This window comes from Crinia signifera, chromosome 4, assembly GCF_055691185.1.
Source record: "Crinia signifera chromosome 4, ASM5569118v1, whole genome shotgun sequence".
Taxonomy (NCBI): Eukaryota; Metazoa; Chordata; class Amphibia; order Anura; family Myobatrachidae; genus Crinia; species Crinia signifera.
The window spans coordinates 40,450,921-40,521,209 of record NC_139220.1 but is presented as its reverse complement, the minus strand read 5'-3'; the positions used below and the strand labels follow the sequence as shown (position 1 = coordinate 40,521,209).

The 70,289-nt window shown below is 44.6% G+C and overlaps 1 protein-coding gene across 1 annotated transcript; it reads right to left on the bottom strand.

The window, feature by feature from the left end:
* Window positions 1–38,609: 38,609 nt before the first annotated feature.
* On the bottom strand, window positions 38,610–68,210 carry FGF6 (fibroblast growth factor 6). Its single transcript, XM_083179599.1, has 3 exons — window positions 67,874–68,210; window positions 61,500–61,603; window positions 38,610–39,073 (listed from the first exon to the last, which is right to left on the bottom strand). The coding sequence occupies exons 1-3, from the start codon at window positions 68,208–68,210 to the stop codon at window positions 38,897–38,899; spliced, it is 618 nt and encodes a 205-aa protein (XP_083035725.1). The 3' UTR covers window positions 38,610–38,896.
* Window positions 68,211–70,289: the final 2,079 nt, after the last annotated feature.

The following is a 70,289-nucleotide window of genomic DNA, read 5'->3' as shown; positions in this document are numbered from 1 at the left end:
ATGCTTTGTAGGACCTGGCTGTTAGGTGCCTGAGCAATAGAACAGATGTAGCTTCATTATAAACTGCCAGGCAGTATTTAACCCCTTCCTGACACAGCATGTTTTTGCCTTCCTGACAGAGCCCTTTTTTTCAAATCTGACATGTATCACTTAAGTGGGGATAACTTTTTTTTGCTTTTACTTATCCCAGTGTTTTTTCGTGACACATTGTACTTCAAGTTAGTGGTAAATTTTCGTCGATACAGTCTGTGTTTTTTTGTGAAAAATACCAAAATGTCGGAAAAAAATGGAAAATTTAGCAATTTGCAAAATGTTAAATTTTCTGCTTGTGAGACAAATAATCATACCACTCAAAATAGTTAATAACTAACATAGACCATATGTCTACTTTATGTTTCCATCATTATTTCAACTTCCTTTTAATTTTTTTGGACACTAGGAGGCTTACAATATGAATAGCAAATTTTCAAATTTTCAAGAAAATTTCAAACACTGATTTTTTTAGGGACCAGTTCAGTTCTGATGTGACTTTGAGGGACTTGTATGTGAGACACCCCCATAAATGATGCCATTTCAAAAACTGCACCCCTCACAGTATTCAAAACAGCATTTTGGAAGTTTGTTAACCCTTTAGGTGTTTCACAGGAATTAAAACAAAGTGTAGGTGAAATTTCAAAATTTCATTTTTTTTGCAGATTTGCAATTTTAATACATTTTTCTAAGGAACACAGTACATTTTACTAGAGAAATGTGACTAAAAATTGATTCCCCCAATTCTTTTGTTTTCATAAATATCCTATATGTGGCCCTAGTGTGCACGTTGACCAAACCACAGGCTTCATAATAGAAGGAGCACCTACTTGATTTTGGAGCCTCCTTTTTATGAGATTATTTTTTAGGCACCATGTAGGTTTCTAGGCACCATAAGATGCTAAAAGTTAGGAACCCCCCCACAAGTGACCCCATTTTGCAAACTACACCCCTCAGGGAATTCATCTAGGGGTATAGTGTACATTTCAAACCCCCAGGGGTTTCACCAATTGTGGTACAACTGGGCAGTGAAAATGAAAAATTAATTTTTTTACACAAAAATGCAGTTCTGGCTCCAAATTTGTCATTTTCACAAGGAATGAAGGAGACAAAGCACCCCAAAATCTGTGCCCCAATTTCTACCGAGTATGGCAATGCCTCATATGTGACCAAAAAATACCAGTTGGGTGCATGGCAGGACTCAGAAGGGAAGGAGTGATTTTTGGATTTTGCAGCTCAGATTCTGGTGGAATGTTGGTGGGTGCTATGTCGCATTAGCAAGACCCCCGAAGCACCAATACAGTGGAACCCCCCCACAAGTGACCCCATTTTGCAAACTACACCCCTCAGGGAATTCATCTAGGGCAGTGGTTCCCAAACTGTGTGCCGTGGCTCCCTGGGGTGCCTCGGGACACACGCAGGGGTGCCGCGGCTTGGTGGTCTAGGACCAACTCAAATTATTAATGGTTAATTATTTATGAGCAAAACCAGTGCTGGTGGCTGCCAATCATAGAATGTGTACAAACAGAAGCAAATCCTGCCCTTCACCACATAACTGCCACTAAGAATCGCATATAAACCCAATCTAATAATTTTTTTTGGGACCTAGGGGTGCCGTGAAAAAAATTCTGATTCTCTAGGGTGCCGTGAATCAAAAAAGATTGGGAACCCCTGATCTAGGGGTATAGTGTACATTTCAAACCCCCAGAGGTTTCACCAATTTTGATACAACTGGGCTGTGCAAATGAAAAATTACATTTTTTACACAAAAATGCAGTTCTGGCTCAAACTTTTTCATTTTCACAAGGAATGAAGGTGACATAGCACCCCAAAATCTGTGCCCCAATTTCTCCCGAGTATGGCAATGCCTCACATGTGACCAAAAAATACCAGTTGGGTGCATGGCAGGACTCAGAAGGGAAGGAGTGATATTTGGATTTTGCAGCACAGATTCTGGTGGAATGTTGGTGGGTGCTATGTCGCATTAGCAAGACCCCCAAAGCACCAATACAGTGGAACCCCCCCACAAGTGACCCCATTTTGCAAACTACACCCCTCAGGGAATTCATCTAGGGGTATAGTGTACATTTCAAACCCCCAGGGGTTTCACCAATTTTGATACAACTGGGCAGTGAAAATGAAAAATTAAATTTTTTTACACAAAAATGCAGTTCTGGCTCAAAATTTTTCATTTTCATAAGGTATGAAGGAGAAAAAGCACCCCAAAATCTGTGCCCCAATTTCTCCCGAGTATGGCAATGCCTCATATGTGACCAAAAAATACCAGTTGGGTGCATGGCAGGACTCAGAAGGGAAGGAGTGATTTTTGGTGGTGGAATGTTGGTGGGTGCTATGTCGCATTAGCAAGACCCCCAAAGCACCAATACAGTGGAACCCCCCCACAAGTGACCCCATTTTGCAAACTACACCCCTCAGGGAATTCATCTAGGGGTATAGTGTACATTTCAAACCCCCAGGGGTTTCACCAATTTTGATACAACTGGGCAGTGAAAATGAAAAATTACATTTTTTTACACAAAAATGCAGTTCTGGCTCCAAATTTGTCATTTTAACAAGGAATGAAGGAGAAAAAGCACCCCAAAATCTGTGCCCCAATTTCTCCCGAGTACGGCAATGCCTCACATGTGACCAAAAAATACCAGTTGGGTGCATGGCAGGACTCAGAAGGGAAGGAGTGATTTTTGGATTTTGCAGCTCAGTTTCTGGTGGAATGTTGGTGGGTGCTATGTCGCATTAGCAAGACCCCCGAAGCACCAATACAGTGGAACCCCCCCACAAGTGACCCCATTTTGCAAACTACACCCCTCAGGGAATTCATCTAGGGGTATAGTGTACATTTCAAACCCCCAGGGGTTTCACCAATTTTGATACAACTGGGCTGTGCAACTGAAAAATTACATTTTTTACACAAAAATGCAGTTCTGGCTCAAAATTTTTCATTTTCACAAGGAATGAAGGAGACAAAGCACCCCAAGATCTGTGCCCCAATTTCTCCCGAGTATGGCAATGCCTCACATGTGACCAAAAAATACCAGTTGGGTGCATGGCAGGACTCAGAAGGGAAGGAGTGATTTTTGGATTTTGCAGCTCAGATTCTGGTGGAATGTTGGTGGGTGCTATGTCGCATTAGCAAGACCCCCGAAGCACAAATACAGTGGAACCCCCCCACAAGTGACCCCATTTTGCAAACTACACCCCTCAGGGAATTCATCTAGGGGTATAGTGTACATTTCAAACCCCCAGGGGTTTCACCAATTTTGATACAACTGGGCAGTGAAAATGAAAAATTACATTTTTTTACACAAAAATGCAGTTCTGGCTCCAAATTTGTCATTTTCACAAGGAATGAAGGAGACAAAGCACCCCAAAATCTGTGCCCCAATTTCTCCCGAGTACGGCAATGCCTCACATGTGACCAAAAAATACCAGTTGGGTGCATGGCAGGACTCAGAAGGGAAGGAGTGATTTTTGGATTTTGCAGCTCAGATTCTGGTGGAATGTTGGTGGGTGCTATGTCGCATTAGCAAGACCCCCGAAGCACCAATACAGTGGAAGCCCCCCACAAGTGACCCCATTTTGCAAACTACACCCCTCTGGGAATTCATCTAGGGGTATAATGTACATTTCAAACCCCCAGGGGTTTCACCAATTTTGATACAACTGGGCAGTGAAAATGAAAAATTAAATTTTTTACACAAAAATGCAGTTCTGGCTCAAAATTTTTCATTTTCAGAAGGTATGAAGGAGAAAAAGCACCCCAAAATCTGTGCCCCAATTTCTCCCGAGTACGGCAATGCTTCATGTGTGACCAAAAAATGGCAGGACTCAGAAGGGAAGGAGTGATATTTGGATTTTGCAGCTCAGATTCTGGTGGAATTTTGGTGGGTGCTATGTCGCATTAGCAAGACCCCCAAAGCACCAATACAGTGGAACCTCCCCACAAGTGACCCCATTTTGCAAACTACACCCCTCAGGGAATTCATCTAGGGGTATAGTGTACATTTCAAACCCCCAGGGGTTTCACCAATTTTGATACAACTGGGCAATGAAAATGAAAAATTACATTTTTTTACACAAAAATGCAGTTCTGGCTCAAAATTTTTCATTTTCATAAGGTATGAAGGAGAAAAAGCACCCCAAAATCTGTGCCCCAATTTCTCCCGAGTACGGCAATGCTTCATGTGTGACCAAAAAATGGCAGGACTCAGAAGGGAAGGAGTGATATTTGGATTTTGCAGCTCAGATTCTGGTGGAATTTTGGTGGGTGCTATGTCGCATTAGCAAGACCCCCGAAGCACCAATACAGTGGAACCCCCCCACAAGTGACCCCATTTTGCAAACTACACCCCTCAGGGAATTCATCTAGGGGTATAGTGTACATTTCAAACCCCCATGGGGTTTCACCAATTTTGATACAACTGGGCAGTGAAAATGAAAAATTACATTTTTTTACACAAAAATGCAGTTCTGGCTCAAAATTTTTCATTTTCATAAGGTATGAAGGAGAAAAAGCACCCCAAAATCTGTGCCCCAATTTCTCCCGAGTACGGCAATGCCTCACATGTGACCAAAAAATACCAGTTGGGTGCATGGCAGGACTCAGAAGGGAAGGAGTGATTTTTGGATTTTGCGGCTCAGATTCTGGTGGAATGAATGGTGGGTGCTATGTGGCATTAGCAAGACCCCCGAAGCACGGTGAAATGATGAACCTAAAAATCCATAGATGTGTGGTATATTTTAAAACACTCCTTTATACATAGGCCGGGTTTGTCGGGGCAAGTGTCACACTGGAAAATAGTTTGCTTTCTTATTCCCTTTTTATAGCAAACTTTGCACCTTTTTTGTGTCCTGCCCTTTTTTCCAGTGGAGGGGATTTCATCAGGAAAATGCTGCCCTGGTACAATACGGGGGCCAGTACTAGAAGTACTGGGGCCCTCTGCCTGCTGGTTCCCAAATATTAGGCCCTTTATGACTTCCTCTTGAAAGTGCATAAATGTCCCCCTCTGGCTGGTAGAACGGAATAGCACGTAAGCGTTATACAGTGCCATCTGGATGATATACACGGCCAGCTTCTTGTACCAGATTTTTGTTTTCCGCAGGGCACTGTACGGCTTCAGTACCTGATCTGAAAGATCCACTCCGCCCATGTACCTATTGTAATCCAGGATACAATTAGGTTTTGAGGTGTGGGTACTGGTACCTCGTACAGGGACGGAGGTGGTACTGTCTCCGTGAATTGTTGTCAGTATAAGGACATCCCTCTTGTCCTTATATTTGACCAACAACATATTTTCGGTGCATATTCCCCTGCTTTCACCCCTTCTCATTACTTGGGCAATGTGCGTTTTTGGGAGGCCTCTTTGGTTCTTGCGCACAGTACCGCAAGCTGCTGTACCTCTTGAACCAAGGGCCTTAAACAGGGGGATGCTGGTGTAAAAGTTATCCACATAGAGGTGATAACCTTTATCCAGGAAGGGGTGCACTAAATCCCAGACAATTTTTCCACTAACACCTACGAGGGAGGGGGGGCATTCTGGCGGTTCAATTCTTGAATCCTTCCCTTCATATACCCTAAACCTGTGGGTGTACCCTGAGGTGCTTTCACACAGCTTATACATTTTTATGCCATACCTTGCCCTCTTACTGGGAAGGTACTGGTGGAATTTAACCCTTCCTTTAAAATGTATAAGGGACTCGTCTATGCAAATGAATTTATCTGGGATGTACATCTCTTCAAATTTGGCACTGAAGTGATCAATGACCGGCCTGACTTTGAATAGCCGGTCAAAGGTGGGATCATCTCTGGGTGGGCACTGTGCATTATCGTTGTAATGCAAAAATTTAAGGATTAACTCAAAACGATTCCGGGTCATGGCCATACAGTAAAGTGGGGTGCTTTACAGAACATCTGTACTCCAATATTGCCTAATTTCTGGCTTTTTTACTATGCCCATATGAAACACCAGACCCCAAAACGTCATCATCTCTACTGCATCTACAGGGGTCCACCTAGCAAATGATGACGTGGGGTTTTGAGCAATAAACTGCTGGGCATATAAATTAGTTTGGTCCACCATTAAATTTATAAAATCATCAGAGAAAAATAATTTGAAAAAGTCAATTTCTCTGAGACCTGTGGAATCAAATTGGATTCCTGGGATGGCCAAAAACTCAGGAACCTGGGGCTCAAAATTGTCTGGTGGTGGGGTCCATACGAGATCAATTATTGGGGGGGGGGGGTCTCAGCTGCTCTACGGGGGCGTCTTTGAGGGGGTCCCTCATCACAAGAGGAGGAAGAGGAGCTTAAGATGAATCCTTCAAATTCCCCGCTTGCCTCACTGGCTGTGTCAGAGTCAGAGGCAAGCATGGCATATGCCTCCTCCGCTGAATACATTCTTCTGGATGACTGGGATGACATTTGGGATGACATTTGGGATGCCATTTTTATTTTTGTGTTTCTGGTAGTGAAATGTTTCAACACGTGTATAGTGTAGGGGGGGTACAAACTTTATTTCAATGTAGTATGTAGTGTGTAGTGTGTATGTAGTGCAGAAAAAAAAAAAGGTCCTGCGCCAAAAATTGAGCACAGATGTTGGTCAGTAACGTCCGTCACTGAACAGCGCTCAAAGGCAACAGGAATTTGATCAAAAAAATTTGATCAAAAAAAATTAAAAAAAGACCCCACAGCACCCTCAAAAAAAAAAAAAAAGGTGATCAGTGATGCGACACTGCATACCAGTGAGGGGCAGCAGGTGCACAACCTTTGGTGCAACTGACAGTGCAACTGGCAGGTATATATAAAAAAAAAACCCTGCACCCCCAAAAAGTTGCTGATCAGCACAGATATACTGATCAGCACAAAAGGGGGGGTAGCAGACACAAAATATAGCACTCTCTATCACTCTCTGTCACTATCTCTCTCTATCTATCTCTCTCTATCTATCTCTCTATCTCTCACTATCTATCACTCTATGACACTGCAGCAGCAGCACTGACAGTTATATATATAAAAAAAAAACCTGCAGCCCCAAAAAGGGGGGGTAGCAGACACAAAATATAGCACTCTCTATCACTATCTCTCTATCTCTCTATCTCTCACTATCTATCACTATCTATCACTCTATGACACTGCAGCAGCAGCACTGACAGTTATATATATAAAAAAAAACCCTGCAGCCCCAAAAAGGGGGGGTAGCAGACACAAAATATAGCACTCTCTATCACTATCTCTCTATCTCTCTATCTCTCACTATCTATCACTATCTATCACTCTATGACACTGCAGCAGCAGCACTGACAGTTATATATATAAAAAAAAAACCTGCAGCCCCAAAAAGGGGGGGTAGCAGACACAAAATATAGCACTCTCTATCACTATCTCTCTATCTCTCTATCTCTCACTATCTATCACTATCTATCACTCTATGACACTGCAGCAGCAGCACTGACAGTTATATATATATAAAAAAAAAACCTGCAGCCCTAAAAAGGGGGGGTAGCAGACACAAAATATAGCACTCTCTATCACTATCTCTCTATCTCTCTATCTCTCACTATCTATCACTATCTATCACTCTCTATCTCTCTATCACACTGCAGCAGCAGCAGGAAGTCACAAGAAGTCAGATCCAGGAAGCATCCAGCACGCTACAAGCAGTGATCAGGTGATCAGGTAAGGTATTTGCAAGGATCAGGTAAGTATTTGCAAGGATCAGGTCAGTATCACGGCAGATAGGCACGGTGACCGCTCTGCACGCAATTCCAGACCGGAATGGCGTCTGCAGCGCAGTCACCGTTAGTTTAAATGTCGCGCCTTGACTGTGATTGGTCCGTGGGTCCCACGGAACAATCACAGCCTTGGGGGCAGGTGGGGTGAGGTGTCGTCGTCACCGATGACCCCCTCATGCCCCCTGACGCCCGGCGGTGATTGACACCTGTGTTACCGAGCTTCTGATTCGCTGGTAACACAGGAAAACGCTGTGAATGGCTGTTCACACTGAAAAGCCAATCACAGCGATCGCCGACGGGGGGGCGGCATCGCAGCCCCCCCTGGGCATGCAGGGACATGTCTGCTGTCAGGGACAGCAGACATCGTCCCTCTGTCACTGCGTCTCTAGACGCAGTGACAGTTTAAAGTCATGACGTACATTTATGCCATGTGTCGGGAAGTACATCCCGGCCATGACGTAAATGTACGTCAAATGTCGGGAAGGGGTTAAGGACATCTCACCAAGGCTTTGTGTTGGTGGCCTAGTCGTGGTCAGAAAGGAACAATGTTTCAGTGGTTCCTCATGGGGCAAAGGGGAGCTTTGGTTTGCATGCACACTGTCTGCTTCCTATTATTATTTTTGAATGCCTAGAATTTAGAAGTGGTGGTTTTTACCTACGGGCTGCCTGCCTATTAGCAACTGAATATGTACTTTCCATACATTTTATTTTAAAGTTACCTGTGAGTCCCTTTGTTTCTAAATACAATCTCAATCTCTCTCTCTCTTTTTTCCCTCTCTCTCTCCCCCCTCTCTCTCCCCCCTCTTTCTCTCTCTCTCTATCTCTCTCTCTCCCTTCTCTCCCCTCTCTCTCTCTCTCCCCTCTCTCCCCTCCCTATCTCTCTCTCTCTCTCTCTCATCCACCCCAAGATCTGGAGTTCCTGGACCTATTTTTTTCTAAAAAATAGTACTGCATATATCAGAGTGTGACACCCAGCAATGGTATATCTATAAAATATATACAAACACTTCATTTTTTTTTATTTAAGGATTTAATGGACACACACACACACCAAACTCCAACTTTCCTCAAGGCAACTAGGATGAACTAGTGCGCTGTTACCAGACCTTCTGCCTCTACCTATGATTTTTTTTTATTATTATTTAATAACTGTTAGCTAGAATTTGATTGGTTGCTAAGGGCAGCTTGTCTTCACTATGCCAGTCTTTATACATTTTCCCATAATGTTAACAAAAAAATAAACATTTTAATTTTATATATATATATATATATATATATATACATTTTTGTGGGGGGAATCCGGCTCTCCCTGTGTCAGGTATGGCTGCGCCGGGTGCCCGCTCCAATAGTAGAATAAGAGACAGGGGGGGGGGGAAATGCAGCACTCCAGGCGTCTTTGCAAAGAAACACTCTTAGGCCATCCTTATGGACAACGTTTCATTGCTTTTTAATAAACAATTTCTTCAGGTCATGGCATCATGATGCCATGACCTGAAGAAATTGCTTATTAAAAAGCAATGAAACGTTGTCCATAAGGATGACCTAAGAGTGTTTCTTATATATATATATATATATATATATATATATAATGATAGTATGGCAAACTGCACACTTAAATGCCATCTTGCGGGTGCCAAGGCCACTTAAAGGTTAATGTTTAGAAAAATGAATGAAGATAAATTCTTTTATTTAGACAAAAAGAGTTCAATTGAAAACTGAATCCAAAAGAAGGACACACCAAGCATGGTGCAAACACAGCATACAGTTCAATGGATACATGTTACCAAAAAGTGGCAAAGTGGCAGCATGGTGGTCCAACCAGAAGGTCACTGATGCCCTAAGGGTATATGAGGTGATTCTGACTTTCTTTTATGCAAATAAATGTCTTTATTCATAATATATATATATATATATATATATATATATAAAAAGTTTTGGTGGCGGATCGGTGGCGGATCGGCACTCCGACGCTCCAATGTAAACACCTGGGTGCCCTCCGGGTCAGATAGGTAGCAGAGGGATGGCAGGTAGATGGCGGCACTCCTTAGGATTTTTTATTGGTGCAAAAAACAATCTCCAACGTTTCGGGGACTAGCCCCAATATTGCTCAGTAAGATCTGTGTAATGGTTATTTAATACTACAATAGGTGCAAAGTGACAGGCTTAATAGTGATAAAGAACTTTCAGAGTCGCAGAGTCCTAATGTCACCTAAGTGTCACCTTTTATAAAGTCACATCATGTGTTTTGAAAATTGCACAGTTTACTGATCTATGTTGATAGTAAATGTACCAGGACAGTGAAATAGTCTCACGGAACGCTTGGCAACCTCCTGTACAAGGTGACACCACCTCACAAATCAGCAAAAAGTTAGCATACGTGCTGGGATTTACAGGACAGCATGGCCAGATAGTGGGGGTTACTCAGACCTGACCGCACCGCTGCAAATGCTCAGGCCTGGTGATAATCGAACAACTGTGAATGCGTATCGCTCTTAGTACGCATGGGCGACACTATCCTGCCATGTTGATTGACAGATTCATTTTGTAAGCCATACGCAAGCCTTGCACATTTGCTGGTTTGTACTGGCCAGGAATTCACTCGGGCCGGATTGCAAGGCACTGCAAATTAGAAGCCCATCGATCAGGTCAGAATAACCTCCTTAGCGATACGATGGGAAGTATTATTATAGATAATATCTGGTCAATGTCATACACATTCACTGGGGCTCCCCCACACCCCCCATACCTATGTGTAGGCAGCAGTGTCCAGGCAGCGGCATCAGCGCAGCGGGGGTTGGGAGCTTGTAGTGCTATTTGCCGGGCGGTGGTGCAGGAAGAGCTGCTGATTTTGAAAAGACTGTCCGGACGCTGATTAGCTAAGAGAATTCAGTGTCCAGCCAGCAGTGTCCAGGCAGCGGCGGCTGGGAGCTTGTAGTGCTATTTGCTGGGTGGCGGACGAGAAGTGCTGCTGAATTTGAAAAGACTGGCCGGACGCTGATTGGCTGAATTGTCTCAGCTAATTAGCGTCCAGCCAGTCTTTTCAAAATCAGCAGCACTTCTCGTCCGCCGCCCGGAAAATAGCACTACAACTACAAGCTTTCAGCCCCCGCTGCCCGCCAACTGCTGCCTTAGCCTCAGCAGCTCCCCGGGGCAGTGCCATCTTCCCGATTGGGGTGGGCCCCTAGAATCTTTGGGCCCCTGGGCAACTGCCCATTAAGCCCAAAGGGAAAGACGGCACAGGTCATACATATGTAGAACATCCTTCAGCATTCACAGCTGTGAGCTAAAGTACCAGATGCACTAAGCTTCAAAAGTGATAAACAGCCAGCCAATCAGCTCCTACCTGCCATGTCACAGACTGTGTTTGAAAAATGTCAGGCAGGAGCTGATTGGTTGGTTGTTCATAACTTTCATCACTTTTGAAGCTTAGTGCATCTGGCCCAAAAACTTTTTAACATTGACAACAGTATATAAATACATCACATATTACTTTATATTGATAAATTTCCTCGTGTTCATGAAGGAAATATATGATTAGTGATTTCATTTTATTATGTATTTATAACCAGTTATTTATATAGCACACATATTATGCAGTTCTTTACAGAGAACATTTACCATTTACCTCAGTACCTGACCCATTGGCGTTTATAATCTATCGGATTTATGTGTTATACCCACATATATCGTGCCGGTATAAGGCTTCTTTTCCAAGGTGAATCAGGAAGAGGCAGCAATGATATGTAGGAACATCTTGGATGCTGGAGTGGGGGGTTGAAAACTCATCCTCCATCAATGCCTGTCAGACCTCCCACAGCTCACTCATACATGGGGGACAAGTGTTACCAGCATACATACTGTGCGCTGATACCTTGAAATCTTCCCGTAATATAACATAATAAAATCGTGAAATAATATTAATGAAAATCATCACATTTGTGTCATGTTTGGAAATTGATTAGTCTGGGATCCTGGGATGGAACCTAGGTCTGAGCTGGATTGGAAGTTATGTAAACAAAGCTGTAAAGAAAGTTGTGTCGCTTGCAACGATTTCTGCACATAAGTTATCAATGTAAATTTGTTATTAGATATCAATGATAAGAAGAACAGGAGATGTGGGGTGACATTCTATGGGATGAGATAATTAGACTTTGGCGAGTTGTTTCGCAAAAACGGCCGAAATCGCATTTTTTTTCCATTTTCGCATATTTAATGAGCTGCGAAAATGTGAAAAAAGTGCGATTTTGGCCAACAAGTTGGACACACTGGAAATGCGATGGCTGCTTTTCGCAGCACATCGCATCCAGATGTTTTCACATGAAAAAGTATACAAATCGCATATTTAATGGTATGCGATTTGTATAAAGTGTGTCTATAATTCGCCCAAAAATCAGACCAGGTTGATTGATTTCCTTCCTTAGGAACCCCTTTTGGACTACTTCGGATCCTGGACCCCGGAGACATCAGCCCTGGAGCCCAGGACCCCGGACCAGCCCCGGAACCAAGACCAAGGCCCCGGAACCGGACTCTTCTGTCCAGGAGTCCCGGACCCCGGACCCAGGATCCAGGGACCGACCTACGAGCTCAAGGTAGGTAAGTATCAGTGTGTGTGTTATGTGTGTATTAAACTTTTATTTTTCAGGGTGTCAGTGTGTTTTATTTAACTATTTTTTGTACTGTAGAACTACAAGTGCCAGCAGGCCCTTTAATGCCCTGCATGCTGGGACTTGTGGTTCTCCAAGTCCCAGCATACGGGGTAGGCTTGCTGGGACTCATAGTTCTACAGTAGAAAACAATAGTTTTGATTCTATTTTTTACACTTTCCATCAGCCCGATGCCCACCGCCCAGGGGCATCGGAGACAGCCCTGGACTTTCAGCATGGGCTGGTAAGTCCTGGAGGGGGGGGACCCCTTCATTGGGGGGGTCCCCACTTCCCCAGGACCCCTGCCCATGCTGACCAGCCACGGGGATAATGCTTTGGCCGCGGGACCTTATATAATAAGTGTCCCCCGGCTGTGGCATTACCCTGCTGGCTGGTTGGGTCTGGTGCTGGTTCTTAAAATACGGGGGACCCCTAGTCATTTTGTCCCCCGTATTTTGGGAACCAGCGCCGGACCTTGAGCCTGGTGCTGGTTTCATTAAATCAAGGGGACCCCTATTTGTCGGGGACCCTGATTTTATGTCACCAGCACCGGCTCAATGAGCCCGGGGCTGGTTATGCTCTGGCGGGGGACCCCGCGCTGGTTTTTTTTTTATTTAAAATGCGATTTCCTGCAAACGTGCGATTTTCAGACATGAAAATCGCACATTTTCAGGACTAAAGAAATCGCACCAACTCGCACCTATTCGCACTATTTGGCCCGTTTTTTGCATCTCATTAAATATGCGAAAAACGGGCCAATCTTGCGATTTTCAAAAGTGCGAAGTGGTGCGATATGAAAACATGCGCATTTATCTCAATCCATAGAATGTCACCCGTGATGTCAATCAGAGGCAATGGAGACGCCTGCCTCCAGTCTTCCATCCCAGATGAGGCACGTGCATGTACAGCAGCACCTGTGTGTTTCACAGCAGCATCCAAGTGTAACTGCTGCTCTTCCAATGGAACTCTGCACTGCACCGCCCTCTGTCCGTACAGGGAACACGCAAAGCTAAGACACCAGAGAGTGTCTTAGTTTTGCGTGTACTTTCCAAATCATTCGATGGTCGGCGACCATCGAATGATTTGGTCCCCGCACCCAAGACTGCAAATGGATGTTTATGCAAAACATCCATTTGCAGCTGTGCAGGAAACTTGCTGAGCGAAGGGGGGGGGGGGTTAATCCACAGAGTAACCTCCAGTAAACGTTCCAGCACATTTTTATTTTATTTTAGAAACCGTTTTGTAGATGAGTTGTGCAAAAGTGGGTAAAAAATGACCAATTTTTCCATTTATTACATGAGAACCGCTTGGGGGACAGGACAACTATTGCACACAGTTTCCCTAAGCCCAGTGGATAAAGTGCTGACTGAAAGAGTTGCCATGTAAATGGTAATACTCAGAAGTCTGTTCTTTTTATTCATTTGTTAACATGAAGTACCCAAGGTCATCTCAGTAATCATTTCGCACATCAGCCATTTAACATTGAGAGCTCTGCCACTGGACCTTTAGATAGGACGTGGTGTAAGTTATCTGTACAGCAGAACTCATTCAGGCAAAGCAATGATGTGCGGGCAGCGAATGCTGACTGTCATAGCATCTGAAAACCATCACAGATCAAGAGATGTCAGATCCCTCCGCGGTTTCTGAGTTTTGCTGTCTAAGGAAAAATTAAATATTCAGGTGTGATAGAGAAAGTCATATATACTATATAGTGGCAGATGCTCAAGTATACCCTTTTCAGACATACAGCAAAATCCCAGGTTTTTGCACATGAATGAGCATCAACCCGGGATTTTGGTATGTCTGAAAGGGTCAACCCGGGTGTTAAAACCCAGGTCTCCGACCCTTCTTTTTACCTGGGTTGAGGACCCGGGATTTAAGACCCGGCTTGACCCTTTCAGACATAAGAAAAACCTGGGTTTTTCAGCAAATTACTGGGTAGAACATTCTTCACCCGGTAATTTGCTGCTGTAAGTGTGAAAGGGTGCAGGCTGCACCCGGGAAAATGACCCAGCAGTCAAAATGCAGGGTAATTCCCGGGTAGTATGTCTAAAAGGGGTATTAGTTTATACCACTTTTAGACATACTACCTGGGAATTACCCAGCATTCTGACTGCTGGGTCATTTTCCCGGGTCCATAATACTATGGAGTTGCTCACACTTACAACAGCAAATTACCAGGTGAAGTAGTTTTGCTGAAAGGGTCAGCCCGGGTCGAAAATCCAAGGTCCTCAACCCGGGTGAAAAGAAAGGTCAGAGACATGGGTTGACCCTTTCAGACATACCAAAATCCTGGGTTGATGTGCAAAAACCTGGGATTTTGGAGTATGTCTGAAAGGGGTAAAAGTAAGACCACTCAGGTGCATGAAAGGGAGGGGTTAATACTGGGTAAGTAAAGAATATATTGTTTCTAAGCTCACTGAATGGTATTAATAATCAGTCTTGAACACTACATGATAATAGAATTCAGAGATATCGGTTACATATATTTGCACAAATGTATGGCGAGCCCCCAAGCCATCGTCAAGGCTTCTCTGTATATTAGGGGTCCCTAGCGCTATATCTCTAGGTGCAGGGTGCGGCACCCCAAAAAAACATCATAAGCCAGAAAGCCCAGAGCAGCACCCCAGTGAAAATACTATAGTGTTAATAAATATTAGTGATAGGAAGCTGAAGCTATATATAGAGAGAGTGAAAAAGATGATGAAATGTAATTCAAATATTAAAAAGATGTGTTAGCGGGGGGGGGGGATATATAATAGTAAGTGCTAAGTGTAAAGGTGTGCCACACCCTCCAGCCCAACCAATCCAGGGGCACCGCACCCCACATCTCTGTTACTCTAAACTGGGTCTACGATTTGCCAGCAAGGAGCCACATGATAATGGCTCCTTACTTAAATATATCTAAACTAAGAGCTACCTACCTTGGAGCAACCTCATAGTACTATGGAGTTGCTCCAAAGTAGGCAGCCATAAGTTTTGATGGAGCATCTAAAGATGCACTGAGACGTAAGGGAATTGCCACTGAATGCTGCAAGTATTAGTTACATCATCTGCTGCATTAGCACGAGGACGCACCCGCGGCCCCATCTGCGTGCAAGTCAGATTCAGGCTATTAATGTCAGCCATCAAAAGTGCTGCTCCGTCAGGGAATATGGAACCCTAATCAGGTTGGTTCGCAAAGGGCGTTTGTTCGCACATGGACCGATGTTTTGTGCGCATTGGGTGCATACGCAGGGTGTGTGCACCCAATGCGAATAGTCGGATCGCTGGTTGCATGCAACCAGGACAGAGGGCGGGGGGCAGAGAGAGGCATGGGGCGGCGGGCAGCCCAGAATTTTATGGGCGTTCCCATGAGAACACTGGGCGTTCTCATGCTAATGAGGCCGTGACATGGGCGACGGAGGTGGCTAGCTGATATCACCGGATGTCAGCTCCCCGCCTACTTCTCTCCGAACGTGCACCCATATGAAAGTGAGGATGCCTCAGAGCACCCTTATATATGCGTGTACGTTCCACATCATTCAATGGTCGCCAACCATCGAATGATGCGGGTGTTCCCTCGCAGGCTGCAAATGGATGTTTATGTAAAACATCCATTCGCAGCCAGTGCCAAGGAACGTGGCTTGCGAATGGTGGGCCGGGTGACCACCATTTAGTTAGGGTTAGGGTTAGGTTATACGCTTACGACCGAAGCAACCAGAATAACCCCCATGGTGCAGCATCTTACCAGTACGAGATGTATCTTTTTTATTGTTACAATCACCTAATAGAGAAGGTGGAAAATGTGCAGATATTGGGCCTTCCTTATTGTTGAGTGTACAGTAGGAGCAAGTTTCATCTTTGCTCCTTTGGTCATGGCTAGCCATGGCTATTCTATTGTTCTTAGCTGCAATACGTATTGCAGCTGAGAACAATAGAATAGCCATGGCTAGCCATGACCAAAGGAGCAAAGATGAAACTTGCTCCTACTGTATAACAAAGTAATGAGTTTGCCTGGTTATATGTTACTTTGGAATAACTACTCATTACCTCATACCATGGGCAACAGCTCTCTTATTATTTTACTATCTTTTATTGGTGATTACCTTGTGTCACAATCCTGACTTACATCATGTAGCCTGGAAAAAGTGTGGTATAGTCATATAGCCCAGAAGCCCAGATTAAAGCTGATTCAGCCAGAATTACTGTTATGCTGCATTCTCATTGCCACCCCTGCAAAATAACGGGTTTTTGTTCCCCTGTTTTTGGTGGGGCAGAGAGCATCTCAGCTCTACAGACCCCATTCATACTGCACCTTAGACGTGGGAAATTCCCGTGTCTGCCCCGTTCACACTGCTTCCCCTGGTATGCCTGCCATCAAGTGTGTGGTATCTAAGAGCAGCTTTGATTGGATGTTTGAAAAGTATCTTTGATTGGCTGTTTAAAAATCAGCTTTCAGCAATGCAATGAACTTGCTTTTTTGCATTTTGTGAGAAAAACCAGAGTCTAGTCTGTTCACACTGTCATACACCCGTGTTTTACCGAGGAAAAACCCTGCAAAAACCTGTGGGTGATTCCCAGGGCATAACACCCGGGAATTTCACAAAGACCCTTTCACACTGAGACAGGACCCTGGAAATTACTGCTTGCCCTGGCAAAAACCCGGGTTTTTGCGGCAGTGAGAACAGGGTATTACTTGATTTATAATGAGTCTGTTGAACAGAATAATTATTGAGCATTTTGGAAGCTGCAGACAGAAGAGGGCATCCTTCACCAAACCAACAGGGCCAGCTATGCTACAATGGATAAGGCTGCACTGACCAAATCCAATAACAGAACAGTTGCATATTACCCATTTCAGCCACCCAGGTTCATGTTATGGGACAGGATAGTGGTGACAGAGCAAATATAAGAAGGTTAGAATCCTCCTCAATCCATTTTATAGAAGCTCTGATTTCTGACGCATACACTAGACCAGTGGTTCTCAACCTCGGTGCTCGAGTAGTACCCCAACAGTTAACATTTTCTAGGTAACCCGACAGGTGCACGGATGCACTCATGACTAGGGATGAGCGGGCACCGAGTGCAGACCCGAACACTATTCCACCAGACTCGGAGCTCAGGATGTGCCCAAATGTCATCATCCCGCCATCAGATCTTGCGAGTTCCGGACTATGACTCCCATGCTGGCGCCACCATCTTCGCTCTGGTATTTCAGAGGGTAGTAGGTGGACGTGCTCTGGGGCTATGGTGGTCCTGTGCTGCTGGTGTCCTTTAGTGCTAGTGGTTCTTGTTGCTCCATTGGTGTTGAATGATACTGCTGTAGTTAAAGTCCAGTCCAGTGATACTGCTGCAGAAGTCCAGTCCAGTGATACTGTTGCAGTGATCCAGTCCAGTGGTACTGCCATTAAAGTCCAGTCCAGTGATAACTGCTGCAGAAGTCCAGTCCAGTGATACTGCTGCAGAGGTCCAGTCCAATGGTACTGCCGATAAAGTCCAGTCCAATACTGCTGCATATGTTTAGTCCAATGGTACTGCCTTTAATGTCCAGTGGTACTGTCATTAAAGTCCAGTGGTACTGCCGTTAAAGTCTGGTAATACTGCTGCATAAGTTCATTCCAGTGGTACTGCAGTTAAAGTCCAGTCCGGTGATACTGATGCATAAGTTCAGTCTAGTGGTACTGTAGTTAAAGTCCAGTCCAGTCTAGTAATACTGCTGCATAAGTTCATTCCAGTGGTACTGCAGTTAAAGTCCAGTCCGGTGATACTGATGTATAAGTTCAGTCTAGTGGTACTGTAGTTAAAGTCCAGTCCAGTGATACTGCTGCATAAGTCCAGTCCAATGGTACTGCCATTAAAGTCCATTGGTACTGCTGTTAAAGTCCATTGGTTCTGCCGCTAAAGTCTATTGATTATGCTGTTAAAGTCCAGTGATACTGCCATTAAAGTCCAGAGATACTGCTGTTAAAGTCCATTGGTTCTGCCATTAAAATCCATTGGTTTTGCCATTAAAGTCCAGTGATACTGCCATTAAAGTCCAGTGGTACTGCTGTTAAAGTCCGTTGGCTCTGCTCTTAAAGTCAAGTCCAGTTATACTACCGGTGGGTGCAGAATTCCTGTCCAGTAATACTACTGGTGCGTAATTCCAGTCCATTGATACTTTTGGTGCATAATTCCAGCCCAGTGATACTACTGGTGCATAATTCCAACCCAGTGATACTACTGGTGCATAATTCCAGCCCAGTGATACTAATGGTGCATAATTCCAGTCCAGTAATACTACTGGTGCGTAATTCCAGTCCATTGATACTTTTGGTGCATAATTCCAGCCCAGTGATACTACTGGTGCATAATTCCAGCCCAGTGATACTACTGGTGCATAATTCCAGCCCAGTGATACTACTCGTGCATAATTCCAGTACAGTAATACATCTGTAATAACAGTCCAGAGATACAGCTGCGTAATTCCAGCCCAGTGATACTTTTGGTTGATAATCCCAGTCTAGTGTTGACATAAAGGATAAAATGCCATCAACATTGTCTGCCATGCCGTTGCCCAATGTCATCGTAGAGGGCATGTAAAATCCAAACAGTTCAGTAACACGAAGAAAAAAAATAAATGTAAATTGTTTGAGGCAAAACATAAGCTTGCCAATATGCCATTTACGACACAGAGTAGCAAGGAACAGCTTAGGCCCAGGCCTATGTTCATGACTAGTGGTTCAGCTTCACATGACGATCTAAGCCCTCCTAGAAAATTTAAAGAGAGTTAAGCTCTACATTTACATAAAAAACACAGCAAACAGCAGTGCCTTCTAAAAAAACATGATATCACAAATCCCAAGGAGAGTCCAAGTGTGTTGGTGGTTGCGATGTCTGCCCTTCCCATCACTGTACGGGAAGAGACATCTCTTTCCTCCATTTCCATGCCTTCTGCATATGCTAGAAGGACTTCCCACAGTGCAGTTCCTGATATTGATATTGAAGGTGTCACTGTTGAAGTACACCAGGAGGAGGATATTGATGTAGCTGGCACTGAGGAGGAAGTTGACGAGGAGGATGCTGCTGATGGTGATGTGGTTTGCTTAAATGAAGCACCGGGAGAGACAGTTGTCTGTGGGATGCAAACGGCCATCGCTGTGCCTTGACAGAGGACCAAAAAATCCACCTCTTTGGTCTGGAACTATTTTTATCTAGATCCGGGCAACAATTTTCTTGCCATATGTAGCTTATGTAAAGCTGCAATAAGCAGGGGTAAGGATGTTGGCCACCTAGGGACATCCTCCCTTATGCATCACCTGAAGCTTGTTCCTCCTCAATCCGATTGGAGGTAGTCCTGCAGGCCATGTTATCTGCATGACTGGCTGCTCTTCTATCCAGGATTCCTCCAGAGGATCCTACAGTGCTATACCTACTGCTGCTGCTGTTGCTGCTGGGAGTCGTTCATCATCCCAGAGGTGAAGTCGTAAGACCACTATGTCTTTCACTAAGAAATTGACCGTCCAACAGTCATTTGCGATGAGGACAATGTACAACAGCAGTCATCCTATGACAAAGTGGATAACTCAGGCCTTGACAGCTATGTTGGTGTTAGAAGTACATCCGGGGTCCGACATCAGTGGAGTGGGATTTAGACGGTTGATGGAGGTATTGAGCCCCCGGTACCAAATCCCATCTAGATTCCACTTCACTAGGCAGGCGGGTGTTGGAAGCGGAATGTGCCTATAATGCTAGCTGAGTTTGTTTTCAATTTGGATAAGGAAATGGACACTAGATGGAGCTGTAAAATGTACCCAAGCTCTGGTGCTCAACATGGTGACAATACCACCTGCCACAGATGCAGAAGTCATTACATACAGTATACTGTACATGTACATGTACATATGGGCTTATTATTTTGTTACATCCCAAACACATAATGTAAGTATGAAACTGAACGTTACATTTTTAACCTGTTAAAGGTTTCATTCTGTAGGGTTGCACTGATAAATATATACTGAAGTTTAGGGAATTTTTTTTGTTAAATTTTTGCACAGTGAATTCAACATTCAAAATATAGTACAAATCAGAGGCAGAGGGGAGACAATGGAGCCATCTGCCACCGGGTGCCTGCTCCCAAGGGGGCACCTCTCCTTCCCTGCAAGTTTAAATCCATTAATTGAAAACCAACAATATTGCTTCCGTGGCAGAGTTCTGAAATATACAGTATGTATTTTCTCTCTATATAGATATATAATTAATAACAGACATATATATATCTTATATAAGGTTGTGTGTGTGCCCGTATGTGTGTGTGTGTGTGTGTGTAGCTCCAGGATGGCTGGGAGTGCGAGACTGGCCTTGCAAAGCCACATCATGCTCCCTGCTGAGAGAGGTGCTGCCAGACGCACATGAAGAATATCAGGAGACTGGTAAGACAGGGTGGGCAGAGGCTTGAAAGAAGGGGGTAGGGGGCAGAGGCTGGAAAGACCAGGGGAGGCTGGAAAGACAGCCGGCTGAATACTGGAAAGACAGGGGGAATAGAAGGCTGGAAAGATGGAGGGACAGGAGGCTGGAGTGACATGAGAAAGGAAGCTCAAGTGACAAAGGGCAGAGGCAGAACTACCATTGGTTCAACAGGTGCGGTGCACCAGGGCAGCCAAGGACTAAGGGGCTCACTACTGCCCCCGTCTCCCTTTTCCTGTCACCCACAGTGTACAATAATGACTTAAGCTCATCTTATACCATCACCGTGGGTTCAGGGTAACGCCCGCCGCTCACTCTGCATGGAGTATCCATGCTGGCTGTCTCACACCTGTGCCGTCAGCTCCACGGACCCTCCTACAGCGCTACGTCAACAGAGCGGCCCGAGATGCGCTTTCTGATGGTTACTATGGTGACCTCTACACAAAAAAAAATACAGTAAAAGATATAATAAAGATACAAAACATACGAAACATTAACACTGTTTAACATTACTGTTAAAATGTATTTGTGTCCCATAAGTGAGATTCTAGTTCTTACTACTTTTGCTGAACATCACAGACCAATAAGGGACATTTTTTCATTCAATCCCTTTGGGGATAGGACAGGGGCGTAACTATAGCACCGCAGCCCCCGCGACCGCGGGGGGGCGCTGTGCATGTGCGGGCGCCGGGGGCTGCAGTGCTATAGTTACACCCCGCCGCCATCCCCCCACAGTCTTACCTGTCAGTCTTCAGTACGCGCTGGTCCCGGCTCCCTTCTTCTGCTATGAGGACCACAACAAAATGTCCGCCCCCATGTAGCAGATAGTTCTCTGAAACTGTCTGCTGCATGGGGGCAGACATTTTGTGGTGGTCCTCATAGCAGAAGAAGGGAGCCGGGACCAGCGCGTACTGAGCGTAGCCAGGTAAGACTGGGGGGGATTGCATGGGCGGCGGGGCGGGCGAGGGTTGGTGCGGCGGGGCGGGCGGGCGTTGGTGCGGCGGGGTGCGTGGGTGGGTGGTGCGGCGGGGTGCTTGGGTGGGCGCCCTCCCTTTAACGGCGGGGGGGCGCCCAAAAGCTAGTTACGCCACTGGGATAGGACATCTAAGTGGTGGATCCACTGTGTTTCACAGCGTATTAACGCTGCATTTCTGTTTCCACCTCTTATGGATTTTACAATGTGATCAATCATCCGGTAGCGGATGCTAATCAAATTATGTCTAGCTTGGACAAAATGTTAAGCAATTGGCTGCTCACTATCCCCTACCTCCAAAGCTGTTTTAATGGAGGATCTGTGAGCCGCCATCCGCTCTTTGAATTTTCTAGAGGTCTTACCTATGTAGGTAAAACCGCACGGACAGATTAATTGATATACCACATGGGTACTTTCACAGGTTAAGTGGTGCTTAATTCTATATTCATTTCCATTGTGGGGATGAAAGAATCTGTCCCCACTAATCAAATATTTGCATGTTACACACGAACATTTGAAGCAACCAGTAGGTTTGATTGATAGAATTTTTTTTGGTACTTGTTTCTAGCATTTTGCCAGCAAAGGTACAAAATCGGGGGCATCGCGTCGGTCGGGACCATTAACATTGGTCCCGACGCGATGCCCCCGATTTTGCCATAGGCTTCAATGTTAAAATATTTTTTAACATTGAAATCGTGAGGATCGCGTCGGTCTTGTGCCATTATAATGGCACAAGATGAGATGGACTTGATTAAGTCCATCTCACATTGAAAAAAATGTGAAAAATGTGAAATGGGGCAATATGACCCATTTCACATTATAGATGTCCCCGTCGTCACCACACGATAGACGCCAACCCAAAGCGTGGCGAGCGCAGCGAGCCCGCGAGGGGCGGCGGTGCGCGTCCTCCGACCTTTTCATTCCCCTTTTCATTCCCCCCTACCTGTGAAGTTATACGCGTCCGCTCGCCACGCTTTGGGCTCGGTGGCTCGCTGCGCTCACCACACTATATATTCTCAACTCCACGCTGACGTGGACAGTAGGGGAATGAAAAGGTCGGAGGCTGCGCACCGCCGCCCCTCGCGGGCTCGCTGCGCTCGCCACTCTTCGGGTTGGCGTCTATCGTGGGGTGGGGTTTACGTCGTAAAATTTGGGGGTCTAGGGAATATTTTACATTGAATCCAATGTAAAATCGGGTCCCAGGGACCCGATTTACATTTGATTCAATCAAAAAATCGGGTTGGTCGCGTCGATCGCATCGCATGCGACCAAATCGCATGTGATGCGATCTACGCGATTTTTCCGACACAGCCACCCCGATGTAAATCGGTGTGGCCGTGCTAGGAAACAAGTACCTTTTTTTTGCCGGTGGTACCCCAATATTTGCAATATCGGATTTGACTAGAAGATCTCTGAGGTTCTTACCTCTCTTGAAGCTTGGCATAATTCTAGTATTATGTAATTTGAGATCACTGTCCAAACTAATAATTTGCCACTTGTTTTTTTTACTGCTTGTACTATTTGTACTATCAGATTTATCATTACATTTACAAACCCATGGCATTATATTATCCGTGCTCTTTGTCTTACTAATTTGTTCTGATGTGTGTGTCTCGCGATTTGAGTTCAATACTTTATTTTTAGTGTTTATCAAGTCTCGTCTGTTATAACCCCGAGAAATGAATCGATCTATTAAAGCATCTATTTGAATTTCTGCTGTTTTCCTATCACTATTGATTCTGAAAAGTCTGATCATCTGAGAGTAAGGTAAGCTATTTTTACATTTTCTAGGATGGCAACAGGAATTATGCAAAAATGTATTTCTATCAGTTTCTTTTGTGAAAACTCTAGTGACTATTTCAGTCTTATCCACCTCTATCCTCACATCTAAGTAGTCCACAGTTTTTTAATGCATCTTATATGTCAATTTTACAGGGCTATTTCTAGAATTATGACTTTGTATGATAGTCTGTAATTCTTCCTTGGTACCACACCAGAATAGTAGCAAATCGTCCATAAATCTCGTAAAAAACAAGATTTTACTTGAAACAGATTCCTCGGAAAAAAAATATTTGATCTTCCACATTGAACATATATATGTTCGCGTATGTAGGGGCCACTGGGGACCCCATTGCGCAGCCACGCGTTTGAAGGAAGAATTGGTCATCGAACAAGAAAAAGTTTTTTGTAAGGATTAAATCCATCAAATGTACAATTATGTTGATATAATCTGTGTCTTTATTTGTAACAGTCTTCGGATCGCTGTTAGGCCCTCTTGATGTGGAATTATGGTGTATAGGCTGACAACATCAATTGTAACCAGCCATGTATTTTCAGGGATGGGTCCCAATAATTGAAGTTTGCGAAGTAAGGTGTTGGTGTCCAATAAAAAATGTGTATGATGGTGTATGTGGGGTTATAAGATTGAATCCAGTAAAACAGAAGCCGGTTGGAATAGGGATCCCCAGGCCGATATTATTGGGCGATCCGGGGGGGGGGGGGGTGGGGGGAATTTCCTTATGTACTTTAGGAACCGTATACATCAGAGGTACTAATGGGTATTGATGTATTAACAATTCAAAGTTGCTCTCAGAAATAACAGATGCATCCTTCGCCCATAGTAAAGTCTCACGCAGTTCTTTAGTGTATCCCACCGTGGGGTCAGCTTTCAATTTCATGTACACTCCTGGTTTACGGAGTTGTTTCTGGATCTCTTGGTAGTCTGTGATATCTTGAAAGACTATCACCCCCTCTTTTTCCGCGGAACGTATTATCAAGGACTTGTTGTCACGAAGATTGTTCAAGGCCTGAATTTAGACAAATTGTTATGTGTTGCTTCCGAGGTTACAATAGTTTCTTTGACTCCTTGATCAATCATGCGAATGAATGATTTAATGCTCAAATTATTCGATAATGGGTCAAATACCGATGGTTATTTAAATGGTAACAATTTTGATGGAATGTCACTTTTTGAAGTCGTATCTTGCTTGTTTGCAAAAAATTATTTAAATTTTCTTTGTAATTGTTGTTTTTCTGCCTGCCACTGTAATTCATCAAAATGCTGGGAAGGTACAAATGTCAATAGGGATTTTTCCGCTGTTGTCAATTCATGGCTTGATAAGTATATATATATATATATATATATATATTGCAAATATTGGACCAAAATTGTTGCCTGAAATACAAGATTTGTTTTTGCTATGATATTGATTTTATTCTGGCACTGCACAGCAAAATATACATGATAAATGTTGTGCTAATTATTAGTTTAATAATCGTCTATTGATAAAGAAACAGCTTTTAAAAGTTTTTGTTTTATTGTCCATTTTTGTGTGTTTAAAGATTACTGGTAAAACCTTCCACAGCTTACACACACCAGCAACCAGGGGGTGTGGTATAGGGTTCCGACAGTCTGGATTTTTCAAGATATCGTGACCGGCGCTTTGATATGAGTATGCCTAGCCAAGCAGCAGTTAGGAAATAATGGGTTGTCACCAGAGCCAGATTAAGGTCTAAATGGGCCTGGAGCTAAAAATTATCAAGGGCCTATTATGCACAATAATAGGGGTTGTGGCCAGCACCTAATAATATGGGGGCGTGACCAGTGTTCTGGTTGGGTGGTCTGCTCGTGGGTGTGTCTCTATTTGTGTAAATACTTTCAACTAATTATATATGCCTGGTAAAGGCAGGGGGCTGGAATAAGAAAAATGCAGGGAGATATATTGGCGGGTGCCCTCCAAAGGTGCACCCGCAGGATGCCGATGTCCTAAGATACTTGAGGGGTGAGGCGGCACTCCAGTCATAAAAAAAATACTGAAAGCCAAAACTTGGTAGACAACATTTCAGCACCTTTTATGTGGTCACCTAAGTTTACCACACCATATACCCTATATACAAATCATGCAACACAATAGTAACCCCCTTATACTGTACTTGCCTCTTACACATTATGCCACATGGATTGAGCCAAAATACACACTATTATACCAAACTGATTGAGCAATAATGCACAACATGCTTCATAAATAGGGGCATTGTGCGCCAAAGTCGCGCATTAAAAATTGACACCATAATGCCCATTACATGTTAAGCCACACACCATAATCTCCATTACGTATTATGCCAAACACCATAATGTCTATTAAAAATTAGGTACTTGTTTCCTAGCATGGCACCCACGATTTTACTCTTATGACAGTTTTGATCGCATCGCATGCGACCAGATCGATGCGATTGATGCGATGAAAACGATGATTTAATTGTACATGCACCCTAATGGGTGATTACGATCTTAAATGCACCCCCATTGTTAACGCCACCCCCACTATCAACGTCAACCCGAAATGTGGCGAGCGCAGCGAGCCCGCGGGGGCGGCGGTACGCGTCCTCCGACCTTTTCATACCCCCACTATCCTTGTCGGCGCAGTGTTGATTTTCTATAGTGTGGCGAGCGGACGCGGATAACTTCATATGTATTCCGCTTCCCCTCGCGGGGCTCGCTACGCTCGCCAACCTTCGAGCTCGCTCGCTTCGGGTTGACGTTGATAGTGGGGGTGCCGTTAACACTGTGGGTGCATTTAACATAGTAATCACCCATCAGGGTGCCAGTACTATTAAAAATTGCATCGCATGCCATTGTAATGGAGAGCAGGGGGCTTCCCAGCTGTATTCAGAGCACTGCAGGTCCAGGCTATTTGAAATAATACCCCTTTCATACAAGAAAATGCAGGGACTTACCCGGGAATATGGTCCCAGGATCATGCAGGGACATTCCCGGACTGGCCCGTTTTACACCAGCCTAGTCCCTGCATTTTCTGGGGTGAGGGGGAGAGAAAACCACCCCCGCCCCCCTTTAAACAAACTGCTATATCTTCTGAACCAACTGACCCATTTACTCCATGGGCTTCGAATGATTTTGGTCCCGTGAAATTGGGCCGTTTGGTTCCAGAGAAATATGTCAAACAACATGAACCGCCATGAAATTACATTTCAGATATGAAAAAAACATTGGTTTACCCGCAATATCTCTAGAACCAATGAACCCATATGGACCAGGTATCAGATTGAAGGCCCAGCGATTTGGGTTCGACTGAGATCAACCTCAACCTTCTGTGATGCTGGAGGGGGAACTGGCAGCCATTGGAACCAGGTGGAGCTCGGAATTAGCGGGTCCCATGTTATCCTATGGAGAAAACGTTCCAGGTTTGCCTGACGGTATCTCTGGTTCCCGGGGCTACCGACGTGGGGCTGGGCTCGTTGGAAAGCCCTGACCCTCAGCTACAAAATGTGCTTATTTGGAGAATGGGCCTGGAGCTGTAGCTCCATCAGACCCATTGTTAATCCAGCCCTGACTGCATGGTGTGAATGTTTTAAGGACATAGCGCAGGTTGTAATGGTCTCAGAGAGAGAATAACGAATTTTGCTCCCAGATTGCCAAGAAACAATGGTGTGTCCTGTAGCAATGACTCTGTGATGTGTGCCCACATCCCTCATTGTCAAGGACAAAGACACCAGAAGGCCATGGAAATGTATCTGTGAAGAGCCCCTGATACATTGGGGCAGATGTATTAAGCCTTAACAAGAGATAAATGCAGGTGTGATAAAGAGAGATAAACGTCCAGCCAATCACCTGCCAACTGCCATGTTACAGGCTGTATTTGAAAAAAGTCAGTAAGGAGCTGATTGGCTGGACATTTATCTCTCTTTATCACCCTTGCATTTATCTCTTGTTAAGACTTAATACATCTGCCCCATTGTCACTGAGACTCCCCAACACCACTACTTGGATTTCCAAGCAGCCTGCATTTACAATGCAGCCTAGGTGTTAATCCTATTGTACACAAAGGGGCAAACATTCGGAGTGCTGGCTCTGTGGCTCTGTGGCTCTGTGTATACAGGTGACTGAATGATTATTTACTTACAATCAGAAACCCAGATACTGAATTTTGGATGCCTTTAAGGTGTTATTTGAAGTTCTGAACGTATTCTATACTAGAAGCAAAAATGTACCCAATTATATAAAAGCATCCCTATTGGCCAAAACATGTCACAAATACCCTTATTTCTGTGTTAATTTGCATTTATTTGGAAAAATCATTGCTGTGCCTTTTAAAAGTCTGATTGATGCAGCCAGAATGCCAAGACACTTCTTCCCATGTTTTCCCCATCACATTGACGTTTCAGACAATTCAACATAGTTTAAATTCCGATAGATCTGTTTCTGTTGGTTGAAATGATGATTTGGTTGATTTTTCATCGATTTTGCCTATTTCTTACCTTTAGTAAACCTCCAACATGCAAAACCAACCAAAAATCGGTAAAAAGTACAATATTTACTAAAGATACCCTCAGGACAGTACTCATGAAGTTTCTGTGATATATATTTCTTAGCATGCACCAATCGGTATTACTACGTGTTCAGGTACATTAGCATGTGCAAGAGTTTGTGTCGGCATTTGGATAAAAAAATGCAGAATGTCAATGGCCAATGTACACTGCTAGGTAAACTTCTTTATCCACTCCCCAGTGATGGATAACCTTGACATTCCAGCTGTTGTTGAACTACACATCCCAGCATGCTCTGCTACAGTTTTACTATTTGGCGATGTGAAAACTGATGCAGGCAGGGCCGGCGCCACCACTAGGCAGCTCTAGGCATTTGCCTAGGGCGCCGGCCACTAGAGGGCGGTAGGCCGGAGCTGGGAACCCTCCTGGATTGGATGAGCAGCTAAGTGGCTCCTTGCCACCCCCTGCAACCTCGTTGGCTGCCGATGCATTACATCCTCCCCCTGTCACTTTACTGCCGACAACCCACCTGCCCAACGCCGCTATGGAGAGACGCGGCACCCAGCAGGTGAGCGGCTTCCCCCCCACCCCCCAGCAATCTAAGCGGCTGCCGCCGCATCACTGCCCGACCGCTGCCCAACGCTGCTGTGGATCGGCTGATGTGGCAGGCACCCGGCAGCTGAGCGGGTTCCCCCCTAACCCCAGCAAACTCAGCGGCTAGCGCCGCACCGCTCCCGCCCCCCCCGAGCGACCGCATCCTCCACCCCCCCTCCCGCAGCGGCCGCATCATCCACCCCCCCCTGTAACAGCGCGGCGGTGGGCGTCGGGGCGACCCCCTCGCCTGGGGCGCTCCGGTGCCTTGCACCGGCCCTGGATGCAGGGCATGCTGGGATGTGTAGTTCAACAACAGCTGGAGTGTCAGGGTTAGCCATCACTTCCTTAATCAGTCTAAATAACTATTTATCTGGTGCTAATAATGATAGGTATAACAATTAATAAAAATACACTATCTACCTTTTATAATGTATACTACACTAATAAAACAATTTATGGTTATGTAAGGGTCTGAAAGGGGCACCATATTGGTTAGCAGTAGCCAGGGTCGGATTAAAGCAGGGGCAAAAGAGGTCATACATAATATATATATATCTATATCTCCCCCCTGCAGTTACCCATTGACCAAGTTTATACTGTTAAAACTTTACTCTGTTTTTTGACAGTGTAATATTCTCCCATCTCCCATGCAGTTTGCAGCCAGTAATGACAAGTGCAAGGGGCCCCCCCGAAGGCTTAATCTGGCACTGGCAGTAGCACACACCTAACTTAATGTATGTGTGACACATGATAGGGGAAATTTACTAAAGGAAATTTGTAACAAATAGGTGTATTTGTATTTAGAAATACACTTATTTTTGACATTTGCTATCCCGAAAATACGGCAATTCGTATTCTTATTGATAGCACATCAATACGAATACGAATTGCCGTATTTTCGGGATAGTAAATGTCAAAAATAAGTGTATTTCTGGATACAAATACACCTATTTTTTTACAAATTTCCTTAAGTAAATTTCCCCCGATGTGTCATTATTTGCCCCACCTACTTGCTGTATGGGTAATAATAACTACATATATCACATAACACTTTTCATCAACAAAAACCACCAAACCACCAAACAGTATATAAAAAATTTATTCAGGAATACATGAAACATTTGTGCACAGCACAGTTGTATAAAAATAGAAGCATTACATTTTAGAAACAAATGACTGGATATTTCTGTTCACCTACAAATTTACAGACTTAGTTATAAATTAGCACTACTACAGAATGAGGTATATTTCATTGATAAGAATATTATGAAATGGCACCATTTTTTTGTGTGTGCAGGAAATGAAAAACAAATTATCATGTAAAATAAAAAAAAAATAAAAAAAAAACAAGATATATTCAGGGATTCATCAACAAATTAACAGAACTTGACCCAAAATTGCTTTTCTTACTCCATATTGGCTGTAAACATTAAAAAACGGTCATCGTTAACACACTAGGGTCAGCCATTTTGTGGGCTACACTGACATACATAAGAGTCAAGACTCAGGCCTGCCGACTCAAGAGTAAATTTGGACCAGAGAGCTTACCCCCTGCCTGCCAAGCGTTTTAATTGGCATGTGACAACAGTCATTTTACCCAAGATTTGAGATGGCTCAAAACATACTTGCCTACCCTTAAAGAATGGCCGGGAGTCTCCCGAAAATCGGGTCCCCCTCCCGGCACCCCGGGAAGGTGGGCAAGTCTCCCGCATTCCCCCCAGAGCCCCCACCCCCCTGGAGCTGGTGAAAGAAGTGACGGAAATCGCGTGTCCGGGGGAGGGACTAAAATGACGCAAATCGCATAATTTTAGCCCCGGCCCCTACTCGCAGACCCGCGAATCACAGCATTTGCATGGATTGGGGCGGGGCTTTGAGACGTCACCCTTGTCCCCGACCTGCACAATTGGTTGTCCTCTCCGGGCTTCTCCCGGAAGAAGACAAAAGAGGCACTTTAAAAGGTCGGCAAGTATGGCTCAACCCAAATTATAATCTTCCAACGCTGTGCTCTAGGCAGGCCCTTGACTTGTACCTACTACAGCTAAGAGTGGGCCAGATGCATCAAGCTTCAAAAAGTGATACTGTAAAATGGAGATTGATAAACAGCCAGCCAATCAGCTCCTACCTGCCATGTTACAGGCTGGGTTTGAAAAATGACCGGTAGGAGCTGACTGGCCGGTTGTTTATCACGCTCCACTTTTTGAAGCTTGACACATCGGGCCTAGTGCAATTTATAAATTTGAGTTGCTCTGTGAGACGCCATCTAGTGTCGCCGGTGTGCTCAACACTTGAATTCTCCCCATTGACGGGAAGAGCAGAGTCAGCCTAGGACGCATTTTGATATCTAGCTTTTTGGATAACATCTAGCAATTTTGATAACATCCAAAGCAATTTTTTTTACCACAGCATTCTGTAGATATGTGATATACATATTTCCTTAGGTGAGCATTACTTAAAAGAAAGTATTCAAATTTCATTCCCATAAAGGCCTATTAAAAACTATAATACAATCTGATGATGTCATTATTTCAACACAATGTTAATATCTGATATTGTAGGGAGCATTCGCTGTTTAGCGGAGAGCAAGCTATTGTCGCAGTTATCAGCAAGTTTGGGCAGCCTGTGGTATACTTTGCTATGCAGATAGGCTAAAATTAAGAAAAACATTATTTCTTTGAGATCATAAGCTAGCAATTATTTTCAGTTCTGGGAGGATCCTCAATGTTGTAAATATATATTTCATTGCATACTGAGGGGCAGATGTATCAAGCTTGAAAAAAGTGATAAAATGAAGAGTGATCAACAACCAGTCAACGGCTGTTAGCAGCTGATTGGCTGGTTGTTTATCACTCTCCATTTCATCACTTCTTGAAGCTTGATACATATGGCCCATAATCGACTTGTGATCGGCCAGCGATCAGAAAAGACGCTGGATTCTTTCACTGATTGGCAACACACGTGCTACGATCCATATACATGCGTTCGATAATCGACCGCTGTGATAACAGCAGTGATCAGGTCTGAATAAACCCATTTATGTGCTTCTAGATTTTAAAATGTATTTCATGTGGATCTGGCTCTTTCAGTGTATTTATGTGATGGCGCTTGCATGAAAATGGGGCGGCTTTGTACCAGCTAGGCCACGCCCCATTTTTTGCGAAAATGCATCGGCTCTTTAGCTTGACAACAGATGTTTTTAGCCTCAGATTGGTTGGCCGCCCCTGTCCTAGTGCATAATACATGCCAGTTCTAGTAAATTTAGATGGAGCCCAAAATACTATGTTTGTAAAAAAAATTAGTATAGAAAAAAAGGCAATTATAGTAAAAAAAAAAAGTTATAGGGTGATATTTAACTATGGCTGATATCTCTGCATAGTACCACATGAAAGGACACACACTGACGATTCTTCTCTCATAGAGGCAGATGTATTAAGCCTGGTGAAGTGATGAAGTGGAAGGTGATGATAACATACCAGCCAATCAGCTCCTAACTGTTGAGGTTACAGGAGCTGATTGGCTACTGCATTATCTATTTTCACTTTATCACTTCTCCAGGCCTAATACAGCTGCCCCACAGAGGTGCACAGGAATACTTCTGAAGTTGGGTTATCATATTCTACCGCGACATGTGCAGCCAAACTTAGCGGGAGCACATTACAATTAACTGTATTTTCTGATTTAATTTACATATTTATTTTGTTTGGTTTCCCAATTTCCTATTTTCCCACAATGCACTGGGGATAGGGTGTCTGTCAGTTTGGTAGGGAGCCGCTTAAAGGTGTTCGCTTTACAGCTGAGCTGCCTGCAGTCGAACAGACTTAAAGGATGGCACTTCCCAGCCCCATAAATGAATGATAACCCACAGTATACTTTATTAGCACCGCACTTGAATTAAATGTATAATATTTGGGGTTTCTAAGATGTGTGCACCTCCAATAAGGTCAAGTAAAAATATCCTCTAGAAAAGGCTCTCCAGAAATTCTCTATGGAGCAACGCATAAATATGACGGCGGAATTGACTAATTATGGCACTCGATTCCCAGGAGACAACTCGTTAATGCAAACCTGACCTTTACACTGGGCTGTATATTTTTAGGTGGTCTAAATAGGTTTGTCATAGAATGTGACTGGATTACTGGGTTGGTCTTTGAGAACTGTGTAAGAATAAGGACCTCTGAGACCGTGGACATGATATTAAAGACTGAGTGGTACGGTACACTGTAATGTTATGCATCTTATTGAAGAACACGTATAAGAACCTGTTTGGTCAATAGATTCACTCTATCGGTGCTATTATACAAGCATAACACAATTAGTTTAACTTCTACTTCTGGGACAGCATGGTGGCATAGTGGATAGCATTGCTATCTTGCTCACAGTCCTGAGCTAGTTTCATGATATTGGCCCTATCTATCAGGGGCCCATCCCATGTTCCTCCTACATTTAGTGGCACTGCTGCATCCTACATTTGCAGTACACTAAAAGCTTTACCTTTCCCAAGACTCCATACAAAAACTCTCCATGCCTGCATCCAGTCTATCCATCTGAGACCACAACCTGCCAAGCGCGTTTTGATGTTGGTTATGCCTCCCTGGCAGCACCTCTGACAACACCTACAATTTGCTAGGTTACAACTGACCTTTGTTACAGAATCATCTTGATTGTCCCACTTCTGGCACCATACGGGGGTAATGTTTTGGTTTTTTTTTTTTATGAATTTTAAATTACATATTCAATTAAATTGACTAGATTTTTTTTTTGTAATAAATATAATCTACAAAAAAAGAACAAAAAAAAAAATATTCAGACTTCTATCCCATACAGTTATCTAAAGCCTTGAAAATGTGCAAAGGCATACAATATATTTTATTATATACTACGACTTTGTGTTCTTTGCGGTCAAAATACAATTTCCTTACTTATTCAATTACAGAGTTGAACACAAGTTGGTCATAAGTGCTGTCACCATTATCACTGTGCACTTTCACCATTGCTGTCACCATTATCACTGTGCACTTGCACCATTGCTGTCACCATTATCACTGTGCACTTGCATCATTGCTGTCATTATTATCACTGTGCACTTGCACCATTGCTGTCACCATTATCACTGTGCACTTGCACCATTGCTGTCATTATTATCACTGTGCACTTGCACCATTGCTGTCACCATTATCACTGTGCACTTGCATCATTGCTGTCACCATTATCACTGTGCACTTGCATCATTGCTGTCATTATTATCACTGTGCACTTGCACCATTGCTGTCACCATTATCACTGTGCACTTGCATCATTGCTGTCACCATTATCACTGTGCACTTGCACCATTGCTGTCACCATTATCACTGTGCACTTGCAGCATTGCTGTCACCATTATCACTGTGCACTTGCACCATTGCTGTCACCATTATCACTGTGCACTTGCATCATTGCTGACACCATTATCCTCGATGCAACACTGCTCCAACTGTACCATCGTATTCTTTACTACTTCAACAAAAACATTACACAGAGAAGCCCTTCTCTGCCTCTACCACCACTGGTCCAGGCCTGACTCATAGAACCTTTTACCTATCTGTCACTATACTGTAGCACACTGTCCTTTTGGATCAGTTTCAGTTATTGGTGTATTATATTGCGGGAAGTTAAGACTACTATCTGGAATGCCAGCCTGTATTGAGACACGTCACCAACGGCTACGAATAGGATAAATAGAAACATAGCAATTATACCTTCTTGCTACCCACATCCTTAACTATAACCAGTATAATATATATATATATATATATATATATATATATATATATATATATATATAGATATATATATATATCTATATATATATATATATATAGATATATATATATATATATAAGTAGAAGAATAAGTGTCACTCCAGGGGTCTTGGTACAACTAAAATTTCGTTGTACCAAGACCTCTGGAGTGACACTTATTCTTCTACTTCTACCTACTTCTGAAGTTGGCACCCGGGGCATTTGACTGTTTTCTGAGTGCCGGTTCGCTTGCTCTGTGTATATATATATATATATATATATATATATATACTCATACCTAGAGATGTATATGGTAATGTCCATTAGAAAGGAGATATAGTGGAGAATATCCATGACCTAAATCTTTATGAGGATTGTTTTTTAGTCAATAGGGAATAAAATGACAGGGAATAAAATTAGCTACAGATCTAAGCTTCGCTTTCATTGACCTTGGCACCAGTGGGCTGGCACGTGGCAGAACTCGCTCGCGTGTCCATGCTCATAGGCTATTATGAGACGGAAAGAAGATCTACTGTAGCAATTTATGATGACAGCCATGTCCTTCCTGCAGGCCAATAACAGCTGGAACAGTTTCCTTTTAGGGCCCCCTAGGGTTAACCTCGGCCCAGTGAGGGCCCAACATATAGAGCCTGATACAGTTTTAAGGAGGAATCGATTTTGTGTACAGGCATCAAAATGTGCCCAGATGCTGAATGGCAATCTTGGAGGAAGCTCTGGCCTTCCCTACTGCCAGTATTTATCTTTAACAGGGGAGCCACAACATTTTTAGATTGGGGGACAAAATATCATTTTATTTTCGTGCCCCTAAGTTGCTGAATGACACCACCGCAGGGGCGGCTGGCTGGAGATGATGTTGCAACCGGTGGTGCGTCAATGCTCAGATAAGAAAAGTGGGCATGGCAGGTTTGCCTAGTCTCTCACATGGAACTGCCCAATGGGAATGCTTCATATTTTCACACAAAAGAATTGCAGCTATGTATGTACTGCATCAAACTCTAAGCCAGGCCAAATGTTCCTTATGATTGCACTATCTGGAGTACTGTACGATAATTGCTAGCCATTTCCAATAGCTTTGGACCAAAGCATTGCCTGGACAGGTCTAAGGGCAAGGATGGTATTTCAGGTGGGAGAATTCCAAATCTAAGCGGTACAGTATGATAGGAACTGGGGCAGTTTACAGGGGCAAAACACCATTATTATACCTTTATGCCCTGTCTGACACATGTCCCATAATTTTGACATACATTATTCTGCATTGAACAGAGAACCTTGTACACTGAATATCCAGTTAGAATTAATGAGCTCTGCAATAGGTACTGACTGGGCGACTCCAGGAGCTCAATCAATCAAATCCCAATAATCCTAGCATTTAAGCAATCTCAGGCAGCTCTTGGAGAACACCCCATTCTGTTTACAGTTACACATGTTAACCCTGGGGCGATTGTCTGTGTACACCGCTCAATATTGGTCATGCAAATAAAAAAGCCACTTTCAAGGAAGCAACAAAAAGAGCAGAAGTAGGATATTTTGAGTTACTGAAACTGCTGCAATTCTATACAGAGAACTATATACTAGGACAGAGGCAAAGCTTTACTGGGCCTTATGCAGGCTATAAGAAGGAACCATAACTGGGCCTACATTACTAACTGCAGCTCTGCCTTCGGAGCAGCCACATTACCCCAACCTGATGGTGACAGACATGAACGTTTGTACAGTATATGGAAAAACCCAAAGGGGTAAATTTACTAAAACTTCTAAAAATCAAAAGAGGTGATGTTGCCCATAGCAACCAATCAGATTCTATCATTTCTCTATTGCATCCTAGAAAATGAAAGACAGAATCTCATTGGTAAATGTACCTCAGAGTGTGGTGCCCATTCAAGCCCTTCTAAGTCCTCTGTTGTATGGTTCTAGCAGGTGCGCGTAGCCTGCCAATAATTAATCATCTCCAATACAAAAAAAAAGGAGAACATTTTCCAAAGCAAGTATCTAATGGCTGAGGCATTTGTGGCAGCTAACGTAATGAATTAATGGTTTCATCAGTAAGACAAGCTCTGTGTGCTGTACAACCTGATCCCCACCGCTGACAACATAAACATTGATTCTCAGCAGATCATTCCTAGAGCCTTCCCCAGCTTCCTACCCTCGATGGCCCAGTGTACAAATTTATACCACAGTGAATACGCATATGATACTCATCAGTGGCGTAACTATAGTACATGTGTCCCCCCGCCGATAATTTGGCAGCGCCCATGCCTCCCCCCCCCCAGCCGGCCGCCCATGCCCCCCCCCGTGCCTCACCTCTCCCGCCCAGCAGCACCGAGTCCTTGTCATCGGTGCAGTCCCGGCTCCCCTCCTGGCTTCCGCTATGAAAAACGGACCATAACAAAATGTCCGACCCCATACAGCAGACAGTTTCAGAGAACTGTCTGCTATATGGGGGCAGACATTTTATGATGGTCCGTCCGTCAGAAACCAGGGGCGGAGCTGGGACTGCAGCGAATACCAGTAAATCTGCGGTTCTGCGGCGGCGGTGGTGTTACAATCGCTCCGCAGCCCCCCCGGCACCTGCATTTACACAGCGCCTCCCCTCTACCGCGGGGGCTGCGGGGCTATTGTTACGCCACTGATACTCATTTATGGTGCAGATGACATAGTCTAATTATTTTCTTAACATTTTGCAATAAATGATTTGAGGGGCCGATAAGATAATGTGGTAGTGGTTGTACGGTCGTTGGGAAAAGGGCACATTTTTTCTTTCATAGTTTTGCCAAATGGGCCACATTTTTTTCTGGCCCGTACCTGAATGTATCCAGCACGTAATATCAGATCTGACTGCACATAACCTGCTATGAAGTCTTCGAGAGAGATCATGTGGAGATCCAAACAGCTTCTAAGGGGGACATTTTGTAAGATTGGAGTTCTATTTACCATGGCATGTTGCTATGATCAAACAATCAGATATTGGCAGATGCACTAAGCTTCAAAAGTGATAAAATGGACAGTGATGAACCACCAGCCAATCAGCTCCTGCCTGACATTTTGCAAAGACAGTCTGTGACATGTCAGGTAGGAGCTGATTGGCTGCTGGTTTATCACTCTCTGTTATCTCCTAGAAGATGCTAAATAAATAGGAAGTAAATTCTGATTGGTTGCCTATAGCAACATTCCACGGGAAATTGAGCTCCCATTTAAATGTCCCCCTATCATAAAAAAAGAGGAAATGCAGGTGCACTCTCTAAATACTAAACACTGCTATTTGCTAATACACTCTGTAATATAACAGTAACTTTAAGGTGCTTAGCATAATTTTGGCCAATAATATAGGCCCACCAACTGCAACCAGGTGTCCTCATCTGGTGGGTCCCTAACACGAAGGTTCAAGTCCAGAACTAGGGACCCTCTAGGCCAGGGGTGGGGAACCTTTTTTGTGCCAAGGGCCAATTGTATGGTGGAAAAATCCTTTGGGGGCCATATGTAAAAATTCTCTTACAAATTGTCCTGCTGTCGCCGTCCCATGTTCTGGTGGCTGCCGCTGAATAGGACTGACAGTCTCTGGTTGCTGTTAATTAAGAGGAATCTCGCAAGAACTAGCAACCTCTCGCAAGAAGTTCCCTGTACTTGACTCCCGGCAAAGCTGCCGGGTGGGTAGGAGGGCCACTCAGACCAGCTACATCCCCCGGGCCTGAGGTTCCCCACCACTGCTCTAGGCTAACACAAGCCACCTGCCCCAAGATATGAAATTAGTGTGAGAGGTTCCTGTAAGCCTCCCTTACACTCCCATCTTCTACCTATCATTGAATTAGCATAGTCAAATACATGACAGAAGTAAAGTGGTCTACACACTGGGAGATTTGTTGAGCATTCAGTGCAGAACACTCTGCAAGATCGATCAGCACACAGCGATGTACATCTCCCCCTGGACTGATATTGGACTACTTATGTATTGGAAATAAAACTTTCTTCAAATATTATTCCATAAACTTTCATAAATTCAGCATCATAATATCATTCTTACAAAATAGTACAAATGCACAATTGCACGCAGTTATACCAAAAGCTGATTTTCGAGGTACAGGAAGTATTTTATACGCTTCTTTCAGATTCCAGGACCGGGTGCTTATTTTTTCTACAAGAAAACATTTGGTTACAGTCCTTCAGAAAAAAAAGGTTTCAGTATTTTTCCTCTATCCATCAGGGATAAATGAAATATAAGCACTTTTTCTGTCTGTCGCCTTCTGTCTGTGTTGCACAGTAAGCAGATTGCAGATGGGTACAGGGTGCAAGGATCCAGTACAAATATCTCCATCCAAATATACATATATTCTGTAACTGTATAAATATTTTACCTGGGAGATTGTTCACATGTGCAAAAATTTAAAGACACATTTCATATTCTTTCAAATTCTCGGAAGAAAATGTGTTGCTGTCATGGCGGGTGAAATTTTGGTTCCTCTTTTCATTTTCCCATGCTTGCTTATTCCAAGATAGGCACCTTTATACATTTTGGACTCATAGGCGTTGTAATTATTGGATAGCAGGATTTCCTTAAACTTGCATTCATCCTGAAATGTAGGCTGGAATGGAAAGGAAAGATGGTTACGTATTATACAGATTTAGGTTATGACATCATATGATGTCATATATTTGTTTCAACCAAAATGCCGTGAGCTTTTACAGATTCTACAAAGTATTACTTGTTTCAGTAAATTAATAGGCTTTCATAAAGTGCTCAGTAGGTTTTTCTTGCAGGGAAAGTGCTAACAAATGAAGCGTTATTTCACCCTTAACCCTTTGAGTGCCAAGTGAATTTGTCAAAATAGGAGTGAAAATTGGCAACCAAATATTTAATTTCATCATAACGTCCCGTATTGATTACATTATATAGGACATATGGGGTGACATTCTATGGCATGGGTCCTCAAACTGCGGCCCTCCAGATGTTGTGAAACTACAAATCCCAGCATGCCTTGCCACAGTTTTAACACTCCCTTATATCAAAACTGTGGCAAGGCATGCTGGGATTTGTAGTTTCACAACATCTGGAGGGCCGCAGTTTGAGGACCCATGTTCTATGGGATGAGAGTTTTTCCCACGTCAGTTTTTCGCCCCATTATCGCACTTTTTTCAAATCGGATTTTTGCCTTGGATCCGCATATTAATTGAGGTGCATGTTCCGGCAAGAAAAGTGCGATTGAGTGCGATAATGGGCGAATTTTCGGCATGAAAATGTGCGATTTTTAGGCATGAAAATGTGCGAATTTTAACTTATGTGCGATTTTGGGTTTGTATTAAAAAAAAAAAAAAAATTGCGTGGGGTCCCCCCTCCTGAGCATAACCAGCCCCGGGCTCATTGAGCCGGACCTGGTTCCAAAAATACGGGGGACAAAAAAATGTAGGGGTCCCCCGTATTTCTGAAACCAGCCCCGGACTCCAACAGCCCGCAGTGTCATGCCACAGCCGGGGGACACTTTTTACACAAGGTCCCCCGGCCGTACCATGAGCACCGTGGCTGGACAGCCTTGGACGGGGTACATGGAGGAGTGGGGACCACCCCAATAAAGGGGTCCCCCCCCCCAAGGCTTCACCCGTCCAGGGCTGAAGCCCGGGGCTGTCACCGGCGTCCCTGGCCAGTGGATGCCGGCCTGATGGTGTAAAATCTTTCAATCCTAACATTGCTTTATACAGGAGAACTACAAGTCCCAGCAGACCTCCCCCGCAGGCTGGGACTTGGAGAACCACAAGTCCCAGCATGCGGGGCATTAATGGGCCCGCTGGGACTTGTAGTCCACCTGTAAAAAGAATGTTAAAAGAAAAAACACACACACAGAAAAGTAAAACTTTATTACATACACACACACACACACACAACCGGCTTTCTCCGATGCAGCTAACAGCTTCTGTCGCGTTGTCCCATTTTTTACCACAGAACCATGCACAGATCTCAATGATCTGTGCAGGGTTCTGGCCAACTCGCATATCAGAACCTAGTCTGATTTTTTGGCGAATTTAAGACACATTTTCCAAATTCGCATTTCATTAAATATGCGCATTGTATACTTTTCAATGGGAAAACATCTGGATGCGAGTTCCGGCGCAAGTTAATTTCGCGACAAAATCTGCGATTTTTGCCGTTTTTCGCATCTCATTAAATATTCGGCCGTTTTTTGCGCAAATTTCGCCAAAAAACACAACTCTCATCCCATAGAATGTCACCCATGAGGTGAAATTTAATAGAATGAGAGATTCAGAAAGTGAGAGATGTGGTAAGCTATCTCCAGTTTTTTAAAGCAGCAATCCTTTACACTGCAAAATTAAACTGGTTTTGCCGTGTAAGTGATTGCCGCTTTAAAAAAAACTGACGATTTCTTACCAAGGGCGGGATGCTATATAGCAGAAATGCGGTAAAAACCCCGTTTTCGGGGTTTCTACCGCATCTCTATATGCTATATGGCGCCTCCGCAGTGTCAGCGCTGCGGAGGGAATCGCCAGCTAAAGCTGGCGAATCCCTGCAGAAGCCTATGGGCTTCTTACCGCAGCGCTGTTTGAGGGATCCGTCACGGATCCCTCCCAGCGTGCCCTGCGGCCGGCGCCGGGGTCTGCGCATGCGCAGATGGACTCCCGGGTCACAGACCCGGAAGTCCAGTGCCGGCACCGCATCGCAAGGGACAGCTCTTACCGCAAGAGCTGTCCCTTGCATGAATAACGGCATATGTTATAGCATATGCCGTTACTAATAATGCGATGTCCGGCGATAATGGGCGCGGATGTTACAACATCCCGCCCCAAATCTCTCACTTTCTCAATCTCTCATTCTATTAAATTTCTCCCATAGGGGGAAATTTACTAAAGGAAATTTGTAAAAAGATAGGTGTATTTGTATTTAGAAATACGCTTATTTTTTACATTTACTATCCCGAAAATACGGCAATTCGTATTCGTATTGATAGCACATTATTATTATTATTATTATTATAATTTTATTTATAAGGCGCCACAAGTGTTTCGCAGCGCCGTACAAAGGAACAATACAGGGAGACAAAGCTTGGCATAACATTGAATAAATAACAAATATACAGTACAAATAAAGAGCGCCACAGTTCAATACACATTACAGCTTAAATGTAAGTAGTGAGGACTCAATCAACATACAACTAGAGGCTTGAGGCCAATGATGGAGATGGGTATGCAGACGAAGATGGTCACTGAGTGTTGGAGTAAAGGAGAGCTGTGGGTGAAATGTGAAGAGAAGAGGGCTTTGACAACAGGAGGGAAGAGGGCCCTACTCGGAGGAGCTTACAATCTAGTAGGAAGGGGAGACAGACAGATTACAAGAGGTGCAAGCAAGTGGGTGGTGGTTAGATAGCAGGATGTAAAAAGGTAAGGGGTCGGAGAACCAGCTGGTTTATGCAGTGGAAGGGTACGCTTTGATGAATAGGTGAGTCGGGGAGAGTCTAATGGAGCGAGGGAGTGCATTCCACTGAAGGGGTGCAGCACAGGCAAAGTCCTGTACTCTAGCATGGGAAGCAGTGATCAGGGTGGAGGAGAGACGTCAGTCGTCAGCCGACCGTAGAGGGCGGGAGGGTTTATGAATGGAGATGAGGTTAGAGATATATGGAGCAATGGAATTAGAGATGGCCCTGTATGTGAGTGTGAGGTGTTTGAAGAGGATTCTGTAGGGGAATGGGAGCCAGTGCAGATTTTGTTGAAGGGGAGTGGCAGAGTTAGAGCGGCGGGAGAGGAAGATAAGCCTGGCTGCAGCATTGAGGACAGATTGGAGAGGAGCCAGTTGGGATTGAGCGAGGCCGGTGAGGAGAACATTGCAGTAGTCGAGCCGTGAGATGACCAATGAGTGCATGATCAGCTTAGTTGCACTCTGTGAGAGAAAGGGCCTGATGCGAACAATGTTGCGTAACTGGAACTGGAACTGTAATACGAATACGAATTGCCGTATTTTCGGGATAGTAAGTTGCAAAAATAAGTGCATTTCTGGATACAAATACACCTATTTTTTTTTACAAATTTCCTTTAGTAAATTTCCCCCATAATCTTTTTTTGCACAACATTTTTTATTTGAATTTATATAATAAATATGAGTGACGCTGGCATTTTTTAGCAGATATTTTTTCATATCTCTTGGAGATGTTGGCACTCAAAGGGTTACGGACTGTCATAGGTGTGTGCACATTGAGTGCTAGGGGTGCACAGGCACCCCCTAATGCTGTGCCCACCCTTATGAACACCTACCTGCCACTAGCAATACCAGCAATACCTTTTACCAAAGACTTTTGCTTTTTAGTACTGTATTCCATTAAAAGAAGCGCCCATCAATCAATTATGTCGCAAAGTACAGCTCTTAACGTAAGACCTGTCCTTTGCGATAAATATCTATGCGGTAGCCGGCGATGTGTGGCGGACTGGGGCTGCGGATGTTAGTGCATCCCCCCAAAAACTGAAATAGGCAGGAGATTATGGTGTGGCCGAGAGATGTTTTAGTGAGTGCCAATAGATGTGTCACGATCCGAGTATTAAGACAGGCTATCTTACCGGATAAGTGCCTCCGCAGGCTCAGCTTGCGGTTCAGATGTCATCCATGCCGGCGTCCTGTCTGCCGTGCGCCATCATCGCTGTCATCCTCCAGTCCTCTCAGCGCTGCTGAGTCCGCGGCTGTGCGGCGCACCGCTCTCCTCACTCACAGTGACAGTCCTCAGTGCACGGCAATCCGTCTGTCCGCCGCCATTGCTCCCGGCCACAAGCATGGCTCATACAAACACTCTTTCCCGCCATAGCAGACATGGGGGCTGCCATGTTTTTCCCAGTCACATGTTTGCACTATCCAATCCTGATGGTTCTGATCTCCCTGTCATACCTGCCCGGCCAATCCTGGCCACCCAGTGGGTATAAGTATGCAGGGAGCTCTCAGAATCATTGCTAGTGCTTCAGTTGTCTCCAGTGTGTGTTCAGCTGTCCTTGTCGCCATACAAGTGTATTCCTGCTGGTGTTGTTTCTCCTATGCTGCAGTGTACTCCAGGCATTCCATCTCCTGTGAAGTTCCAGGTATTCCATCTCCTGCGATCCTGCTTCTACATCCCAGCACTCAAGCCTAGCTCCAGGACTCTGGTCCGTCCGATGTTCCATCATCGCTCACCATCGATGTTCCGCCATCGCTAAGTCCGATATTCCGGATCTGCTACTTCCAGTTTCCGTCCGTCATTCCGGACCCACAGTCTTCAGCTCCATATCCGATATTCCGGATCCGATGTTCCACCATCGATACCATACCTTCTTCCAGCTGTAAAGTATTGCCATCTACATAGACTGTACTATTTCTTCCGCATACTTTACTGCCTGTATATTACAACCATCTGCTAATAAAACTCGGTTGTATTCTACCTTCGACTGTTCATTGGCTCCGGGTGCACTGTCACGCATCATATGCGTAAGGGTCCTCTCCAACCTCCCCGGTTCAGGTACCGGTCCAGGTCCCCACCAGAGGTCTCCGTCTCGTCGACTCAGACCCCTGGTGTGACAAGATGATAGTAGACACACCCAGGAGGGACACAATGCTCTGTTCCTGGACTTCCCTGGTAATGTATGATTGCCATCACCTGTGGGGAGCTACTGTAGGTAATTGATAAGAAAGGTGTTTCACCACAGGTGATGGCAGTCCTACATTACCAGGGAAGCCCAGGAACAGAACATTTTCTCCCTGAAGGAGAGGGTCAGGTAGGCAAACCTATTTTTTTATTTTTAATAAATTTGCCAAAATCTTCAAAATACTTTTTTCACGTTGTCATTATGGGGTATTGTGTGTAGAATCTGAGCACCAACATATAGGTGAGAGATGTTCAAAATATCTGCTAAAAATGCACACAATTGTTATATAAATTCAAATAAAAAAATGTTGTGTAAAAGAAGATTACATTTGTCATATAAGGTAAACATTACAGGTCATTTTGATTAATAAAAATGTTTGCTTGGCAACTTTCACACTTATTTTGACAAAACCCCTTGTCACTCAAAGGGTTAAGGCAAAAAATTAATTTATTCCAAGATAACAGATATGGAAAATGTAAAGCGCTAGATATGCTTTCTGGATGCACCGTGCGTGCGTGTTCTGTATATAAACTGGATATGGTTTGACTTTTTTTTTATATATAAAAACATTATCAATTAATAGCATTAAATCATTGCGCCAGGTGGCCAATTAGTCATCACACAATATCAACTTGCTTAGCTTAAAGTTCCTGTGTCACCCATAAACCTTCAAAGCTGGCATTGGGGTGACATCTTTTGAGGTCCTATGTGTATATATAAAGCACAGAATATTGCCGCTAGTTACAGTAGGTCCCATGATGCATCTGGAATAGGAGACCGATTCAGCTATGGGGCATGTTATGTGTGTCCACATTGACTGGCTGAGCTGGCAAGTCTAGTGCACTGTCGTTCCACTTTAAATAAGCCTTTTAGTCTTCTTGAGTAATTGCAGCACTGGTGTAATGAATCGCATGGAACGAGCTGTACTTAGCAGAAGTACATGGATGAGCCTGTGGTTACCTCTACTGGGGAGTGTACTGAAGAGAAATGACTTTGCTCTTATATCGTACATAAGGCCTTTCTAGGAATATCAATATCTGCCAATAATACCTTGGCTGCTTTCCCTGTAATCATCTCCCTGTGCTTAGTTGTGCAATAACATCAGTGGCACAATGATTTAAGGGCCTATTCATTATCAAGCCCTTTTGGCCCCAAATAATCAAGTATCCAATGCATCCAAGTGGCAGCGGATTTTTAAGCACAGGAGAAATTCGGCCCTGCTCCGCTGCAGGCACATCTGCTCCCAAAAAGTAGCAGTGTCACTTACCATTGCCATACCTCCCAACACTGGGGTAGCCAACCCTAGTCCTCGAGAGCTACCAACAGTGCATGTTTTGCAGGTCTCCTCACAGAATCACAAGTGAGCTAATTAGCTCCATCTGTGGATTTTTTAAAATGTGTCAGTGATTAATGAGTGCAGCTGTGCAGCAGCTAGGTTGTCTGGAAGATGTGAACTGTTGGTAGCTCTCAAGGGCTAGGGTTGGCTACCACCATACCGCCCAACTGTCACGATTACAGCGGGACAGTCCCGATTTTCGGGTCCTGTCCCGCTGTCCCACCCGCGGCAGGCATTGTCCCGCTGCGGGGGTGGCAGTTGGGAGACCCCCCAATCTAATAGAATAGACGCTGTGCGCATGCGCACAGCGTCTATTCTCATATGAAAATGAGGTAGTGGCTAATTAGCATAAGCCATGCCCTCATTTGCATATGCCCCCCCCCCCCCTTTCCGGGCGCTAGTGTCCCTATTTCATCAGCACAGAAGTTGGGAGGTATGTACCACTGTCCCAACATGACCCTCTCCAGGAGGGACACAATGCTGTTTTCCTCTACCTTGCTTTTTTTCCCTGTCACTCTCCTTGGTGTAACCCACTGCCTCTCTCCATCACCCATTCCCTGTCACTCTCCTTGGTGTAACCCACTGCCTCTCTCCATCACCCATTCCCTGTCACTCTCCTTGGTGTAACCCACTTCCTCTCTCCATCACCCATTCCCTGTCACTCTCCTTGGTGTAACCCACTGCCTCTCTCCATCACCCATTCCCTGTCACTCTCCTTGGTGTAACCCACTGCCTCTCTCCGTCACCCATTCCCTGTCACTCTCCTTGGTGTAACCCACTGCCTCTCTCCATTACCCATTCCCTGTCACTCTCCTTGGTGTAACCCACTGCCTCTCTCCATCACCCATTCCCTGTCACTCTCCTTGGTGTAACCCACTTCCTCTCTCCATCACCCATTCCCTGTCACTCTCCTTGGTGTAACCCACTGCCTCTCTCCATCACCCATTCCCTGTCACTCTCCTTGGTGTAACCCACTTCCTCTCTCCATCACCCATTCCCTGTCACTCTCCTTGGTATAACCCACTTCCTCTCTCCATCACCCATTCACTGTCACTCTCTCCCTGTCACGCACTCAGGGCCAGCAATAGAAATCTGATATTTCTGCCCCCACCCACACACACACACACACCTAATACCCCTCTTGTGTGGGTTTGACAATAATGACAGAGCTCCAAGCGGCCGATTTATTAAGCTTGGTGAAGTGATAATGTGGCTGGTACTTTATCACCCTATGTATGGACCTAAGCCACATCAACCTTCTGTGGTCAACCCAATGCATGTCCACATAATATGTGTCGACCCTATGACCCATACCCATTCTGCTTCGGGTTAACAGCCCAGTACACAATGACCTCCAGCAAAAATCGAAACGAGCCAGCATTAAGTTACTGTGCGGATGATGGCAGGTTGGGTGTGTCACATGATACGAGGTGGTCACCTGACTCCTCTGCACAAACCTTAGCATATGCCGAACCGACGGCTGAATGTGGATCATCCGTAACACTAATAGATAGGACAGTCTAAAATAGTGGCATCGTATCTGTGCATGAGATCAGGCAGCTCTTATAGCGGGGACCAGAATGCCCATGACGTAGGTCCTCGCACCATGGGCCTCTATTCTGAGTGGCATTGCCAGCTACAGTACCGTATCCTGAGATTTGGTGCCTTTACAAGACCCTCCAGAAAGTCATTATTTGCAAAGGATAAGAGCGTGTTATGACAGTCGGTGCCTGGAAGTCTACAATAAATCTCCTTCCTCCGCTTCCAAGCTGCTGGGGTCAGATGCCACCTGTTAAGCTTGCTCTCCCTGCTTGCTGATATACATTAGCAAGTTGCTGTTTTATTTGGATGTATTTATAGTGCATCTTACACAGCATTTGACAACAAACGCACGTTCAGCAGCTAAATGCAAATTCAGAATTAGAAAATGGGACATTTAATACGGTTAGAGCTTTACACAATCTTCTTTCCACCATAGTGAGCTATCAGGAGGTAACTTGTATATGCTACTAAGCAGCAGATTTCTTAAAAGAGGACAAGTGAAAGTCGCCCGAATCCCTTCGCTGCCATGTGAGGGGACACCTACTGTTGCTCCTGGGACCCTTCCCTGCAGGTTCTCCTGGAGTGGAGCCCTGCCTAACAAGTGCCATTCTCTGACAGATGGGATGTCCGCTTCTATGCCATGCTAGAAAGAGCCTCCTGAGCGATATCTTTTCAAATATCGTCTATTGTGTACACTCGATAGCCAATGGCCCGCATGTTTGGCGGCTCCCAATGATTACACTGCAGATATTGTTTACCGATAACGTACATTGGCCCTTATTCAGATCTGATCGCAGTACAAATCCTGGCCGCGGCTGAAAGAGTTAATGATATCGGAAGCGGGTGGTCAAATTAAGTGTACACACTGGCCTTTATTCAGATCTGATCGCAGTACCAACTTGTTCTCAAAATGGGCAAAAACCTTGTGCACCGCAGGTGGGGCAGATGTAACATGTGCAGAGAGAGTTACATTTGGGTGGGGTGAAAGTGAAATCTAAATTGCAATGCAAAAATAATGCAGCCAGTATTTACCCTGCACAGATACAAAATAACTCACACAAATCTAACTCTCTCTGCACATGTTACATCTGCCCCACCTGCAGTGCACATGGTTTTGCCCATTTTGAGAACAAATTCGTACTGTTATCAGATCTGAATGAGGGCCAGTGTGCACACTCAATTTGACCACCTGCGGCCGATATCATTAACTCTTTCAGCCGTGGCCAGGATCGTCAGGTATGTCTGGGGCTTAAACAAACATGCACAGGTCATGCAAGTTACTGTATGTCAGGCAACTGGGAAATTAGCCAGAAAATATCAAGGTTTAATCAGCTCCTTTCATTCCTTTGTCAAAAGTAGTAAATAAACTAAATAGCAGAAATGAACCAAATAACCCATGATTTCAGTCTCAGGGCTAGATTCTCTAAGCTTCAAAAGTGATAAAATGGAGAGTGATAAACAGCCAGCCAATCAGCTCCTACCTGCCATGTCACAGACTGAGTTTGAAAACTTTCAGGCAGGTGCTGATCGGCTGGCAGTTTATCACTCTATATTTCATCACTTTTGAAGCTTAGAGAATCTGGCCCTCAGTCCTGTTTTACCACTTGCTGGATGCTGTCAGCTAAAGAGTCAGTTAAACTTCTACAGGTTATTGTGCCAAGCAGGGGTGTAACTCCCAGAGGCAATGGAGACACTGGCCTCCAGGCTCGAAGCGCTGAAGGGGCACCTGCATGTACAGCCGCACCTGTGTGGTTTCAAAGGAAACCCTGACCCACCAGCCATTCTCACATTGCGTAACTGGGGCCCTACCATTTCACTGTGCACCCCCTTTTTTTTAAGGAGGGGGCACCAAACTCCAATTTGCCTCCAGGCTATTGGGATGAACTTTCGCCTCTGGTGTTAAGATCTCTGTAAAGGTGCATACACACTGGGCATGTCCTCCCAGTGGGTGTGCACAGTGATGATCGCTACAATCGCTGAAAGTAGCTCATACGGTAAAACTGAGCTGCTTTCAACTCAAAATTGCCCAGTGTGTATGGGCCTTAACAGTGTCACAGACAGCTGTGCATTCAGCACACTCATTCTATGATATATAATGTATCAGATGCATTTGCTTCAATAGGAAATAAAAATAACTGTCTATTTCCGTGACATGGAACAAGCCAGGGTCTGCATTTTTCTGCACTGTTATTTAAATAGAAGTTGGAACTAAAAAAAAGTTTAACTTTACAATAAAATCGCATAACTATCTGTCGTTCCAATGTATAACATATCATGATCTGCTCTCCAATGCATGCACTCAGTGGAATTATTACCATAGCTCTCATTCACATTTAAGGACATTCTCAAGTCCTTCTACACTGTTTATATGAATTACAGGCATGGTACATTAATTTTATTAAAAAATAAGCAATAAACTGTATATGTACAGTGACAGAATCATGATACATGATGTATTCAATGCAATTCATAATCTTTGAAACTTAAACTAGTTGAAGGGTAACTATACTTCAAAAACATTTCTTCCAGAAATAACTTTTTGGGGTACTACAACTTACTGGAAAACCTCCTGAAACTTAAAACAGGATTACTTCCTGAAGTTAAGTTACTTGCTTAAAACTATGTAAAACACTGTTGCTTATATTTGACAACTATATATATATATATATATATATATATATATATATATATATATATATATATATCTCCTATATATTTGGCTACATCTGTCACTCAAAGTGGGTGTCTGTGTCTATAACGCTCTGTTCCTGGACTTTCCTCTTAATGTGTGATTGCCTTCATCTGTGCTGAACACCTTTCTGAGAAATTAACCTGTTTAAAACAGGTGATGGCAATCATTCATTAAGGGGAAGTCTAGAAACAGAGCATTGTGTCCCTCCTGGAGAGGGTCATGTTGGGAGGTATGTGACAGAGAACCAGCCCAGTGAGCCCACAGACAGTGCCAGACACCCACTGCCTTCCCATGTTGCCCAGCACTGCTACTCCACAGCCACCAGGTGAGCGCCCCCCTCCCGCGATTTGCGGCAAAACCTCCCCCCCCGCGCGCCACCCCCTCCCGCGATTCGCGGCAAAAACACCCGCTCCCCCGCGACCCCCCCTACCGCGATTCGCAGCAAAAACACCCCCGCGACCCCCCCTCCCGCGATTCGCTGCAAAAAGAACCCCACCACGACCCCTCCCGCAATTCGCGGCATAACCACCACCCCGCGACCCCCCCCTCCCGCGAATCGCGGCAAACCCTCCCCCGTGACCCCGCCCCCCGATTCGCGGAAAAAACACCCCCCCCCGCGACCTCCCTCCCGCGATTCGCGGCAAAAAGAACCCCCCGCGACCCCCCCTTGCACGATTGGCGGCACCCCCCCTGCGACCCCCCTCCCGCGATTCGCGGCACCCCCCCCGCAATTCGCAGCAGCCCCAGGATTAAATGGCACATGCAAAACACTGACATGGCTATGGTCGACAATGAAAAAGGTTGACATGAGTTTTTGAAGATTTATTTTTAATTTTTTTAATTTTTTCATATTCATTGTCATGTGTCGACATGGACACCAATGAAGTGGCACACTTATGTCAACATTTACATGTGTTGACCTTTCTGTGTTGATTTTTTCTTGTGGCGATTCGCGTCACACCCCCCCGCAACCCCCCCTCCCGCGATTCGCGGCACCCCCCGTGACCCCCCACCTCCCGCAATTCGCGGCAACCCCCCACCGGAGCCCCTGTGAACCCCGCCCTCCCGCGATTCGCGGCACCCACCCCCGCGACCCCCCCTCCCGCAATTCGCGGCACCCCCCCGTGATTCGCGGCAGCTCCAGAATTAAATTGCACATGGAAAACACTGACATGGCTATGGTCGACAATGAAAAAGGTTGACATGAGTTTTTGAAGTTTTTTTGTAATTTTTTAAATATTTTCATATTCATTCTCATGTGTCGACATGGACACCAATGAAGTGCCACACTTATGTCAACATTTACATGTGTTGACCTTTCTGTGTTGATTTTTTTTCTTGTGGCGATTCGCGTCACACCCCCCGCAACCCCCCCCCCCCCGCGACCCCCCCCCCTCCCGCAATTCGCGGCAACCCCCCACCGGAACCCCCATGAACCCCGCTCTCCCGCGATTCGCGGCACCCACCCCCCGCAACCCCCCCCCCTCCCGCAAATCGCGGCACCCCCCGCGATTCGCGGCAGCCCCAGGATTAAATGGCACATGCAAAACACTGGCACGGCTATGGTCGACAATGAAAAAGGTTGACATGAGTTTTTGAAGATTTATTTCATTTTTTTAATGTTTTCATATTCATTGTCATGTGTCAACATGGACACCAATGAAGTGGCACACTTATGTCAACATTTACATGTGTTGACCTTTCTGTGTTGATTTTTTCTTGTGGCGATTTGCGTCACACCCCCCCCCACAACCCCCACTCCCGCGATTCACGGCACACACACACACACCTCCCCCGCGATTCTCGGCACCCCACCCCCGTGACCCCCCCCTCCCGTGATTCACGGCACACCCCCGCGACCCCCCCTCCCATGATTCGCCGCAACCCCCGCCCCGTAACCCCCCCTCCCGCGATTCACGGCACCCACCCCCGCGACCCCCCCTCCCGCAATTCGCGGCACCCCCCCGCGATTCGCGGCAGCTCCAGAATTAAATTGCACATGGAAAACACTGACATGGCTATGGTCGACAATGAAAAAAGGTTGACATGAGTTTTTGAAGTTTTTTTTTTCATTTTTTGAATGTTTTCATATTCATTCTCATGTGTCGACATGGACACCAATGAAGTGCCACACTTATGTCAACATTTACATGTGTTGACCTTTCTGTCTTGATTTTTTCTTGTGGCGATTCGTGTCACACACCCCCCCCCCCCCGCAACCCCCACTCCCGCGAATCACGGCACACACACACACACCCGCGATTCTCGGCACCCCACCCCGTGACCCCCCCTCCCGTGATTCACGGCACACCCCCCGCGACCCCCCCTACCATGATTCGCCGCAACCCCCGCCCCCGTAACCCCCCTCCCGCGATTTGCGGCAACCCACCGCGCGACCCTCCTCCCGCGATTCTCTGCAATCCCTCCCCTCCCGCGATTCGCAGCATCCACCCCCCCACAACCCCCCCTCCTGCAATTCGCGGCACCCCCCGCGACCCCCCCTCCTGCAATTCGCGGCACCCTCCGCGACCCCCCCTCCCGCGATTCGCGGACACCTAAGTTGCAATACAGGGCATCTTTCATACAATTCTAACCATATTTCTCATATACAAACGTTCACAAATTAAGGGGGCGCAGCCCCTTACGACGGTGTGAAGAGCGCCCGTAGGGCGCGATGAATCACCTAGTATATATATAAATTTATATACCCTAGCAGAATTTGTGATTTTTCTGGCCATTTGTCAGTCAGTTTACATAACCTGGAGATTTTGGCCTGATAACATATGCACACATGTTGACACAAATGGGTACTAAAGGTACCCATCCTCACCTGTGATCTGTTTGCTTGTAATCAGTGTGTGTGTGTGTGTGTGTGTGTGTGTGTGTGTGTGTAAAAGGTCAGTGAGTTTCTGGTCTCCTGAAAGACCCTTGCATCTTTCATCCAGTGCTGCACTGAAGTGTCTGGATTCTGAGTCATGGGGAAAGCAAAATAATTGTCAAAGGATATGTGGGAAAAAAGGTAATTGAACTGTATAAAACAGGAAAGGGATATAAAAAGATATCCAAGCAATTGAGAATGCCAATCAGCAGTGTCCAAACTCTAATTAAGAAGTGGAAAATGAGGGATTCTGAGGAAACCAAATCACGGTCAGGTAGACCAACAAAAATTTCAGCCACAACTGCCAGGAAAATTGTTCCGGATGCAAAGAAAAATCCATAACTTTAACTGAAATACAGGACTCTCTGAAAAAAAGTGGTGTAGTTGTTTCAAGATGCACAATAAGGAGGCATTTGAAGAAAAGTGGGCTGCATGGTTGAGTCTCCAGAAGAAAGCCATTACTACGCAAATGCCACAAAGCATCCTGCTTACAATACTCCAAACAGCACAGAGACAAGCCTCAAAACTTCTGGAACCAAGTCATTTGGAGCGATGAGACCAATTTTGAACTTTTTGGCAACAACCATAATATGGAGAGGAGTCAACAAGGCCTATGATGAAAGGTACACCATTCCTACTGTGAAACACGGAGGTGGATCGCTGATGTTTTGGGGATGTGTGAGCTACAAAGGCACTGGAAAATTGGTCAAAATTGATGGCACGATGAATGCAGCATGTTATCAGAAAATACTGGAGAAAAAAAATGCACTCATCAGCCCGGAAGCTGTGCATGGGATGTACTTGGACGTTCCAACATGACAATGATCCAAAACACAAGGCCAAGTCGACCTGTCATTGGCTACAGTAGAATAAAGTCAAGGTTCTGGAGTGGCCATCTCACTCTCCTGACCTCAATATCATTGAGCCACTCTGGGGAGAACTCAAACATGCAGTTCATGCAAGACAGCCCAAGAATTTACAGGAACTGGAGGCTTATTGCCAAGGAGAATGGGCAGCTTTACCATCTGAGAAAATAAAGAGCCTCATCCACAACGATCACAAAATACACAGTATTAGGAACTGGGGTATGTAAACTTTTGATCAGGGTCATTTGGGTAGTTTCTGTTGTCATTATGATTTAAAAAGAGTAAACACAGTTGTTTGACAATAAATGGCTTCACCCAACCACTAACCACGAGTGAAAGAAAAGTTCGTGAGTTATCATTCATATTCTCTGACAAATGGCCAGCATGCCACAAGTTCATAGAACATAGTCAACAATTGTTGGAAACAAAATATTAAATACAACAAAAATGCTACAAAATAACAATATGCACAAAATGCAACTTATAGTCATATTGAAAATATGACACTGTAAATTATGTAATTAATAAACTATGCAAATAGTATTTTTCCCCCTGCCATTCCATTTCTTTTTTTAATAATCATTAAGAAGAAACATTGTTTCAATATAAAGAAAACATAGCTGACATTGGAGGTTATTCTGATCGTAGCGGCCAAACGTGCGTACGTTCCATATTAACGTACGCTATCCGTACGCGGCCGTTGGGGTTAAGTCCACCCACAAATCAGCCGCATACGTACGGCCAGAAACAACGTCAAAGGGGAGTGGCGTACAATTGAGCGTACGCCAACGTACACGGACGGGCCAGCCCTTACACTCCGACAACTGGCGTACAATTGAGCGTACGCCACCGTTTACGGACGTCTCTCGTCCGTCTTCCCACCGACTTCTTGCGGCTATCTGAGCGTACGCCAGCTTGCACGGACGGGTCCCTATTGTTTTCAATAGAAAACTCAGCTTATGTCACCGCTCGTGAGAGTGAGCGTACGTCCGTGTACGCTGACATACCCTTCACATATATGGACCTGCAAATCTTGCCTTTCAACTATAATTATGAAAATTAATTAATTGATTGAATTAATTAATGTGCAAAATAGTGGGCATGGGCTTAAAACATTGCTGAAACATCCTTTGTAGGTGTTAGATGTGGTTTATGTTATTGTATCATAAATACAAAACCTATGTTTGTATTAGAGTGAACACGTTGACACATGTCGACTTGTGTAGATTGAGTGTGCTACTGTGTAAAGTCTATGAAAGCACGTAGTGAATGTGTCTAACTGTTTAACAAATACCTACCTTAGCATATATAAGCAGGTCTTAAAAAGATTCTTAGCTTAAATTAAACAAACCTTTAAATGTAGAGAAGTATAGAAAGATAAGCTTCCAATGTGTTTGAGTGCTGTGTGTGGCTTGCAGGTAGTGAAATCATGGTTTTGACTTAATAGACTGCAGCATTGCTTATTACATTCAGGTGTATGTGTTTGATTAGTAATCAGCGTAAATTAGCAAACCCAGGCGCACGCTGGCATGCGGTATCTGTAGGGGTGGTCTGAGGTGGCGGTTGGCGGCCGCCTGTTTTGTGTCCGAAATGAACGGTGCTTTAGTCGATCGTGCGGTAGTAGCACCGCTCATTTTTGGTGCACACCCCCGTGTACGCCCATGTTTACGCCCATTTTCCCTCATTATTTCGGCCGCTCCCCTCAACACGCCCCTATGCCGCCCCCAATGCCCGAACTCTCGCGTACAGGTTTTTTCGCACGGAGAGACCCGTCCGTAAGCGTTGTGGAGTGTTCGCGCCTGCGCATTAGCGAATGTACGCATGCGCCGATCATGAAAAACCCCGGAACGTACGCGTACGGCCCGGCCGCACCAACCAGAATAAGGCCCATTATCACATAAGTAACAAAAAGTGACATAGAACAATAACGACACACAATAAAGGGGGGTATTTTGGTCGTCCAAGGGGGTAGCCTCAAATCTGTACAGGTCGTAAAAATTACAACCAAATAACCCCGTCTCCAAATAACATTCTGGGCCCATACCAACTAGGGATGGTCATTAACCATCGATGATTCAAAATCATTGATGGATTATGGCTGATGACAAATACTTTTGCCATTGATGGGGGGAGAACCAGATGGTTTCCCTCCATCAATGTCAAAGCAAAACCGATGTTTTGCTGTTTTTTTGCAAAGTGTCGGGACACGGAGCATAGCTCCGCCCTGGACACCCGTTAAGCCCCGCCCCTGTGTTTTAACCCCTTCAGTGGTGTTTTTTCTTTTAAGGTAGCGCTCCCCACTGGGTGAGTTTTTTAGGGGGGAGCGCTACCTAAAAAAAAACCAACACACTGTGTCTAGGGTCTGGGCAGCGCCGCTGCACACCATGTCAGCCGCTGCCTGGCCCTGCCCCCAGCAATCCGGTGTGTCAGTAGCCGGCGCCGCAGGCTGTAATACAACAGCCAGGGGTGCGGGTGAGGAGGTGGAGGACGCTAAACATTGGCAATCCCGAGAATTTTCCGGGCTTGCCAGTCTGGGCACTGAAGCATTGCCCGGAAAATTCTCTGGATTACCACTGAAGGGGTTAATTGGCCCACACAGGCCAATCAGTCAAAGAAAATGGATGACCATCGATAGGTAAAAATATCGATGGTCATCCATTGCATAGTTTCACACTATCAATGGTCAGTTGCACTATTGCCATTGATGGCAACCACCAATGGCAATGGCAACGATGGCCATCCCTAATACCAACCAAAGATGGCAAAAGTATCCACATAGCTTTCCAACGATTCAAGTTTTTTCCCCTAGTTTCCTTATGAAGAGATGCCTCAAGCAAATCCATTGTAAAAAAAAAAAAAAATTCTTTAAAAAGAGCTAAACTTGGAGGATCGGGATGAATCCAGTGCTAAAGGATGGCTTTTTTTTGCAGACGCAGAAATAAAGTTCTAATTTTTACTCCCTTTGGTGTATTTAGACCCTGGGGTGTTATTCCAAGTATGGCCCATTCCGGTGTTATTGGCAGGTAATTGAGGAGGTGGGCTATAGCATAGTTTTTGATTTGGACCCAGGATCTTTTACTAGGTGGGCAGCCTCACAAAAAGTGATCCAATGAGGTTTCTACACAGGCACATTTAGGACAAGATGAGTGTGACTGTAAACCTATCAGTTTTTGTCTAGATGGGGACAGATTTCCTTGATAAAATAAATGAAAAGCATTTCTTTATACATAGCAGCTGGTAAAGTCTTATTTGTGCAAAGCAACTGAGTCATAGGCCCTTATTCAGATCTGATCGCGCTACAAATTTGTTCTCAAAATGGGCAAAACCTTGTGCACTGCAGGTGGGGCAGATGTTACATGTATAGAGAGAGTTAGATTTGTGTGAGTCATTTTGTTTCTGTGCAGAGTAAATACTGGCTGCATTATTTTTACACTGCAATTTAGATTTCAGTTTCAACACACCCCACCCAAATCTAACTCTCTCTGCACATGTTACATCTGCCCCACCTGCAGTGCATGTGGTTTTGCCCATTTTGAGAACAAGTTTGTACTGCAATCAGATCTGAATAAGGGCCATAGTATTTTTCTCATCTAGATGTAGGAACTGAGAAACCCACTGACTGATACCAGTGCGTCTGTGTTTATCATAATAGGGGGTACGCAAAGTAGCATATAAGTATGAAATGGATTTAGACAACACCTCTTCTTTAAAGAATATCACATCTAAGGATTTAGATATATCTATGGCAGATAAGGCAACCAGGACTGTTGAAGTGGGACAATTATATGTCCTTAGCAACCTTTGAATCCGTGGAGCAAACTGTGGACGCCTCAGATCCTTTTCAATGCTGCAGAAGTTACAACTATTCACAACCTATCTATTAAATAGCAGCAATAGTTTGCTCATGAGTTTTAAAGAGGCTATTTCAGGAAGCCCAGCTATTTTAAGTCTCAGGAGCTATCCCAATAAATTGTTGTAACCACATACCTCCCAACATTGAGGAGGCACGAGGAGGGATGCTGTTGTGCGCCAAAGACGGGTCCGAACATTTTGAGGACGTGACATAGCTAGCAGGGGGTGTGGCCTGTACTCCTGTGAGACCACGCCCCTGTTTTCGCCACGGTAAGGGCATGAATAGATGCTGTGCGCATGCCCCCCCCACTGTGGAACAATTCCGGCCCCGGGTGGGACGCGGGAACAGCCCCAAAAACAGAAAATGCAGAAAGCGGTACAGTTGGGAGGTATGTAACCACTATATTAATTTTTGAATGGTGCTACATTTTAAAATATAGAAGACAAACTTTAATAGTGTTTATTTTTGCCAAAAGTTTAAATGATCTTATTGGAGTTGGGGCTTTTACTACTGAAAGGATTTTGATCACAGTTATAAGAGGTTTCTTAGTGCCCAATGAGTCCTTGTCCAAATGAATCTCAAACCATATTAAGAAAGTTATAACTTTCCCAGGTAGCAAACACGTAGATAGGTGAGGAGAGAAATTCAGGAAAACTCAGCTGAGTCACCCAAGGATTCTGACACCTGAGATGAGGTTCAACTTCTGGAAGGACAACGTCTGTTTATGTCATCTATGCCTAGTACTCAGTCAGTTGTATGTTTTCCAGAATCAATAATGGAATGTGGCTTGTTGGATAAAGTACATTATTTATATAAATCAATAAAATAAATTAAATTAGACCGATGGGTGTACAGTTACTAATTGATGTTGTATTTTCAGGCATCATCACTTGTGTTTATTAATGCCGTGTCCACACTGAGACTGTGAACTACACGGCATTTACCCAGCATTTAAATGAAGGGAGCTGCGGCGACGGACCCCCGTTCTCACCGCTAGGCAAATTCCTGGGTGAAGCAGTTCTACCCGGTAATTTGCCTTTCAACACGGGTTTTTTGGCAGTGTGAACGGGTCAACCCATGTCTGCATACCCGGATCTCAAACACGGGTAAAAAGAAGGGTATTACCGAGATCCGGGTATGCAGACAGTTCACACTGCAAAAAAAACGTGATAAAAGGCAAATTACTGGGTCGACATGCTAGACCCGGGAATTTGCCTTGCAGTGAGAACGGGGTATAAGAAAATGCGTCTATTATAAGGAATAATATACCTCCTATAGTAACTTTCTATGGCTACATAGTTCTATATAAAATCTCTCAGCCCACATCACAAAAACATCTGATGGGATCATGTGATCACGGACAGCCAATGAAATAGCAACCTGATGTTACAAAATGACCTTGAGCATTCTCCTGCCACTCCTCTATAAGCCTACCCCCCTACATTCATTTGCTCACAGGAGTTGGGAGGTGGGCTTATAGAAAATGGCAGAAGCCTTTACTGGCCCACAAGGAGGGGGGCACTGGTGAAAACCCCAGTGGGCCTCTCTGTCTGTGGAACCTCTCTTCATATAGGAATCAGGTCTCAGACTGTGCACTTAAATTATACATATGTTACATTATACTGCACAGGACTATGGTGTATTTTCTACAATGCATTGCTGTTGTGGTACATAACCATGTATGCACTAACGATATTTATTACAGTATACAAATTTCCTAAAAGCCCTTAAAATTTCTGTTGGTTAACTAAGCGCTGGCCACACACCCTCTGGAGGCTGGCCACACCCCTAATTTAGGCTAGTTAAAACTGCATTCCCTGGTGGGCCCTTCATGCCACAGACCGACACTGCCGACAGATATACTGTAGATAGCGCAATCTTTTTTTTTTTCCATGGGCAATATTATTTTATTTATATATTTAGGAGAAAAAATATATTTATTTTGATTAAGAGAGCTATATTTATTGTATATTAAAGAGGTAATAATAATTGCCAGTGTGTGTTAAAAATGCAGGCAACAATTATTATTTTATTGCTCTATAACGGTTGTCCACATTATTATATAATAAGTGTTACCCCTGCAGTAAATAAAAAAAATGTTAATACCAACTAACACATAGTATTGCCCCTATAATATAAGTAATATATAACATTGTTCTTTTGACAACATTAAATATTATTGTTGGACTGTTTCCTCTATCTTGCCTTTTGTTTGGTGGGTTATACCAGCAGTTTTCTGTCATTTTTTTATACCGTGGCTTGCTAAATATGGTGATTTCTTTTATTTACCACTAAATAATTAAGATGGCAAATTGTATTATGGTGGTTTCTAAAATGTTATATTTACAGTAGCATATCAAAATATATAAGGCGTAAAAAATTAAACGGGATATTAACAGCACTTTTTTATTATTATTATTTTTTATTTATAAGGCTCCGCACGTGTTTCGCAGCGCCGCGCTAAGGGCATACAATGAAACAGTACAGGGCGACAGAACTTAACATTACAGTAAATAAATAACAAAAATAGAGTACAGGTAAAAAAGAGCACCACAATCCAATATACACTACAGCTTAGATGTAAGTAGTGAGGACTACGTACTACTAGTGGCTGGTGGCCAGAGATGGAGATGAGTATGTGGAGAGCTGTGAAGTAAAATGTGAAGAGAAGAGGGCTTTGACATCAAGAAGAAAGGAGGGCCCTGCTCTGAGGAGCTTACAATCTAGTGGGAAGGGGAGACAGACAGATGACATGAGGTCGAAGCAAGTGGGCGGTGGCTTGATAGTAGGATGTAAGCAGGCAGATAGATGGTCAAGGGTCAGACATGAGGCAGGCAGAGATGGTCAATATATGTCATACTGTCACTTTCTATACCAGAACAATGGGACCCTGGCACTCAGAAGCCCAAGAACAATAAGACCTTGGCACCTAGAATCCCAGAACAGTGGTACAGTTGGACTCAAGAAAAATGTTCAACTGGAACTAGGCATCCAAAAACAATAGAACAGTGGGCCTTAGCATCCCTGGTTGAACACAACATGCCTCAAAGGTATGATACTGTACCTCATTCTAAAACAAAAATAAAAAAAAAAAGCTAAATATGCTTGTACAAATACCTGAAATAATATGCTGTATTATTTACAAGCAACATAAACTCAAAATACCATCCTTGCAATCAGGTAAACGTCACATGACCTCTACAATGTAAATAATATTTCTTGGGATGATCACATAATTATGACAATGCAGTCTATCCAATCACATAAGCTGGGCATACATTAGGCGACTTATCTCCTCTGAGAATTCGCCCGCGATACACCCTTGAGCAGCCCGGAACCTCGCATGCGATCCCAGCCCAGCCTGCCCGGCTTGGAAGCAAATTAGCACATCGCTTTTTCAGCCGTTGCGACTTGCAGACTCTGGTGCGATGTGCACGTTACCGCACGCTGCATCGGACCTGCTGTCAATCACATGCAATTTGGACACTTTTTATGCGATTAATCATCGCAACACCATAAAAAGTGCCCAAATTGTATATGGGAACTTTATAGCCAATGATATCATTCAGGATACAAGCTATCTATACAAGGGCCTCAATGGCTCACTTGGCTTGTAGCACATTGTTACACTGAATTCTCATGTAAGACTTATACATGGTATATTGGGTGTGGATCGTATTATTGACCCAACTTAGGTCGACAGTTATTAGGTCGATACCGTTGGGTCGACAGGCAACTAGGTCAACAGGGTTCTAGGTCGACATGGGTGAAGGTCGACAGGTGTCTAGGTCGACATGGGACAAGGTCGACATGGGTTTAGGTTGACAAATGTGTTATGTCGACATGGGTTAGGTCGACAGGTCGCGATGTCGACATGGGGTTTTTTTTCACTGTTTTTTTACCCGAATGTCGACACAGTCGACATGGACACAGTTGGAAGTCAACTGCAGTTGTCGGCTCAAAAAACAGTGAAAAAACACATGTCGACCTCGCGACCTGTCGACCTAACCCATGTTGACCTAACGCATTTGTCGACCTAAAACCATGTCGACCTAGAACCCTGTCAACCTTGTTGCCTGTCGACCCAACAGTCGACAGGCAACAGACCTAATGACTGTCGACCTAAGTCGGGTCGACAATACGATACGACCGTATCCCGGTATATTATTGCTGTTATTCTTCATTTCTCAGATACCCAGTAAATGTTCTCATGCCAGCTATTGTAATGCCCATACTTACTGAAGCGTATACTCTCCCTTTGTCATTCATTGCTACAAACAGGTTGGTTTTCACACCGAACAAGCTGATGATCCCTCGTTCCACTGTAGAAACTTCTAACAGACCTGAATAAACAAAACACAGTCATTTAATGTACTTGTTGCAATGCATTCACCATTATACTGTATTAATTATACTATCATCCTTCAATGCTGCTAATTCCAAATCATGTCCGGAGACCATTAACAATGTGACACATAATATACTGTATATACTGACAAAGGGACCTATTCAGACCTGTTTTGCCCACGTTCCCGGTGGTGGGGCTCGGCGCATGCGCATAGTCACTTATGCGAATATATACGACTAGTGAGGAAATCTGAATCAGGCCCATAGTTCTGAAGACAGGGAATACACAGATATAGATGATTCGGTCTATTGATATTTATGCACATACTCCACAAGCAGGGCACTTAGCATACATAGCACATAGCGGGGACATAGAAACTGTTCTACAAGTTATTATGATCAAGAAGAGGTTCTGTCACCCATAGCAACCAATCTGGTGTTTCCTTTCATTTTGTTAACTACATTAGAAAAAGAGAGCTGGATTCTAATTGGCAGCTATGAGAGTTGAGCATAATAAACAAACTGCTATATACAACACCCTCTAAAGTATACTTGAATTTGCCATAATATCCCTGTAATCTGGGACGCATACAATTTGTACAGGTTCTGGATTAATAGAACCAGGTGAAATCATACTTACCAATATTTGGGCTTTTCCCTCCAGTAGAGAGCAGCCAGATTGGTGCAGGAGGGGGGCGTTGCATTCTACACAGTGGGCGGTGAGGGGGTGTGGACACTCGACCGTGTCTTCGCAGCCACGACCCCTGCTCTACAATGCTCAGATTATGACATTGTAAAGGAAGGTGCAGGGCTTCGATGACGCAATTCATGCTGAGTTGTGTCAGGGCCCGGGCCCGGCCCCCCCCCCCAGACCAGACACTTTCATGGCAGGGGGTGCCTATCACTCTCTCCCTGCCACCCACTCTTTCACCCTGTCACACTCTGCCTCACACTGCCACCCTCTCCTTCTCACATATCTCCCAATCTATGTGCACCATAGATTTTTGGGGTGTGGCCTAGTGGAAAGGGGGCATGGCCTATGCTAGCGATGCTCTGGCAAGGCCACGCCCCCGGTTCTGCCGCTGTAAGGGCATGAATAGACGCTGTGCGCATGAGCACAGCGTCTATTCACGGGTGACAGGGGGGACTCCCAACTGCCGGCCCTGGGCAGAACGCGGGAACATCCCCCAAAAAACGGGACATTCCCGCGGAAAGCGGGACAGTTGGGAGGTATGCCCTTTCACCCACTGTGAATGCCATGTTGCATATTGTGAACTTGGCTGTGGGTGGAAGAGGGGGGACTAAATTTTAGGTACTTGTGTATTTTGGCGGCGCCCATCGCATCGCATACCATAACACATACGATGGTATGCGATGCGACGCGATATCGTACGATAGAGCACGATGGCATACAATTTTGAAATTGTATGCCATTGTACATGGCATACGATGCCATACGATGCGATGCGATTAAACATTGTATAAGCACCCTAATGGGTGCTTATACTATGTTAAGCACCCAAATGGGTGCTTACAATGTTAAATGCACCCCCACGCCACCCCCCACTATAAACGTGAACCCGAAGCGTGGCGAGCGCAGCGAGCCCGCGAGGGGCGGCGGTACGCGTCCTACGACCTTTTCATACCCCCACTATCCACGTCGGCGTGGAGTTGAGAATAGAATAGTGTGGCGAGCGCAGCGAGCCACCGAGCCCGAAGCGTGGCGAGCGCAGCGAGCCCCGCGAGGGGACGCGGATACCTTCACAGGTAAACGCGTCCCCTCGCGGGCTTCACAGGTGTCCGCGTCGCCACGGACACCTGTGAAGCCCGCGAGGGGACGCGTATAACTGTGAAGGTATCCGCGTCCCCTCGCGGGGCTCGCTGCGCTCGCCACGCTTCGGGCTCGGTGGCTCGCTGCGCTCGCCACACTATTCTATTCTCAACTCCACGCCGACGTGGATAGTGGGGGTATGAAAAGGTCGTAGGACGCGTACCGCCGCCCCTCGCGGGCTCGCTGCGCTCGCCACGCTTCGGGTTCACGTTTATAGTGGGGGGTGGCGTGGGGGTGCATTTAACATTGTAAGCATCCATTTGGGTGCTCAAAAGCACCCTTTAGGGTGCTTATACGATTTTTGGTCGTATAGGGGGTCAAAATCGCGTCGCATCGCATCGCATGCCATCGGGTGCATGGCATGCGATGCGATGCGATATGTTCGTCGTACGACGGACATCGGGGGCGCCGCCAAAATACACAAGTACCAAATTTTATTTTTGCACCTGGGACCCCCACCCACAAGCTCCGCCACTGGTACAGCGCATCTGGTTTAGGGGATCCCTTTTCCTAATATCACAGTGAGCTTGCCTCATAACAAAGCCTTTCTCATTGGTACCTTGAAACATAAACAGCAAATACTCCTTAGATAAAAGTTTTACAACCCACACTTTATCCGCATGACTTTTACACAGCCACTGAGTCAGAATCGTCTTCAAATAGACTATTATATCAATCTACTATAATTCCAAAACTTTTATGCAATCGGTCCTGCTACAAAGAGCTTGCAATCTATAGCATGTACTATATAATTTACTCATTGTGGGCGGGATTCTCTAAAATCCGCAGCCCTCTTCGCCCGGCATCGCATTTCTAATGACCGCATATTCTCTAAAATATGCGGTCATTAACGCAAGGGACAGCTCTTGCGGTAAGAGCTGTCCCTTGCGATGCGGCGCCGTTGCTGGACTTCCGGGTCTATGACCCGGGAGTCCGTCTGCGCATGCGCAGACTGACGCGCCGGCCGCAGGGCATGCTGGGAGGGATCCGTGACGGGTCCCTCACACACCGCTGCGGTAAGAAGCCCATAGGCTTCTGCAGGGAACTGCCAGCTTTTGCTGGCGTTTCCCTCCGCAGCGGTGACACTGTGAAGGGGGGTTAGAGAATACAGAAATGCGGTAAAAACCCAGATAACGGGGTTTTTACCGCATTTCTGTGATAGAGAATCTCGCCCTGTAACTATACTCACAAGATTTCCGCAAAGGTATTTTCGGTCTCATCTAGGAAGCGCTCCAATATTCATTGATCATATACTAATATAACTGTGTAATTGGAGTTACAGGTCTGTACTTATAGTTTCACTTACAATTTTGCAAAGTGTGGAGCACTATGGGCCTTATTCTAGTTCACTCTTTCTGACAAAATCCTTCTTAGATGGACAAAACCATGTGCACTGCAGGGGGGCAGTGCACCTAATTCTCTCTGCAAAAGTAACACCTGCCTCACCTGCAGTGCACATGGTTTTGTCTATCTAAAGCTGTGTACACACGGGGGCGGTAGGGGCTGAAATCGCTGGAAATATGGTCGCATATTGCCAGTGATGGGAATGTGCCCCGGCGATAATTCTAATCGCAAGCTCCTGCGACCAGCTGATTACCTCTGTGGCTTCCCCAGCAGAGGTTCCTTTTCATCAGCGACCATCTCTGGTCGCTGATGAAAAGGAGAAACTAAGCAATATATTGCTTAGCCATATATTGCTAGCAATATATGGCTGAGCAATATATCTCCCCGTGTGTATGGGGCATGAGAAGGAATTTGTCAGAAAGAGTGAACTAGAATAACCCTCTATATCACATATCACATATAACATATCACACGTCACACCGCCACAAACTATAAACAGTCATACACAGGGCAAAATGCACTAAGCTTCAAAAGTGATAAAGTGGAGAGTGATAAACAACCAGCCAATCAGCTGCTGCCTGACATTTTTTAAACACAGCCTGTGATATGTCAGGTAGGAGCTGATTGGCTGGCTGTTTATCACTCTCCATTTTATCACTTTTGAAACTTTGTGCATCTGGCACAATGAATGATGAAATATATTCCCCTTACTGTAAAATATATTCCCTTCTATCACACGATCTGTAGTATTTATCACCACCATGAACTATAACATATATCACCCACAAACACGACCAAATATGCATGTGTTCAGAAAATCACAGATATATTATATCATACAGCATTATCCAGATAAACATACGATTATCCATATATTATTAGCCACTCATAACATTATACTTTAAACTGAAATAAATTCTACGCTTCCTGGCATAGTTTTTCAGGGTTCCTGCAGCAGGGATGAGTGACAGGATTGAAGATAACTACGGAACAAGGATTATTAGATATATTATTATACTATCTCCTACAATTTTTTCCATGTAAAGTAAGTACAAGAAATGATTCCTTCCTGTAATTTGCAGAAATCTCTTAGCATTAGTGTATTGCAAGGACAGACTTAAGGGGTGTACAAACGGTGAGATTTTGGAAGGAGATTTTCACTGGATAGTCAAAACCTCCTTGAAGGTTAGCCAAAATCTCCCTATATTTCTCCTGCTTGATCAATATTGTCTAGCGTAAATTGCTTAGCATAGATGGACTGTGCAGCCAAGGCGATTTTGACTAGATCATAAACCCTGTACACACGTTTAGATTTGCTTTAGATTTGATGTTAGATTCGATTTTCTATTAGATCTGGCATTAAATGATCCCATTCGATTTGGCATTAGATCTGTACTTTTGCATTCAATTCGATTTCGATTTCACAATGTAGGCACAATGTACTCATTCGATTTACTGGATCAAATTCGAGCTTTCCTTGGCTGCACAGTAGATTTTTCTATTCGATTTTGAGAAAACGGGAGCACGCATCGAATCGAATGCAGATCGAAAGTGTCCTAAAAACAATTCGATGTGGATTCGATGTTGCTTCTATAAGCAAAATCGAATCGAAAACAGGGAAAAATCTAAGTGTGTGTACACAGCTATAGACTATCATTGCTTAGACAAAATCGCTTAGTCAAAATCTCCAGTGCATCTAGCCAAAATCTCTCTCAAAATTGCTTAGTGAAAAATGTCCATTAGGATAAATCTCCCCGTGTGTACACCCTTTAAGACTATCATTACTTAGACAAAATGGCTTAGTTATAATCTCCAGTGCATCTAGCAAAAATCTCTTTCAAAACTGCTTAGTCAAAACTGTCCATTAGTCAATATCTCACCATGTGTGCAGGCCTTTATGTTTGTATTGAACTGTGTCGCTCTTTATTTGTACTCTATTTTTGATATTTATTCAATGTAATACTGTTTTGTCTCCCTGTACTGTTCCTTTGTACGGCGCTGCGAAACACTTGTGGCGCCTTATAAATAAAATTATAATAATAATAAGTATTGTATTGGTCGACACCTTAAAAATGGAAACAGGTACAAAAGGCCGATACAAGCAATAGGTCTACATAAAAAAGTTTGATATGGAAGGTCAACACAAGTTTTTCATGGTTTTTATGTCTATGTCGACTTATTATTCATGTTGACTTATTGCTTGTGTGGACCTTTTGTCCATATCGAGCAAAGCCATGTCGCCCTTCTTAAGGTGTCAACCTTTGGACTGTCAACCAATAGTGGCCGACCGATTGAGTGTCGCCCAAATTAGTGTTGATCAACCGCATACCCTCAAGACGTTCTAGAAAGTAAAAAATAAATCAAGTAGCCCCCAAACAGCATACTGTTTATTATTTATTTATTTACAGTATCTTATATAGCGCAGCAGATTCCGTTGCGCTTTACAATATCCCCCAATTCATACCTAGAAATTATCAGAGTTTGCAAAAAGTATATCAATAGACTTTAATTATTTTACTTGTTATCAGTGTGGGCAATGTCAACATTATTCGTAATGTAACGTAACGTAATATGTTTCTGCCATTTATAGCACCTTGCCTAAAGTGTAATAAAACACATGAACAATTCCCACCGGTAACCATGGCATTCTCTTTCATTGTCTATCAGAGCTCCTCACAGTGACCATAGCAGGGATGGGGAACCTTCAGCCCTCCAGTTGTTGTTGAACTACATATCCCAGCATGCCCTGCAACAGTTTTAGCATGGCCGAACAGCGAAACTGTAGCAGGACATGCTGGGATGTGTAGTTCAACAACAACTGGAGGGTGAAGGTTCCCCATCCCTGGACTTTAGGAAGAAACACTAGGGATAACCTTGCAGAAATTCACCCATATTTGTTTCCCATTTTCTAATGTGGCAATTTGTCAGTTTTAAGCCTCTGAAACTCTAGATCCGTTTGGCTGACAGCGGATTCCAACAGATGCTCTCTGTTTAAAAGTATAAAGTAGCCCAGAACATTAGACATGCATGTCGTAATTAGCAGAGAGGGATGACTTCAAATTGTTGTGCTGAATGCGAAGCAGTAACTCACTATAGGGGCTCTCATTGTGCACTCCATTTATCTTCCCACCGGGGAGGATCTGCAGGTGGAACCCAATCCCGATGTTGCAGTAAAGCCTCCGCTGTCTTTTAATTCCCTGCAAATAATCGGTCTTCCACTTTGCATCGGATTTATCGGAAGGCATTCCCATCGATCTGGAAAGGAACGATTCCCACGTTCTTTCGAATAATGTTCCATTAACCCTACTCGGGATAGGGTAAGTCCTGACGACGTCAGCCATGAAACCCAGCAGAAGAATAACACGCAACGTCCAGTGAATTCTGGCTCCGTGGGACATAGTGATGAGATGTCTTTGTGGAACAACCATCCGGTTCACCTTCTGGACACGTGGTCAGAATTAATGGCCCTAAAAATACCGCCCTCCTTGTTTTTCTCTCTTCAGCATGGCGGCTGGAGCTTATTTTTGGAAGGCAGATAGGGGTTGCTGACATGAAACCAAAGCCTGGGAGCAAATGAGTAAATAGATAGAGCCCAACAAACTTCAAAGTGGTAGGGACCATGTTTTGTAGCTCTGGAGTACCGGACGGCAGCCTAGATATATTTGCTTGGCCTATCTTTATACTTTAGAGGCCGTCCTATACCCAAGCGTCATTCTGACATCAACAACACTCAGTAGTGAAGCAGCAATAGGGAGACACCCCCCCAAGCACTAACCTGTTCATTCACCTCTGCTGTGAGCCTGACAGAGCTACAGAACATTCAGGCTGGAATGAATTACTTCGGGCAACTTTCTGAAAGTGGATGGAATATATATGAAGGGGCCCTTCAGGCTCCAAATTCATGGAATGGTCATATGTCTGGCTTGCAGTTTCCTTATTTAGAGAGCAAGGAGTAAAAACAGTTCCCTGCCTCACCAGTGAGCAATGATAATCCTGCAGGCACTTCCTCATCAGTATGTGCACTGGGTTAACATTAGGATAACTGAATATCATAGTCGAGGCTTGGGGAAATCCATAGGAATTGTATGCGTTCTCCCTCTGTCTCCAGAATTGCTAGGTAAACAGCACTGCAATAAATTCACACTTATAATTGTAGCGGCATGACGGCCATTGTAAGGGATTATTACATTAGTGTAAAACCATTTGACAGGAATAAAACGTTTTCCTACTTGCATTTGTTTATATAATCAGAACACGAACATCCGCAGGGAGGGAGAGATTAGCAGGAGCAAGACAAGCGGCCCGCCTCCGACAGCAGGTACATAGGGCCTTATTCAGATCTGATCGCAGTACCAATTTGTTCTCAAACTGGGCAAAACCATGTGCACTGCAGGTGGGGCAGATGTAACACGTGCAGAGATAGTTAGATTTGGGTGGGGTGTGTTGAAACTGAAATCTAAATCGTAGTGTGAAAATAATGCAGCCATTATTTACCCTGCACAGAAACAAAATAACTCGCACAAATCTAACTCTCTCTGCACGTGTTACATCTGCCCCACCTGCAGTGCACATGGTTTTGCCCAGTTTGAGAACAAATATGTACTGCGATCAGATCTGAATAAGGACCATTGAGCGTAAAATCTGTTTGATACCTGGTTGGGGGGCGGCATTGGGGCAAATGATACGATCATTGCACCAAAAAATGTAATCAGTTCTAGTTACGACTAAACTGCTGATTACATTTTAAAAAGTTTGAATCGCAGAATAGGGCGCATACCCTTCATAGGGAGTAAGTAGCAAATCGTGTAGCGGAGGTTTGATAAAGTGGAGAGAGATAAAGTCAGCTCGGGTCATTTTTTAAACACGGCCTGCATCATGGCAATAAGAAGCCGATTGGTGGTACTTTGAGCCTCATTCAGACCTGCTTTCCTGGGGAACACCCAGCATTTTGTTGGGGAGGCCCGCTGCTGCCGTCCTCTGGCAACCCCTGGCCCTCCCCTTGCTGTGTATACACCTCGGCGAGCGTTTGCACAGGGGGGTTGCACATGCACATATAGGCGGACCCCCCGTCATCGAAAACCAGAACGAATTCGGATCCGTACGAACGGCTCTGAATCGGCCTCTTTATCTCTCTCCAAGGACTGACACGTTTAAGTCTATGTATTAAGCCATGGAGAGAGATAAAGTGGATGGGGATAAAGTACCAGCCAACCAGCTCTTAATTGACATATAGGAGCTGATTGGCTGGTACTTTATCTGGCCTCAAGGCTTAGTACATAGACCCCCTATTTGACTGTGTTTGAAAAATGACAGTTAGGGGCTGAGTGGTTGCTACTTTATCTCTCACCAAAGTTTGATACATTTCCCCCACACTATTACCACTTCATGGGTGAACTGGATGTTAATGGAGCATTGCTGTTACTGGTCTACAAGCCTGTTAATAAAACGTATAGAACGTTAGACTGGTTATACTCTGGTGTTTCATTTCTGCAGCTGGCTTGATTTTT

What these genes read in the sequence shown, in the direction of transcription:
- FGF6 (XM_083179599.1), bottom strand. Translation starts at nt 68,210, where the DNA reads ATGGTTGTTCCACAAAGACATCTCATCACTATGTCCCACGGAGCCAGA. An exon ending in GCACAATGAGAGCCCCTATA is followed by an intron (nt 61,604 to 67,873) that starts GTGAGTTACTGC and finishes TTGTTTATTCAG; the next exon opens with GTCTGTTAGAAGTTTCTACA. An exon ending in AAGGGAGAGTATACGCTTCA is followed by an intron (nt 39,074 to 61,499) that starts GTAAGTATGGGC and finishes TTTCCATTCCAG; the next exon opens with CCTACATTTCAGGATGAATG.